The sequence below is a fragment of the Nicotiana sylvestris genome, chromosome 1, assembly GCF_000393655.2.
Source record: "Nicotiana sylvestris chromosome 1, ASM39365v2, whole genome shotgun sequence".
Lineage (NCBI taxonomy): Eukaryota > Viridiplantae > Streptophyta > Magnoliopsida > Solanales > Solanaceae > Nicotiana > Nicotiana sylvestris.
The window spans coordinates 97954872-98026960 of NC_091057.1; the positions used below are offsets into that span (position 1 = coordinate 97954872).

A 72089-nucleotide genomic window follows, 5' to 3' on the forward strand; every position below is an offset into this window, starting at 1 on the left:
TATTAAAGTAACAATAATCAGATATGAGAAATATTAATAAAAGATTTGAGATAACTGTAACTTTAATATATTGGCAACATTGAAGGAGCATATGTGTAATTAGATATTTTTGGATTGGACTAGGCACATGTCTTCTCTTTCTTTTTTTTTTTTTTTTTTTGCACGTCTTATCCTGGCACTACATTCTAGTTACAATGAACAAAAGAAAACGATTAGATATTAATCATCACCAAAAGAAAAGGTCAAAAGTTCAATGCCGACCTGTCTTTCCTGTCAATGTTCTACAATTATTGGCATCAGGAGTCGTTGGTTGGATGAGTAAAATAATTTTGGGATAAAAATTTAATACCGTCTTATTTTTTGTTTGATTATTAATTTTGAGATAAGTTATTTTATGGTTAAAAAGAGTACCAAGATAATTTATAATATTTATCAGAGAATAAAATAATAATCCTAGAATAAATTATATATTACAAGATAAAGAAGTAAAATTGATAATTCTAGAATTAATAAGATATACCACACAGTGAATAAAAAATAATACGATAATAACTAATTTCAATATAAGTAATACCAACCATTGAATTGACAATAACTCTGAATTGATCATCGAATTGCTGGATTAGCTCAAATTAACATACAAGCAGAATATTGCGGACTTGAGCTTTTAAAAAGTAGTAATTCGTGAAAAAAACATGAATAGAACTTGACAATTAATTAGAAGACAAATCCAAGAAAGAAAGAAAAAAAGTTATCAAATATGATAATGCTTCTCAATTATGACTACATTTACATTATTTTCATCACTTTTCACTACTTTCTTAGTACAAAAGACAAAGCATAATGTAGGCATATAAATTTTAATTAAATTAAATCCATAAAATAATTTGAACTATATTTTAAATTCAAAATATATTGATCCAAATAAATATTATGGGCTAATATATAAATGAATTAATTATATAGGTCCAACATATATGGATTAAATAAATAAGTCTTAATCCATTGGGCTAGCCCATTTAATTGGGCTAAAGTGATGAGCCCACTTCATTAAGCCCAAAATGTCATCTTCCTAGAAGCCCAGTTTGGTGTCACGTGTCAAATGACGTGGCGCACCAAGTCAAATGGAAGAGCCAATATGATCATGCCACGTGTCAAAATAACAAGGCATACCAAGTCACGCTAAAAGGCCAATGAAATCGTTCCACGTGTGCAAGTGACATGTTCTGGTCAATCAAATGCGGTCATGTCACACTTCAATTTGATTGGTCGGAAAGAGTTTATCCTTATCATAACTCTTCCCTTCCACAACTATAAATAGGGGTTTTCATAACTCAGAAAAGATACTAGAAGTTATAACAAGAAGCAAGAGAGAGCTCGTGGATCAAACGCCGCAAATTTCTCTACAAGTTCAAGCTCAAGAATGAAGAACGAATCAAGGTCAAGTTTAAGCAATCAAGATCAAGAACAAGATCATCGTTCGTGGAAACAAATATAGATTCAAGATCAAGCTCAAAGGCCCTTGAATTTATTTATTGTTGGAAAGAAGAATCAGAGGATCCATAGAGATTGTAACACTCAAATATTCGAAATAAAATACTACGATTGTTGCGATATTTTCGGTCTTGATTTTATTTTCTTGACGCAAATTTATTGTCTACAAATTCTGGCATGCCCAGTGGGAAAATCCCTACCTCTCATCTCAACTTTTCAATCACCAAAGTCTAAGAACATTGAAATGGCTTCAAAGAAAATCAACTCCGGTTCAACTTCCACCAAGGCCGCTAACTCTAGGTTCTATGTTGATGTGGAAAGCATCCTCGATGTTACCTTTGGAAGCTTCAGACTAGTTACGAGGAGCAAAGAAAGCTCTTTAGGACAACAAGCACCCCAAGTGTCGTCCGCATCAACCCCTATTTCCGGATCTTCATCCTCAAAAGGAGCAAGATCTTCCACAAACGCATCTGAAGGAGGAAACGATGTTGCTTAAAAGATCAAGAAAACTCTTACTCTGCTTGACCTCTCCGGATCCAAGTACTCTGCTGTGAAGGAAGATGATGATGCTTCAAGTGATGGATCCTCCCCACTTACACCACATAGCGTGAGCCAATCAAGGATCAATCTATGTGAAAATCCATGCTACTCTCCGTCGTCCACGATAATCATGCAAGCCATGGTGACAAACACTTCATCTGTGGAGAAGCAGTTGGCAAACTTGATGGAAGCAATCGCTGGCTTGACCAAATGCATGCAGAATCAAGAGGCTAGAATTGACAAGCTAGCATACAGGGTAGGAATCTTGATGGAAGAAGAATCCACCCATGCACCCGGCAAGCTCCCAGAAGTTCTAGAGAGTGACTCTCCCCCAAGACAAGTAGCATCCACTAAGGCTATCCCTGTCTCATCTGAAGAGATGATTCAAATCGATCAACTGAAGGAGTTCATTGAAGGAACGATTAAGAACAAATATGAGGTTGCTGCCAAATCCTCCCTTACGTATGCAAAGTCGTACACTGCAAGGGTCGATATGTTGAAGATGCCTGCTGGCTATCAACCTCCAAAGTTTCAACAGTTTGATGGTAAAGGTAAACCAAAGCAACATGTGGCGCACTTCGTGGAGACGTGCAACAATGTTGGGACTTATGTAGATTACCTCATCAAGCAGTTTGTCCGCTTGCTAAAAGGAAATGCTTTTGACCGGTACATAGACCTCGAGGCTGGATCTATCGATAGCTGGGATCAACTAGAGCAAGAGTTCCTTAATCGCTTTTATAGTACGAGATATATTGTGAGTATGATAAAACTTACAAATACTCGTCAACGAAAGGGGGAACCAGTTATCGACTTTATCAATCGTTGGAGGAATGCAAGCCTCAACTGCAAAGACAGGCTTAGTGAAACTTCAAGCATAAAGATGTGCATCCAAGGCATGCATTGGGGATTGCGCTACATCTTGCAAGGTATCAAGCCTGACACATTTGAAGAACTTGCAAATCATGCCCATGACATGGAATTGAGCATGGCCTCCGTTGGAAATGAAATGCTGCCCATCTATGAACCTCTCAAAGGGAATGACAAGCAAGAAGTCAGGAAGTGGGGCAAGTTCGTACCCAAGTCTGAAAGCAAAGAACTATGAATGTCAACACCTCACCTGTGAAGTTCACGACGAAGGTGAATAAGAAGTAGATTATGAAATCCACCTCTTTTTAAAATAATTCAAGTGGAAAGTTGACTCTAAAAGGAATGCAAGAGAAGGAGTACCCATTTCTGGATTCTGATGTGCCAGCCATTTTTGAAGAACTCCTCGAGTTAAATCTTATTGAGCTTCTGGAGATGAAGCAACCAAAACGAATGACCCAAATTACTACAGATATCACCGACTTGTAAGCCACCCTCTGGAGAAGTTCTTTGTCTTCAAGGACAAAGTCATGGACTTGGCTCGCAAAAAGAATATCGTGCTTGAAGATGAGAAAGCAAGCGCAAACAAAGTCTCTATCACCTTTGGCTCATTCCGTCCGAATGAATTATGTGGTTTTAAAGAAAGTAAAGATGAAGAATTACTGGAGAGCGACAAAGTTGAACTCAATCAACCTGATGATGATGAAGGTTGGACAGTGGTGACTCATCGTAGGCACCACAAAAGGATCCCACAAAAAGAATCAGTAGAACAACCAACAAGGAAAATGATGGTGAAAAGGCCAAGGAGATGGAATCCAGTTAAATATTTGAAGAAAGCAAAAATGGAGGTGCACCACCCTCAAAAGTCACGGCATACAATGACCTTGGAGGATTTCTTGCCATCTTTGTTCCGCATGAAGATTTCCCGTGATGGTATTGAGGCCTCTTGTTGCAATGCTGATAAAGGGGAAGAAAAGAGTGATGACCTACCGTTGGCACCATCTTCGGAAAATCTCATCGAGTCCACTCCTCAAGAAGTTAATGCTTGTGAGAAAAAGGTCACGTTCACAAATGAAGATCTTCTGCTAGGTGACACTCTTCCTAACAGCCCATTGTACCTGGTTGGCTATATGTGTGATGAAAGGGTAAATAGAATTTTGGTTGATGGAGGATCCTCAGTGAACATTTTGCCAATTCGCACTGTGAAAGAACTTGGTATTCCCAGGAACAAACTCTCAGAAAGTCATGTGATGATCCAAGGATTCAACCAAGGGGGCAAAGAGCCATAGGCGCAATCAGGTTGGAAATCACCATTGAAGATATGCAATCAAGTGCATGGCTGCATGTAATCAATGCGAAGACTTCATACAATGTCTTGCTTGGAAGGCCTTGGATACATGAGAATAAAGTGGTTTCATCTACCTACCATCAATGTTTAAAATACTATGAGGGTGAAGTCGAGAAGAAGATAGTTGCTGATGATGAGCCATTCACCGAGGCAGAGTCACACTTCGCTGATGCAAAGTTCTACTTGAAGAACTGTATTGTGAATGAGCTAAAAGCTGATGATGGCATCAAAAGCAAGAATGACGAGCCCACAACTAAAAGACCAGAGGTGACTACTGGTGAAGCCAAAGCTGTTACTGAAGAGGTACACACCAACGTGAATAAATCTTATAAAGGGGGTATTGCATCGTATGGCAAAAAAGTTAGTCTTGTGCTCCAATATGTCCCTAAAAGGAAGAAAGACGAGGGCGAATCATCTAATCTCCAAACCAAGACGCTAAAGGAGTTAACTCTTCCAGTAAAACAAATTGAGGTAGTAAAGTTGTCCTCAAAGCCGCTTGCAGGGTTTGTAGCCCAAAATCGTTTGCAGAATGTGGAACTCCCTACAAAGTGAACATATGAAGGTTTTGATCCAAACGCTTACAAGCTATTTGCAAAAGCTGGATACAATCCCAATGAGCCGTTAAAGTTAAGGAAGCTCCCATCAGAAGCTACAATGAGGCAACCACGTGAAGGTCTGGGATACATTCAACCGTCACCAGTGCGCATCTCAATAAGAAGAGCGAGTAGCAATTATATCACTGTAGAAGACGAATTTTCCGCTTCTAATAGGCCTTCTGTCTTTGACTGACTTGGAAAATCAACTATGAGAACTTCCGTATTTGAGAGATTGGGTCCATTAAAGAAAGGGAATAAGTTCCAGAGAAATTATCGAAATACAAGAACACCTGCTTCACCCAAAATTCAGAAGATCTCTAAAGATTTCCAAAGTTTGGTTCCTTCTAGAATGAAGAGACAAAGAAAAGTCATGGTTTCGTGTGATGAAGCACTGAAGGTGAAGCCATACACTGTGTTCTACACTAAATAACATGATGAAGACGAAGAAAGTGTGGGTTCTTCGTATCATGTTACTGCACAAGGCTAGCATGGTGTTTTATCTCTAATGGAGGATGACGAGAAATTGGACGATGTTTTACCATGTTATCAAATATCCTTCAATGATGGGGACCCTCAAGAAGATGAAGATTCAAAAGATGCTCCCCCAGAACTTGAAGAAGGGGTGAAGGCAACGACTGATGTCTTAAAAGAAGTTAACCTTGGCACTGATGAAGAACCAAGACCCACCTACCTAAGTGTTTTACTAGACGTTGATGAAGAAAGCACTTATATTGAGTTACTCAAGGAGTTTAGGGATGTGTTCGCTTGGAGTTACAAATAAATTCCTGGCTTGGACCCTAAAGTAGCAGTCCATCACCTTGCCATCAAGAATGGTGCTCGTCCTGTTAAACAAGCCAAAGGTGCTTTATGCCGGACTTGGTTCCCTTGACTGAAACCGAAGTTAACAAACTCATCGAAGCTGGCTTTATTCGTGAAGTTAAATACCCAATATGGGTTTCAAGTATTATCCCTATAAGGAAGAAAAATGGCCAGATTCTAGTGTGCGTTGACTTCATGGATCTCAACAATGCATGTCCAAAAGATGAATTCCCACTTCCTATTTCGGAGCTGATGATCGCTACTATTACTGGGTACGAGTATGTCATTTATGGACGGTTCATCAGGCTATAACCAAATCCGCATGGCACCAAAAGATGAAGAGCTTACTGCATTCCGTACCAACAAAGGTATTTATTGCTACAAGGTAATGCCTTTTGGCTTGAAGAATGCTGGTGTTACTTACCAAAGAGCTATGCAGAATATCTTTGATGACCTTCTCTACAAGAATGTCGAATTCTATATGGACGACTTGGTGGTAAAATCAAGAAAGAAGGGTGACCACTTGAAAAACTTGAGAATGGTGTTTGAGTTGCTCTGGAGGTACCAACTTAGGATGAGTCCATTGAAATGCGCCTTTGGAGTTACTTTCGAAAAGTTCCTTGGTTTCATTGTCTGACATCGAGGGATCAAAATTGATCAAGCCAAAGTGCACGCCATTTTAAAAATGCTCGATCCCTGCAATATTCAAGAATTGAAAAGTCTATAAGGAAAGCTAGCATACCTTAGAAGATCCATCTCAAACCTAGCTGGGAGGTGCCAACCATTCAGTCACCTTATGAAGAAAGGTATCCCTTTCAAATGGGACCAAGCGTGTAGCAATGCCTTTGGGAGCATTAAATCCTACTTGATGAAGCCTCCGATTTTGGCAGCCCTTATACTTGGAAAGTTGTTGATACTATACATTTCAGCACAAGAAAGTTCTGTTGGATCGCTATTAGCCCAAGAAAAGAGTGTAGGGAAAGAAAACTCCCTTTACTACTTGAACAGGATGATGACACCAAATGAGCTGAATTATTCGCCAACTGAGAAGTTATGTTTGTACTTTAAATTGGTGGTGGGTGAGTGTACTTTAAATGTCGTTAGCGCGTACGTGCCGCAAGTAGGCTTGGATGAGGAGATTAAAAGGCGTTTTTGGGAGGGGTTGGATGACATCGTTCGTAGTATTCCGCCTTCGGAGAGGTGATTCATAGGAGGAGATTTCAATGGTCATATTGGGCCGTCTGCAGTTAGTTATACTGAGGTGCATGGCGGCTTTGGTGTTGGGGAGCGAAACGGAGGGGGCACTTCGTTGTTGGACTTTTCCAAGGCATTCGATCTAGTGATTGCGAACTCAAGTTTTCCGAAGCGGGATGAACATTTGGTTACTTACAAAAGTTTGATGGCGAAGACTCAGATTGACTATATCCTCCTCAGGAGATGCGACAGAAGGTTGGGCGAGGATTGCAAAGTTATCCCAGGTGAGACCCTAGCAACGCGACATAGACTTTTGGTGATGGACATTGGTATTAGGATAAGGAGGAAGAAGAGGTCAGTACGAGGCTGTCCGAGGATTAGGTGGGGTGTTTTGACTAAGGATAAAGCTCAGGAGTTGGAAGGTAGATTATCGACAATGGGAGCTTGGAGAAGTAGTGGGGACACAAACACTATGTGGTCGACGACGGCTGATTGTATAAGGAAGGTGGTGAGAGAGGTGTTAGGGATATCTTTAGGACGAATCGGTCGCCACAAAGGAGATTGGTGGTGGAATGCAGTTGTCCAAGATAAAGTGGAAGCGAAGAAGGCAGCGTACCTGCGGTTCGTAGGGAGTTCTGGAGAGGAGGAGAAGAGAGCAAACAATGAGATATATAAGGTAGCTAGGAAGGAGGCGAAGATGGCAGTAATGGAGGCTAAGACAGCAGCTTTTGCTTGTCTGTATGAGAAACTAGGGAACAAAGGAGGAGAGAAGAAGTTATTCCAACTCGCTAAGGTGAGAGAGAGGAAGGCTCGAGATCTGGACCAAGTGAGGTGCATAAAAGATGATGACGACAAAGTTTTGATGGGGGATGACTAGATTAAGAGGAGATGGCGGACCTACTTTCATAAACTTCTAAATGAAGAAGGGGATCAAGATATTATGCTAGGTTAATTGAGGAATGCCAACAGCCCCCATGAATTAAGTTATTGTAGGGATATTGAGGTCGCCGAGGTCATGCAGGCAATGCGTAAGATGAGGAGGGGCAGAGCTACCGGGCTAGACGAAATTCCGGTTGAACTTTGGAAGTGTGTGGGTAGAGCAGGCTTGGAATGGCTTACTAGGTTGTTTAATGTTATATTCAAGACTAATAATATGCCTGAAGAGTGGAGATGGAGTACAATGGTTCCGCTGTATAAGAACAAAGGCGATGTGCAGAGTTGTAACAACTATAGGGGTATCAAATTACTAAGTCATACCATGAAAGTTTGGGAGAGAGTGGTAGAAATGAGAGTGCGAAGGATGGTGTCTATTTCAGATAACCAGTTCGGGTTCATGTCGGGGCGATCTACCACAAAATCTATCCACCTTATTAGGAGGAGGATGGAACAATACAGGGATAAGAAGAAGGATCTCCACATGGTGTTTATCGATCTAGAGAAAGCGTACGACAGGGTTCCTAGGGAGGTCCTATGGAGATGACTAGAGGTTAAAGGGGTCCCGGTTGACTACATTAGGGCGATTAAAGACATGTATGATGGATCTAAGACTCGGGTTAGGACAGTAGGAGGCGACTCCGACCATTTTCCGGTTGTTACGGGGTTGCACCAAGGGTCTGCGTTCAGCCCTTTCCTATTTGCCCTGGTGATGGATGCCATAACGCATCATATTCAAGGGGAGGTGCCATGGTGCATGCTATTTGCGGATGACATAGTCCTAATTGACGAGACATGACGCGGAGTCAACGAGAGGCTAGAGGTTTGGAGACATGCCCTTGAGTCTAAAGGTTTCGGGCTGAGCAGGACAAAGACGGAATACCTCGAGTGCAAATTTGGGGCCGAGCCGATGGAAGCAGGAGTGGAAGTGAGGCTCAACTCGCAAGTCATCCCTAAGAGGGGTAGTTTCAAGTACCTTGGGTCAGTTATTCAGGGGACCGGGGAGATCGATGAGGATGTCACACATCGTATAGGGGTGGGGTGGATGAAGTGGAGGTTAGCAACGGGAGTCTTGTGTGACAAGAAACTGCCACCGTTACTAAAAGGTAAGTTTTATAGAGCAGTGGTTAGGCCTGCTATGTTGTATGGGACCGAGTGTTGGCCGGTTAAAAATTCACACATCCAGAAGATGAAAGTAGCAGAGATGATGATGCTGAGGTAGATGTGCGAGCATACAAGGATGGACAAGATTAGGAATGAAGATATTCGAGAGAAGGTAGGTGTGGCCCTCATGGAGGAAAAGATGCGGGAAGCAAGACTCAGATGGTTCGGGCACATTCAGAGGAGGAGCATTGATGCACCAGTGAGGAGGTGTGAGCGACTGGCGGTGGTGGGCACGAGGAGAGGTAGAGGGAGGACTAAGAAGTATTGGGGGGAGGTGATCAGGCAGGACATGGCACGACTTAGGATTTCCGAGGACATGACCCTTGACAGGGAATTGTGGAGGTCGAGAGGTTAGAGGGTAGTTTGTGAATATTAATACAGCGCACTAGAGTGAGACTAACCATTTAGGAGTTAGTCTTAGGATGCTACTGATCAGCTACTGATGCAGCGTTATATCTGTTGAATATTAGTATACCTTACATCCTTTTCTCCATCATTTTCGTATTTTCTATATTTCTTATATTGTTGTTATTTTTATTTTATGTTATGTATTATATGTTTTATTATGAGCCTATTGATAGTACTAATATATTGTCTCTTGTTGCTCTCTTGAGCCGAGGGTCTCCTGGAAACAGCCTCTCTGCCCCTCGGGGTAGGGGTAAGGTCTGCGTACGTATTACCCTCCCCAGACCCCACTTGTGGGATTATACTGGGATGTTGTTGTTGTTGTTGTTGAGAAGTTATGTTTGGTGCTAGTCTTCTCAATCCAAAAGTTGAAGCACTACTTTCAAGCTCATGCCGTTCGTTTGGTTTCTAGAGCAAATCCCATCAAGTTCGTGATGTCAAAACCTGTCCTTAGTGATCGACTAGCAAGATGGTACCTCCAGTTTCAACAATTTGAAATCGTGTACATCCCACAAAAGGCTATAAAAGGACAAGCGTTAGCAGACTTCTTGGCAGATCACTCTATACCTAATGATTGGGAGCTAACTGACAAACTACCTGATGAGGATGACATGGTCATTGAAGTTCAGCCTCCATGGAAGATGTACTTTGATGGTGTTGCACATCGCGGAGGAGCTGGCACTGGTGTAGTATTTGTCACTTGTTAAGGTGAAGTTTTGCCCTACTCTTTTATGTTGACGCAACTCTGCTCTAACAACGTTGCTGAGTATCAAGAACTAATACTTAGGCTCGAAATGGCTGTTGAATGAAGCGGTTGCAATTGAAAGTCTTTGGTGACTCCCAATTAGTAGTCAATCAGCTTTTGGTAGTTACAAGGTCAAGAATCCTGAACTACACCCATATCATGATTACGCTAAAAAGTTAATAGGGGGCTCGGTGATGTGACTATTCAGCATGCGCCAAGGAAAGAAAATAAGAAGGCGGATGTTTTAGCTACCCTAGCTTCATCTTTAACACTGCATGTTCAAGCACAAGTTACTATCTGCCAAAAATGGGTAGTACCGCTGCCAAATGAGGCTGAAGGTGAAGAAAATGAACTCAAGCATCTTGTTGTTGTTTCTAAAGTCGAGAAAGAAGAATGGAGACAACCCATTATCAACTACTTGTGTTATGGGATACTTCCAAAAAATCTGCGGAGAAGAACTGAAATCTGTCGTCGTGCACCTCGCTTCCTTTACTACAAAGATATCCTATACAGAAGATCATTTGAGGGAGTACTCTTGCGATGCTTAGGGGAAGATGAAGTACTCCAAGCTTTGCAAGAAGCGCATTCTGGGGTATGTGGGTCACACCAGTCTAGACTAAAGCTCCACTTCCATATAAAAAAGATGGGATACTATTGGCCAATGATGGTAAAGGATTGCTTGGACTATGCTAGAAGATGCAAGGCTTGTCAATTCTATATGAATTTTATTCATCAATCTCTTAAAATGTTGCACCCGACTGTTGCATCCTGGCCATTTAACGCTTGGGGATTGGATGTTATTGGACCACTGCCAAAGTCCTCTGGTGGGAACCTATACATCTTGGCTGCAACTGACTACTTCTCAAAATGGGTTGAAGTTGTTGCTCTTAAGGAAGTAAAGAAGGAAAATGTTGCAAGTTTCATCCGAGTAAACATTATTTATTGCTTTGGCATTCCTCGTTACATAATAATGGATAATGGAAAGCCATTCGATAATAGGTTGATGAACAAGATTTGTGATCTCTTTGGCTTCAGCAACGTAACTCTTCGATGTACAATGCTGCCGTCAATGGTCTAGCTGAGGCATTCAACAAAACTCTATGCAACTTGTTAAAGAAAGTCCTCTCCAAATCCAAACGAGATTGGAATAACCGTATGGAAGAAGCTCTATGGGCATATAGGACAACTCATCGCACGCCAACACAGGCAACTCCTTATTTACTCATTTATGGAGTCGAAGCCGTCTTGCCACTTGAGCGTCAAATACCTACGTTACGACTGGCTATTCAAGAAGGGATCACTGATGAAGAAAATGCTTGACTTCGATTAGCAGAGTTGGAGTCTCTTGATGAGAAGAGGTTGGAAGCTTAACAGAGTCTTGAATGTTATCAAGCTCGATTGTCTCGCGCCTTCAATAAAAGAGTTCGCCTGAGATCCTTTCAAGTAGGAGATCAAGTCCTTGATGTATGAAGACCCATAATTACTTCTCATAAACCTATTGGGAAGTTCACTTCAAAATGGGATGGGCCATATGTCATACAAGAAGCTTACTCAAGTGGGGCTTACAAGCTGGTTGATGCAGATGGAAAGAGAATCGGCCCTATAAATGGCAAGTTTTTAAAGAAGTATTATCCTTGAAGTTGCAACGCTCCTTGCCGCATGAGCCTAAACTACATGTTGCTACACTCCTGGCCTACATAAGTCTAAATTATGTACGGCCCCTGCAAAAAAAAAAGAGTCTGCTAGGTTGAAAACTTCGAAAGAGGCTGCCTAGGAAATATTTAGGACATAAAAAAATAAAAATAAAAAAATTCACCCAATATGAACTACGGTATGACTTGATCCTCTTCACCTAGGTACGTAGGCAGCTTAGAGTTTCATTCTAAGTTCAGTCGCATGATTTCAAAAGATACATAGTGCCCCAATTGTTGTCCGAGTGAAGTATGAAAGGACTGTAAAACCAAGATGAAACACCATCCTCCTGTTGAACTTTGGATCCCATTTGATTTAATGGGGGCAAGTTGCTATGGTAAAATGGTGTCTTCACTGAAATGATGATAATATTTGCATCAAAGTCTGGGGATTCCCTATGTTTTCATGTTCGTATAACCTTCAAGTTTGTTGGTCTTCATATCTGCTCAATGTCCTAAAAGCGGAAGAGTAACAATCGCAATCTTGAAAGAGAGCATAGACAAGTAATAAAAAATTTGCCTCAGACGTAAAAAGAAAAAAAAAGATGTCGGTGTCGGACTTTTTCTAAAGGTTTTTGTTGCAAACTTTTAAAGGTGTTCGTCTCGAACTTTTAAAGGCATTCAAATTTTTAAAGGTTTTCATTGTGAACTTTTAAAGGTGTTCGTCTCGAACTTTTAAAGGCATTCGAATTTTAAAGGTTTTTGTTGCGAACATTTAAAGGTGTTCGTCTCGAACTTTTAAAGGCATTCGGATTTTTACGGTTTTCATTCCGAACTTTTAAGAGGCGTATGTTTCAAACTTTTAAAGGTGTTCGTCTTGAACTTTTAAAGGTGCTCATAGCAAACTTTAAAAGGTCCCCACTGCTGACTTTTAAGGATTTCTACCACGAACTTTTAAAGGTCTTCATCGCGTGCTTTTAAAGGTCTTCGCTGCGAACTTTTAAAAGTCTTCACCGCGAATTTTTAAAGGTCTTCACTTTGAACTTTTAAAGATCTTGACCACGAGCTTTTAAGGATTTTTGCACGAACTTTTATAGGACTATACCGCAAATGTTAAAGGTATTCGTTGCGAACTTTTAAGGGTCTTTGCCACGAACTTTTAAAGGTCTTCATCGCGTGCTTTTAAAGGTCTTCATGGCGAACTTTTAAAAGTCTGCACTGTGATCTTTTAAAGGTCTTCACTGTGAACTTTTAAAGATCTTGACCACGAGCTTTTAAGGATCTTTGTACGGACTTTTATGGGTCTTTGCCTCAAATTTTAAAAGGTATTCATCGCGAACTTTTAAGGGTCTTCGCCACGAACTTTTAAAGGTCTTCACCGCGAACTTTTAAAGGTGTTCATTATGAACTTTTAAAGATCATGACCACGAGCTTTTAATCTTTGCACGGACTTTTATGGGTCTTCCCCGCAAATTTTAAAGGTATTCATCACAAACTTTTAAAGGTCTTTCTCTCGAACTCTTAAAGTACTTCGTAGTTTGATGAAGTTACCTCTAAAAAGAAATTTAGAAAAAAAAGAGACAAAAAAGAGACAACAGAGTAAAACAAAAAAAAATTACAAGAAAGGAAGAAGAAATTACCTTCGCGTTAATGTTTCTAAGTCCACAAAAATAGACTCAAGTGGCTTACAAATACAGCGAATTGATGCTCACAAGTTGGAGAGCACGCATCCTTTATATAGATTTCTCAAGACAGTAGTTGGGAATAAAGTCTCGATGTGGGATATAGTTACTGCTCCTAGTTAGAAGTGGTTACTGTAAGACGGTGATAGGTTTTCTAAACCTATTTGGAGATGTGCATGTTATGATAATGCAAACATGATAAAGGGATAGCGATCGATTCGTAATTTCAAAAGCCTACTCGAGTTAGAAAAGTAGGAAAGCAGGTTCCATTAGGATTCAATGTCTACGGAAATACCACTAGTTTGATGCATACATAAAAGCTCGCGTATTTATCCTTTTGGAGTTACAAAGACATACAAAATCTTTACCTACTAGCATTACAATTACTGGTCATGCAAGATTTGATTTTGTAAAATTTTGAAGGATAAGAGATTAATAGCCCCTGTGGACAAGCTGCAAAAATCAGCTTATTTTAAGAAGTGATTTTCTTAAAAGTACTTTTGGTGAGAAGCAGTTTGTGTTTGGCTAATTAGTTTGAAAAACACTTCTGAGCAGCAATTAGTGTTTGGCCAAGCTTTAGAAAACTGCTTCTAAGTGTATTTTTCTCAAAAGTGCTTCTCAAAAAAGTGCTTTTGGAGAGAAACTACTTTTCTCTGTTTCTCCAAAACTGCTTCTGCTTCTCCTCAAAAGCACTTTTTTTCCTTCCAAAAGCTTTGGCCAAACACCTCAATTTTTGGCCAAAAAAACACTTTTAGCCCAAAAAAAAAAGCTTGGCCAAAAAGACTATAAATCAAATAATGGTAAATAACATATTTGGGCCAAGAAATGCATGTGTTGCTTACGTGTTATCTCCAAAGAGATGCTTAGTGAAAAGTTTCCAATTTCTAAGATGGTGCAGCACCATGATCGATGATATGGGGATTTGCAACAATGAAAAATGCTCTTTTAGATTATTCAAGTAACAAACATACCAAATGATTAAAGGAATTCCCAAGTGCTTGGCATAATTTAGATGTTATTGTATGAGGGAAAACAAATGATGTCATATTAATACTTCAAACCTTGCCTGAGTTTTAACAAAGTTATCCCAACAAGCCTTGAAGTAGGGGGTATTTGTAGGCATATAAATTTTACTTAAATTAAATCCATAAAATAATTTGGACTATATTTTTGTATTGGTCAAAATCTGACTGTCACGGCCGTAACGACCAACATCCTACCTAAGCGATAGAGTAACAAAGGACGACATGGTCCGATCTACATCCGATGTCCTCGATACCCGTCAAATCAAAATAAGTAACGTCTAAAGGACGACCAAGGCATACTTGGAGTGAGAGAACGTCGGATCAAGAAAGCTGTAAAGGTGTCTCCTATATAAAGTGGAGAAAACCCTTCAATAGGGGGCTCCCCCCCCCTATTCTTTCTCTCTCAGAAGCTCTCTTCTTGAAATCTTGATAAGAACAAGTAATCTACAGAAGAACATGTAAAGTTATCTCCCCATCGATCGATAGGAGACAATATGATGAATATTAATAAAGATCATTTACATTTCTTTTGTCTTATACGCAATCCCTACTATTAGATCTTTAATCTGGAATGTATTATGTATGACTAAGATTTACCCCTTCATCTTTTTTGATTTATTTGTTCAAAAAGGTTTCGATATCTTTTGAGTCAACAATTTGGCGCCGTCTGTGGGGATTTCTTAGTGAAATTTCCTAGTCTCTCCTAGATCAAAGACAAGAAATACGATCACCCACCAAAAGGAGCGCGAAGGAAAAATTCAACCCACGCGAGACAAAGGCGCAGTACGGAAGGGAGGTGAGCCGAGCAAAATTACCAAACTCAGAAATCTTTCGCCCCATCAACCATCGATATGCCAAACGAGATGAACAACATTACCAACATATTCTCCTCCAAAGGAGCACTGGACGGGGGGCAAAGAAAGTATCATTCTAACTCACCTTCTGCTCTCTGCTCAAGTAGGGACACAAAGGCCGCACAGGCGAACGAATAAAGAAACACCTCAGTTAAAGGACAAAAAACTACTGCAAAACAACTGCAATACCGCCCGCCGGAGATACCTCCAAGCTGGAAGGCGAGAGTCAGACAAGAAAACAACAATATGTGTGCAGAACGAACCTAATCGACACAGCAATGTTTCATATTCTCTGACGTTGCACCCTCACTGGGACTCTCCCGGAAGATATATGGCTCTCCAAAACTAGGACTGATGACGAGTTGGTATTTTGATAAGATTGAAATAACACCCTAAGGCCAAGGGCCTTCGCCAACAAGAAAATTTTGACCTCGATCGAACGATGACGGGTTACTATTTCAATGAGTTCGAAATAACACCCTTTAAGACCAAGGACCTTCGCCAAAAAGAGAAGAGTTCGACCTCGATCGAACGACGACGAGTTGTTATTTCGATAAGTTCGAAATAACACCCTTTAAGGTCAAGGATTTTGCCAACAAGAAGAGTTCGATCCCGATTGCACTACGACGAGTTACTATTTCGATGAGTTCGAAATAACACCCTTTAAGGCCAAGGGCCTTCGCCAAAAAGAGAAGAGTTCGACCTCGATCGAACGACGACGAGTTGTTATTTCACTAAGTTCGAAATAACACCCTTTAAGGCCAAGGGCCTTGGCCAAAAAGAGAAGAGTTCGACCTCGATCGAACGACGACGAGTTGTTATTTTGATAAGTTCGAAATAACACCCTAAGGCCAAGGGCCTTGGCCAAAAAGATGAGAGTTCGACCTCGATCGAACGACGACGAGTTATTATTTTGATAAGTTCGAAATAACACCCTAAGGCCAAGGGCCTTCGCCAATAAGAAGAGTGCGACATCGATTGAACGATGACGGGTTACCATTTCAATGAGTTCAAAATAACACCCTTTAAGACCAAGGGCCTTCGCCAAAAAGAGAAGAGTTCGACCTCGATCGAACGGCGACGAATTGTTATTTTGATAAGTTCGAAATAACACACTTTAAGGCCAAGGGCCATCGCCAAAAAGAGAAGAGTTCGACCTCGATCGAATGGCGACGAGTTGTTGTTTCGATAAGTTCAAAATAACACCCTAAGGCCAAGGGACTTCGCCTAAAAGAGAAGAGTTCGACCTCGATCGAACGATGACGAGTTGTTATTTCGATAAGTTCGAAATAACACCCTTTAAGGCCAAGGGCCTTCGCCAAAAAGATAAGAGTTCGACCTCGATCGAACGACGACGAGTTATTATTTTGATAAGTTCGAAATAACACCCTAAGGCCAAGGGCCTTCGCAAAAAAGAGGAGAGTTCGACCTCGATCGAACGATGATGAGTTGTTATTTTGATAAGTTCGAAATAACACCCTAAGGCCAAGGGCCTTCGCTAATAAGAATAGTTCGACCTCGATTAAATGACGATGGGTTACTATTTCGATAAGTTTGAAATAACACCCTTTAAGGCCAAGGGCCTTCGTCAAAAAGAGAAGAGTTCGACCTCGATCGAACGACGATGGGTTAATATTTCGATAAATTCGAAATAACACCCTTTAAGGGTAAGGGCCTTCGCCAAAAAGAGAAGAGTTCGACCTCGATCTAACGACGACGGGTTACTATTTCGATGAGTTCAAAATAACATCCTTTAAGGCCAAGGGCCTTCGCCAAAAAGAGAAGAGTTCGACCTCGATCGAACGACGACGAGTTGTTATTTCACTAAGTTCGAAATAACACCCTTTAAGGCCAAGGGCCTTGGCCAAAAAGAGAAGAGTTCGACCTCGATCGAACGACGACGAGTTGTTATTTTGATAAGTTCGAAATAACACCCTAAGGCCAAGGGCCTTGGCCAAAAAGATGAGAGTTCGACCTCGATCGAACGACGACGAGTTATTATTTTGATAAGTTCGAAATAACACCCTAAGGCCAAGGGCCTTCGCCAATAAGAAGAGTGCGACATCGATTGAACGATGACGGGTTACCATTTCAATGAGTTCAAAATAACACCCTTTAAGGCTAAGGGCCTTCGCCAAAAAGAGAAGAGTTCGACCTCGATCGAACGGCGACGAATTGTTATTTTGATAAGTTCGAAATAACACACTTTAAGGCCAAGGGCCATCGCCAAAAAGAGAAGAGTTCGACCTCGATCGAATGGCGACGAGTTGTTGTTTCGATAAGTTCAAAATAACACCCTAAGGCCAAGGGACTTCGCCAAAAAGAGAAGAGTTCGACCTCGATCGAACGATGACGAGTTGTTATTTCGATAAGTTCGAAATAACACCCTTTAAGGCCAAGGGCCTTCGCCAAAAAGATAAGAGTTCGACCTCGATCGAACGACGACGAGTTATTATTTTGATAAGTTCGAAATAACACCCTAAGGCCAAGGGCCTTCGCAAAAAAGAGGAGAGTTCGACCTCGATCGAACGATGATGAGTTGTTATTTCGATAAGTTCGAAATAACACCCTAAGGCCAAGGGCCTTCGCTAATAAGAATAGTTCGACCTCGATTAAATGACGATGGGTTACTATTTCGATAAGTTTGAAATAACACCCTTTAAGGCCAAGGGCCTTCGTCAAAAAGAGAAGAGTTCGACCTCGATCGAACGACGACGGGTTAATATTTCGATAAATTCGAAATAACACCCTTTGGCCTTCGCCAAAAAGAGAAGAGTTCGACCTCGATCTAACGACGACGGGTTACTATTTCGATGAGTTCGAAATAACATCCTTTAAGGCCAAGGGCCTTGGCCAAAAAGAGAAGAGTTCGACCTCGATCAAACGACGACGAGTTATTATTTTGATAAGTTCGAAATAACACCCTTTAAGGCCAAGGGCCTTCGCCAAAAAGAGAAGGGTTCGACCTCGATCGAACGACGAGGAGTTGTTATTTCGATAAGTTCGAAATAACACCCTAAGGCCAAAGGCCTTCGCCAAAAAGAGGAGAGTTCGACCTCGATCGAACGACGACGAGTTACTATTTCGATAAGTTCGAAATAGCACCCTTTAAGGCCAAGGGCCTTCGCCAAAAAGAGGAGAGTTCGACCTCGATCGAACGACGACGAGTTGTTATTTCAATAAGTTCGAAATAACACCCTAAGGCCAAGGGCCTTCGCCAACAAGAAGAGTTCGGCCTCGATAGAACGACGATGGGTTACTATTTCGATAAGTTCGAAATAACACTCTTTAAGGCCAAGGGCTTCGCCAAAAAGAGGATTGTTCGACCTCGATCGAACGACGACGGGTTATTATTTCGATAAGTTCGAAATAACACCCTAAGTCCAAATGCCTTCGCCAACAAGAAGAGTTCGGCCTCGATCGAACTATGACGGGTTACTATTTCGATAAGTTTGAAATAACACACTTTAAGGCCAAGGGCCTTCGCCAAAAAGAGAAGAGTTCGACCTCGATCGAACAATGACAGGTTACTATTTCGATAAGTTCGAAATAACACCCTTTAAGGCCAAGGTCCTTCGCCAAAAAGAAGAGTTCGGCCTCGATCGAACGACGATGGGTTACTATTTCGATAAGTTCGAAATAACACCCTTTAAGGCCAAAGACTTCGCCAAAAAGAGGAGAGTTCGACCTCGATCGAACGACGACGAGTTGTTATTTCGATAAGTTCGAAATAACACCCTAAGGCCAAGGGCCTTCGCCAACAAGAAGAGTTCGGCCTCGATCGAACTATGACGAGTTACTATTTCGATAAGTTTGAAAGAACACCCTTTAAGGCCAAGGGCCTTCGCCAAAAAGAGAAGAGTTCGACCTCGATCGAACAATGACGGATTACTATTTCGATAAGTTCGAAATAACACCCTTTAAGACCAAGGTCCTTCGCCAAAAAGAAGAGTTCGACCTCAATCGAATGACGACGAGTTACTATTTCGATAAGTTCGAAATAGCACCCTTTAAGGCCAAGGGCCTTCGCCAAAAAGAGGAGAGTTCGACCTCGATCGAACGACGACGAGTTATTATTTCGATAAGTTCGAAATAACACCCTAAGTCCAAGGGCCTTCGCCAACAAGAAGAGTTCGACCTCGATCGAACTATGACGGGTTACTATTTTGATAAGTTCGAAATAACACCCTTTAAGGCCAAGGGCCATCGCCAAAAAGAGAAGAGTTCGACCTCGATCGAACGATGACGGGTTACTATTTCGATAAATTCGAAATAACACCCTTTAAGGCCAAGGTCCTTCGCCAAAAAGAGAAGAGTTCGACCTCGACCGAACGACGATGGGTTACTATTTCGATAAGTTTGAAATAACACCCTTTAAAGCCAAGGGCCTTCGCCAAAAAGAGAAGAGTTTTACCTCGATCGAACGATGACGGGTTACTATTTAGATAAGTTCGAAATAACACCCTTTAAGGCCAAGGGTCTTCGCGAAAAAGAGAAGAGTTTGACCTCGACTGAACGATGACGGGTTACTATTTCAATAAGTTTGAAATAACACCCTTTAAAGCCAAGAGCCTTCACCAAAAGAGAAGAGTTTGACCTCTATCGAACGATGACGGGTTACTATTTCGATAAGTTCGAAATAACACCCTTTAAGGCCAAGGGCCTTCGCCAAAAAGAGAAGAGTTCGACCTCGATCGAATGACAACCGGTTACTATTTCGATAAGTTCGAAATAACACCTTTTATGGCCAAGGGCCATCGCCGAAGAGGAAACCTGAAATATTTCTAAGGCCAAACGCCATCTGGAGGTATAAAGGGAGGGACTCGCCATACATGCATCTATCTCGCACCAAAGCCATAAATAGTGAAAATTAAGGTGAAGTACAAGGCAAATAACCAAGAAAAGCTCTTCTTTATACAAAGTCATTGCACGGAATATCACTGCTTACATACGGCCCCAACCAACAATAAAAAAAATGAAAAGGGAAGGGGAAAGAAACAACGACAACAGACAACGAACAAATATAAAAAAACAACTGAAAGTAAGAACATGCAAAGACAACATTCTTCATTCGGCATCATCACCGGCATCACCATCACCATCTCCAAGAAGTCCTCCCTCATCATCATCTGCACCCCCATTGGCTTCAGGCGTCGCCGCATCATACCTGCAATTGACGCGAGCCTCTCGCGCTTTCACTCGCGCTTCTTCATATGCAACCTCAGTCACAGTACCCGCCTTCCACAAACTCTTATATATATCCCGCTGGGCTTCGACGTAAACCCAAAGCACGTGCATATGGCGGGGAACGGTGGTGGAGGAAGATTCATTCTGAGCCAACAGTCGCCCATTTTCTGCCTCTAGTGCTGCGATCCGGTCTTCTAGAACCGATGCCTCTTGATTAATCTCGCTGATGTGCTCCTCGAGCCTTGCCTCCATAAGGGTAGCTATCGCTTTTTCCGACTCCTGTTCGGACTGGAGGATGCAGATAGTGTTCTCCAAGGACGATGCCCTCGCCGAAGCCGCGAACCAAGCACTCTCGATGCTCTCCAACCTAGTGACCTTGCTCTCCAGCGCGTTCCATTTCCCTATCTATTCCACGCTCATCGCCTCGACCATGATCAAGTTCTGATCCATCTCTGACTGCATTGACCTCAATCTTTCCTGCAAACACATTCTGCGGCGACTCCCTTACCCAACTCGAGCTCCTTGTCCTTTATTCGATGTTGCTCCTCAAGCACACTCCTGCTGCGGATAGCTTGCATCAACTCCTGGTCCCTTTTCTCCAACTCCTCACCCAAAGCCCGATTTCCAGGGTTTGCCCTTAGTCGATCATGCATCTCGCGACACTTGTTGCGGTAGTGACGATATTTCTACAACATCTTCCAGAAAATCTTGGCCCGAATGTTGACCCTGCGAATGCTTTCCACTTCTACCACATACATCTGAAAAATATAAAGACGGGTCAGAATCGTATCATAAAGAAAGGCTAGGGAAAAGCGAAAGTAAGCATAACATACCCTTAATCCCATAGCGGTCACCTCATCCATCAAATCAATATCAGGAACGGACCGAAGAGCCGCATTCTCTACTGCGGAACATAACATGCTGAACTGCGGCACCAGATCCTCCGTGTCCCCCAAGAGATTGGTATCCGAAGGGATTTCATGAATACGAGTCGAGCCTCTCGCATGAACTACCGAGTGAGTAAGGCCCTCCTCAAACATCCTAACATCATCAGGGTCGAGGTTCGATTTGGATTCGTAATCGTCGACCACCATGCCTTTCCCCCTTTCAGCAGCCGAAGAGGAAGCACGACCAACTGCAGAGGATGAGGTACGTCTGAAATTATAACGGCGGCCCCAGAAGTCAGATCTCCCGCCGCGACAGGCACATGACCACCGACAATGGTGGGAATCTCTGATTGAGCTGAGGCAATGGATGGTTCCATCCCTACGGGGGAAGCCACGACAACCCCCTCTCCAGATCTCATCGTAGGAGAGTCATCTAGATGAATCACTGTTGGGGGTGCAGTTTCAAACTCCACTCGCCATCTCTTCGATGGCCCTTCCTCTTTCCCAATAGACGAAAATTCACCCGTCGAGCGACTAATGCGAGCCGGGACTTCGGCTTGAGAAGTGGCCCTCGCAGGAGTAACCAAGGTCGCAGACTCAACTGAAGCAGCCCTCGACGAAGGTCGGGCGATGGGTATCGTGACAGGGTGAATAGATGAGGCCGGCTGGCAAAAAGCTAACGGAGGAGCCCTTGGTCTACACACTCTCCCTAACATCGACAAACGGCACATAAGAGCCAAGTAAAAAGAGAGGAAGAATAGCAAACAGAAACGTCATCTCACCTGTTAGAGGCCTGCGTCCGAATCTTTCAAAAAAGGTCGACCATGTGCGAACCCCCATTGTATGGGGAAGGATGGCACTCACCCATTCATGAATACCTTCAACAGGCGGAGAGGGAAATCTTTCAGCTGCAAATACACGATAAAGTTTAGTACCATAACAGAAAACGGTCAAGCATCTCACCGACTAAAAACACAAAAACTTACGCGCAAAGTTCCACTTCTTAGGAAATCCCATTGGGTCCGCCACAATGTGCTCAGTCCGCACGTGAAAATAGTTCTCGTAGAAACGACGGTTAGTCCTGGCGTACATCTTCACCACCAGACTCCTCGCCCGAGGACACATGTGAATCATTGTACCGCGAATAAGTTGAGGGGCGAAGATGCTGAGCATATGGCCCAAAGTGACCTCACGACTGGCGAGTTCCGTGAACTTAAGCAGTATAAGGAATAACTTGTACAGATACAGCGAAAGTTGGGCAGGGCATACCTCGTAGAAATGGAAGAAATCCACCGCCAACAAAGGAAGAGGAAGTGTATACCCAATAAGAAAGGGATAGGCGTAGAACACGCAGTATCCAGGACGATCGAAATAAACTATGTTGTTCCTCACTGCCGGCCGCATATCGACGTAATTGGGGATTCCCCACCTTTCTTTCAACTCTGCAATGTCCCTTTCTCTCATAATGGAGTGGACAGGTTCCGGTTCCACCCCGGCGCGAGTACTGAAGTCATTCAATTCTCTCCCAAGGCGAGGAATGATCTCAACCACCAACGGGACCTCCTTATCGCATCTACCTCTCTGGTGGCCTAAGCAGCACTTTCCAGTGCCAAAATTGTGGCAGAAAGATCGGCGCGAGAGGAATCACTAGCCATTTTAATCAGAAGATATGCCAAAGAGACAGCGAAAGGAAAGGGCGAGAATTTTTAGTTAATAAAAGGGCAAACAGAAATTGGAGTGTCAAAAAGAAAATATATCTGCAGAATTCTTTCGAGTAAAAGGCAAAGAAGTGTGTCAATCGAATGATAAGTTCTTTCTATTTATAAGAGACATAGATCTCCTTAGCACGAAACCCAAGAGTCGCCAATCGAATCTGATAGAGCACAAAATGTTTCGGTTCCCCAGGAATGTGTGTCAAAATGGCGGTAACCACTAACTAACGCTTCAATGCCAAATGACGTTTCAGTTCCGAAATAGCCGCAACGGTCCATAGGTATCAAAAGAACGTCGCCACCTCTCCTAAAGTTCACGTAATATGGCAGAAGAATGAGAAGTCAGATTTTGCTCGAATTCATAATAATCATGATCCGTCTGCCAGGCCCGACAGGGAATGACCCTAACAGACAGAGGGACTAACTGTGTTGGTCAAAATCTGACCATCATGGCCGTAACGACCAATGTCCCGCCCAAGCGATAGGGTAACAAAGGACGACATGGTCCGCTCTACATCTGATGTCCTCGATATCCGTTAAATCAAAAGAAGTAACGTCTAAAGGACGACCAAGGCATACTTGGAGCGGGAGAACATCGGATCAAGAAAGCTGTAAAGGTGTCCTATATAAAGTGGAGAAAACCCTTCAATAGGGGCTTCCCACACCCCCACCCACCCCCACCCCTATTTTTTCTCTCTCAGAAGCTCTCTTCTTGAAATCTTGATAAGAACAAGTAATCTACAGAAGAACATGTAAAGCTATCTCCCTATCAATCAATGGGAGACAATATGCTGAATATCAATAAAGATAATTTACATTTCTTTTGTCTTATACGCAATCCCTACTATTAGATCTTTGATCTGGAATGTATGACTAAGATTTACCCCTTCATCTTTTTTGATTGATTTGTTCAAAAAGATTTCGATATCTTTTGAGTCAAATAATTTTAAATTCAAGATATATTGGTCCAAATAAATATTATGGGCTAATATATAAATAAATTAATTATATAGGTCCAACATATATGGATTAAATAAATAAGTCTTAATCCATTGGGCTAACCCATTTAATTGGGCTAAAGTGATGAGCCCACTTCATTAGGCCCAAAATGTCATCTTCCTAGAAGCCCAGTTTGATGTCATGTGTCAAATGACGTGGCGCGCCAAGTCAAACGGAAGAGCCAATATGATCATGCCACATGTCAAAATGACAAGGCATGTCAAGTCACGCTAAAAGGCCAATGAAATTGCGCCACGTGTGCAAGTGACATGTTCTGGCCAATGAAATCTAACCATGTCACACTTCAATTTGATTGGTCGGAAAGAGTTTGTTCTTATCATAACTCTTCCCTTCCACAACTATAAATATGGGTCTTCATAACTCAGAAAAGACACCAAAAGTTATAACAAGAAGCTAGAGAGAGCTCGTGGATCAAATGCCGCAAATTTCTCTACAAGTTTCAAGCAATCAAGTTCAAGCTCAAGAACGAAGAGCAAATCAAGGTCAAGTTCAAGCAATCAAGCTCAAGAACAAGATCATCGTTCGTGGAAATAAATATAGATTCAAGATCAAGCTCAAAGGCCCTTGAATTTATTTACTGTTGGAAAGAAGAATCAGAGGATCCATAGAGATTGTAACACTCAAATATTCGAAATAAAATACTGCGATTGTTACGATATTTTCGATATTGATTTTATTTTCTTGACGCAAATTTATTGTCTACACATATAATTCATACCCCATTACATGATTTATTACAATTATAGTTAAGCTAATATAAGCCATTAGAGCTCCTCTTTCTTCTTTGGCCTCAATGGCGACAACATTAGGACCCTTAACTTTAGAACCCGAATAAAAGTTCAAGGATGGACAAAAACTCCGCTGTCAAATAAAACCGTCATGAGTTGTTCGGCATGAGCATTAATCTTGGCCAGAAAATCTTCACAGCGGGAAAATAGTAAAGAGAAGATGGTGTTTTCACGTTGTTGCTTAGGAGTACCATCTGTAATTTGCCTTCTGCAAAGTGGGCACGTCCAATTAGACTGTAGCCAAGCGTCGACGCATTCCAAGTGAAAAACATGGTCGCATTTCGGCAGTTTCCGGCACATGTCGCCGCCGCTCACGTCGTTGAGGCACACGGCACAGCAACTACCTCCGTCGTCGTCGTAGTTATCCTCTACAGAGAATGGTGGCGGTAGGTGATTATCAGGGCGGAACCACCGGAATTTGATAGTGCAAATCAAGAAAAGGGTGGTGGCGGCGGCTGTGACTGTCGCTAATGGCTCAAAATGAAAATCCATGCCCTTATTTTGTAATCGTGCTCTGTGTGTGTGTGTTTCCGGAGCACGTTATAGCCGACACTACAATACACTCTATAATGGGAGTACGTTGATATTTCATACACATAAAGGTTCCAAGTACGGCTTTCAACTTGCAGATGAAATTAAATGGATTGATATGGTTGCCCATAAAATACTACTTTCGAAAATTAAATTTCTTAATTTTGACTGTATATTCGGACATAAATTTTTTTAAATTGTTTGAAATAAAATTTACATATTTAAAAATTACGTAAAAGTACTATAAGTCACAATAATTAACAATTTAAAATATATATAAAAAAACACATATAAAAAAAATATGATCAAATAAAAATTTTATTTTACTCTCAAAATCCAAACTCTCCGTTTAAATCAGGATGGAGTACTTATTAAGATTTGTTTTCATTGGGGAAATAGATGGATATGACATATAAAAGATGTATCCCTATTTGTTTTTTCCCCCACTTATATCCCATTTACAAAACATGGTTACATTCTCGTCCATTCTTTTCCTTCATTCCAATCCAAATGTCCCTCAGAATATCGGTCCCCTGTGCACCCCCTCCTCCCCCCCCCCGGGTACTGGTGTCCATTTTTTATGGTGAGGGGTGATTTGATAGGATGAATTATTAGTTTTGGTATTGTTAATTCTTTGTTTGGTACTGGTACTTTTTAACCTGTAGATAAATAGAGGTGTTAGTTATCCATCATTTCCAGTATTAGTCTTGTACAAATAGAGGTTGTAGGTTACGGGAAAGTTTTGAATATTTCTACCGCACAATAGAGTGAGACTAGCCAGTTAGGAGTTAGACTAAGAATGTCATTGGTCGTCTATTGATGCAGGGCTTTACCTGCTAGTTTTTACTATACCAGCCATCTATTTCGTATTTCGTATTCTGTATTTTATATCTCTTATATTGCTGTTATTTTATTATGCATTTTTATGGCACTAAATATCGTCTCCTGTTGCTTTTTTTGAGCTGAGGGTCTCCTGGAAACAGCCTCTCTACCCTTCGGGGTAGGGGTAAGGTCTGCGTATATATTACCCTCCTCAGACCCCACTTGTGGGATTATACTGGGTCGTTGTTGTTGTTGTTGTTGTTGTAGTCTTGTACATATATAGCAAATCATAGCTGATAATAGGCTATAATTACGTATTTTAATCGCTTATTACACTCTAATTTACTGCACTTTAATTGAGTTTGAGCTTTAATCGTTAGTGTTTTACACTAATGGTGTGTTTTATGCCTTGAAAGAGTGATCCGAGTTATGTAGATGTTATAGAATAAATTCAAGTGATTTAGAGTTTTGAAGTCTGAGTAAAAGTTAAGGAATCAAGATAGGATCGTGTTCGGGGATCAACGGATGATAGAGCAACGAAACGACGAATCGAGTAGGCATATTGCGCACTGTCTAGTAAAATGCATATAATTTTTCGCTCAGAATTCCATTTGGGTCCACGATATATGGTTAGAAATCTAACTCAAAGGGCTACAACTTTCATATTTTATGTTTTCCTAATTCCAAATAGAACAAGATGAAAAGTGCGCGTCAAGTGCGCGGACGCGCACTGGCCGTGCAAATAGGGCAGAACACTGGTCAATATGTGCGGCCCATCCGCGATTGATCCGCGGCCGCATACGTCTGTCCGGAAAAGTGTCCTTTTTTGCGTAGGAGAAGGTATAATTGTTTGGGCCCAACCCTACTTGGTATATATACATGGAAAAACGGTATTTTGAGGGCTTTTGACATAATTTAGACCTAAGGAGGCTAAGAAGGCAGTGGATTCGACCTAAGGAGGCAAGAACACACTAGGAGCAATTTAATTTATGCACATAACTTTCTTTAGTTGTTAATTTGCTAATTTAATTTGTTAGTTAATTAGATACAAGAATCTTAATATTTATAACATAGGAATTGTTTGAGCTTGTCTTCTTAGCAATATTGAACAAATTTAGCTAAACCTTAGTTCTCTGTAGGATTCGACTCCGGACTTGTAAACCGGATTATATTTGCAATGACCGCTTAATCCTTTTTATAAGGCACAGTTGGGCGTGATCAAATTTTGGCGCCGTTGCCGGGGAACTAACGGTTTAGCTGTAGGTGTACATATTGGTAGGTTTCAAGTTTGAACTTTTATTTTTATTTTTTGTATTTGATTTTTTTTATTTTTTTATTTTACTTGTTGATTTTAAAAACATGGCATCATGGAATTATGAGAGTTTTGATGTTGGTAATTCTACTTTTAATCCTCCTTATACATATTGTGATAAAAACCACACTTGACAAAATTATCAAAATATTCCCGAGAGCGAGTTATGTGCACCAACTCAATCTTATGTGTGGAATGTGTGTGATATGTGTGGTGGTCAAGATGGTCACTTTCATGGTTGTGCTTATATTTCTTATCTTCCCCCAACACCTTACTATGATGGTTTTACTTTTTCTAGTGAAGTTAATAGGAACAAAGAACCCAGGGAAGCTGACCTAAAGAAGATCGAAGATATGTTAAAGTTCCTTATAGAACAACATAGTAAAATACAGCTGCAGATAGAAAGGCAAGAGGAAACTATTAACAAGGTGAAAGTTCAAGTGAGTCAACTGGTTGAAGATTTTAATGCTCAACAAGCCAATATTGTGAATAGTATCTAAGAAGGGCTTGAATTAGATACAGAAATTGAGGTGCTAGAGGAGAAGGCCAGAGTAGAACACCAACAATCAATCGAACTAGATTTTGAGGATGTCTAGGCCGTAAAAGAGATACTAGAGTCAACCAAGGATATTGAGGATACATATTTAGTTGACTCTAGTGTCATTGATACTGAGGATGTTGACAATCCCAATGTTCATGTAGTAGAGCGCATTGGTCTACACTCCAAGCATTTTTCTATATTGTGTTTGGATGATGATATAGAAATAGAGTCATCCCAGCCACTTTAGGAGTCAAGGAGTAAGGAATAAGATGACTACATTCTGGTATTCTTCTTGCCAGAAAGTCGGGAATACACATCTCATCCAAAGGCCAAGAAGTGCAGAATACTATATTATTTTATTGGGCCAGTCAGATTTGTTCTACCACCCTAGGAGCATGATCATAGAGCAGAATCAAAACTTGGGGTCCAATTTATAAGTTCGAAGTGGAGGCAAAAAGTGATTCGCGTCGTGCCGCAACGTTAAATCAAGCGCTTGTTGGGTGGTAACCCAGTTGTACTTCTTTGTTTTATTTTTTTATTGTATTATTTTGTTGTGCCAATTTTTGAGTTTCTAGGAGCATGGAAAACAAAACTATTGGAAGGATGCAACAACAAACCAGATGGCTAGTACTAAGTGTGAGGTACCCGCACGAAGGACCATGCCTGGGAGAAGTCTGAGTACCCCATGAGCTGCTAGTGCATCGGTCTTTGGTCTACCAGGGAGTTTCTTTTACCCTCTTATTCGTTATAATGTGCATTGGGGACAATGCACAATTTTAAGTGTGGGGTGAGGAGATTGTCTGTGTGACTCTTTATACTGTTTTAGTTGTGTTAGTTAATTGAATATTTTTTATATATATATATTTTTAGAAAAACGAAAAAAATAAAAAGACTGGACTTTTCCCGACGATATATATTCTAGATAATTTTCTTGAGGGATTTAATTCTAAAGAAAAAAAAGGACAAAAAGATTTTCTTTGTAGGTAGTGTAGTAATTTCCCCTTGGTTTTCTTTGTGCCGCGGTTCTTTTTCAAGGGTTTTGTTTGAACCGAGTGTAGTTAGTTTTTTTGGGAGTAGGAGCCATTGTGTTGTGTTTTGAATTGAAGCAATATCTCTTAACTTTGTTATGCCTTGATAATAGTGAGTACTTTAGTTGTGACGCTTAGGCTCAGTTTTTAACTCTTGTATAAGTACCTTAAATTATATAAGCTTAACTTTGCCTAACTGCTTTAATTAGAGTGTCTTGATGAGTCAAATCCTGAGTGAGTTATGTGCCATGTGTGTGTGAGGTTTGTGTGTTATTTTGTGCATTGCATTTGATGCCTAGAACTTGTCCTGTGTGTTTGCAAAGCGAAATAGTAGTTTTGTTCAGTCTTGAAAGTAATATAGGCGTTTCTTTGTTGAGCCATATATATATTTTACCCGCCTAGTTGTTATATAACGTAGTTAACCCCTTTGAGCATGTAATCATATTTATGTAGCAACCACATTACAAGCCTTACCAATTTGTTTGAATTAACCATCTATTCGAACATTTTAACCTCTCATGAGCACTTGAATTATTATGAACCTTGTAAAAGTTAAAGTGTGGGGTGGTTGGTTTGGCTTTTGAGTGGAACTAATGAGATAAGGAGAAAGATGTACTGTTTTGAAAAAGTAATAGCCACTTGAATTGAAAAAGAAAAAGGAAAGAAAAAAAAATAATTTTATTGTTGCGAAAAATATTCCTTGATAAGTGGTGGTTCTTGATGTAATGGTGCTTAAAGAAGTATGGGGTAATATACATTGATGTGAAGTTGGAGTTTTGATTTGACATAAGTGGGTTTTAAATACTAAAATGTATGTATTAAAGTGCTTAGGAAGGTGTAGTCATTCTTATATCTAAATGTATCATACCCGTCCCTCAGCCTACATTACAACCAAATAAAGTCTTATTTAATCCTAGACTGAATGAGTTCGATTAATACAGTAGTACACTACGGGCAAGCCTATGATGCATTTTTTGTGGCATATGAATGTTAATTCTGAGAGTGAGTGAATTCATTCTATCTTGACTTCCTAAGTGTTCTTAAATTTTATTGTGTAAAACTACTCTATTTTGTTGTGTGAGGGCACTTGCTTCATGAAGGAAAGGTAATATCAGTGACCTCTATGTTAGAGTAAGTGGGTGAGTTGTGAATAATGTGTGGTACTTGTGAGTCAAATCTCGAGGTGAAGATGTTACGCTTTTGTGCTTAGTCTATTTTAAATATTCTTGGTGTGATGAGTTAGGAGAATTGTTTAAAAACGTCGTGTCTATATAAAGCGCAGTTTGATTACTCGAAGACGAGCAATGGTTTAAGTGTGCGGTGTTGATCATAGGCTATAATTACATATTTTAATCGCTTATTACACTCTAATTTACTTCACTTTAATTGAGTTTGAGCTTTAATCACTAGTGTTTTGCACTAATGGTGTGTTTTATGCCTTGAATGAGTGATTTCGAGCTATGTAGATGTTATGGAATAAAATCAAGTGATTTGGAGCTTTGAAGTCTGAGTAAAAGCTTAAAGAATCAATCTGTGATCGTGTTCGGGGATCAACAGATGATAGAGCAACGAAACGACGAATCGAGTAGGCATATTATGTACTGTCTAGTAAAATGCACATAACTTTTTGCTAAGAAATTCATTTGGGATCCACAATATATAGTTGGAAAGCTAACTTAAGGTGCTACAACTTTTATGTTTTATATTTTCCCAAATTCCAAACAGAACAGGGTGTAAAGTGCGCGTCAATTGCGCGACCGCGCACTGGCCGCGCGAATGGGGCAAAACACTAGTCAATATGTGTGGCCCATCCGTGGTTGATACGCGGCCGCGCACGTCTGTCCGGGAAAAATGTCCTTTTTCGCGTAAGAGAAGGTATAATTGTTTGGGCCCAACCCTACTTGGTATATATGCATGAAAAACGGTATTTTGAGGACTTCTAACATAATTTAGACCTAAGGAGGCTAAGAAGGCCGGGGATTCGACCTAAGGAGGCAAGAACATACTAGGAGTAAGGCGGAGAATTCTTCTATGAGCTTTTCACTTCTTTATTCCTATTTTCATTATTGGTTATGAATTCTAGTATTGTAATTATGCATACTATTATGAATAGCTAATTTGTTATCTAAGGTTTTGATGGAACCTATTGGTGGATTCTTGTTACGTTAATAAGGATTTGCTATAGTATTTTCTCTACTTGTTCAACTATATTACTAGTGTGGTTAGTTGAAGAGTTCTCAATCAATTGTGCCTATTTAGTGTGTATTACTCGGGAGAGAGTGCATATTTAGGTAGTTGTTGAACAACATCACTCCTAACGTATATGAGGGATCAATACGGAGGGCTTAAAGATGGGATTGGGGATAACAAAACCTTGGGTGTGATCCAGTGAGCCATACTTAATGCCAGCTAGCATAATTTGGGAGAATATGTCTAGTAAATTATGGTAATTACTCGGAAGAGAGTTACGACAGTCAGAGCGCTCATGATCGGTAGAGAATACTTAGGCGAATTTATAGAAAATGTAGTGGGAAGGATTCGGACAATAGGGAAAATCATTACTCTAGACCTCCTTAATCTTGTATCTAACCCTTAGTATCTTTAGTTGTCAATTTTGCTAATTTAATTTGTTAGTTAATTTGATACAAGAATCTTAATATTTATAACATAGGAATTGTTCGAGCTTGTCTTCTTAGCAATATTGAACAACTGTAGCTAAGCCTTAGTTCTCTGTGGGATTCGACTCCGGACTTGTAAACCGGATTATATTTGCAACAACCGCTTAATCCTTTTTATAAGGCATAGTTGGGCGTAATCAATAGTATTAGCAATACTATGAGTTTTAATACATGGATAAGCATTTATAAAAACAAAACAGCACTACCAAAACTTTTAATAAACCAAACAAACAGTCGATAAGAAATAATCTCAACATTACTAATCACAGCATAACTACTATACCTTATTTAGTACTATTCTTATATACCCTACCAAACAACTTCTGAGGGCTACGGTTCGTTTGGTTCAAAGACAAGTTATGTTGAGATTAGTTATATTGAGATTAGTTATACTAGGATTAATTATGCTGAAATTAGTTATCCTGATATTATTTTTAATTGACTGTTTAGTATATTAATTCTGAGATTGTCAATTTTACTGTTTTATCCTGGAATAACTTATCTTGAGATTACTATTCACCCTTTGGCAAGTACAAGTTATTCTGATACAATTTTTAGTTTTGACATAAATTATTCCAAAATTAATAACCAAACAAGGAATATTTTTTATCCTGAAATTATATTGATTTATCCATCATACCAAACCAACCCAAATATTTTATCCGTTAGTCTCCTTTCGGTGTTAGGTAGCAGATTTGGTTTTGGATTTTTTTTTCTTTTTCACTTCTTTTCTCTCTTGGAAACTAAAATGCAAAATGACGACTCGATTCGATTTTCAATTCTACAAAATCAAAAATTAAAGAATCGATTCTAACTTTTTCACCAATTAAGACAGTAACGTTACGTGCTGCCGGGGCGGAGCCAGCATATCGCATATGGATTCGGTCGAATTTAATAGCTTTGGTTTAAAACTCTGTATTAAAAAAATTGTTGAATATATAAAAGTTATTAGTTTAGAATCCAGTAATTTAAAAGATCGAACCCATAAATTTTAAATCTTGACTCCGTCTCAACGTGCTGCGTCGGTTATCTTCATGTCTAGTTGTTTCAATTCTTTTCGTTTATTTCTATTTTATGCGTTAGTATTCAAAGTTTGTCTATTGTTGTTTTAATCTTTTGTGTTTTTTGTTTTTAATCCTAAAGCTGGACACAACTGTGATCGGCACGTATTGAGTTGTTAGAATCTGTTACAATATTCTCGTTGTTTTAGTTTATATGAAACTATTTTTTTTATCCTATTTCAAAAAGAATAAAATCTTTTTAATGTATTTAGAAATAATTTAATCTAAACTTACCATTATAGTCTTAATGAGAGGCTTTTAAAGCCATACAAATACTATATTTGAACAAAAAGTGTTGAGTTCTTGGTTAAACTAATTAATAATGATACGAAGGATGGATTTTAGTTAAATATAATAAATTCTAGATCAAATTTTGTAGGATATTGGCAAGATTAACGGCGTTTAGGAGCATTAAATAGCAGTTTTGTATTCAGTAATTATCAATAGATATTATAACATAAACATGCAATAAATGTAGATAATGACAATAAATGTAATAAGAAAGAATGTACCACCCAATTATTATATGATTTGGATGGTCCTTTCTCCTGTCAGCGATGTGGAAGGATGAGAAGTGAAGATGGACAAAGAATCTTTGGATCTTGTGAACAAAGATTAAATAATGTGTGCTTGAATAAGATAATCAGTGAACAAGACAACTTTGGTATATTCCTTCTAGTCAACCTTTTATCATGTACTCTTATAAAAAAGTGAAGATCCCCTTTTGTTCTCTATCTTTTCCTATTTATAAGGGATATTTCCAAGAAACCCTAAAAAGTATAAAATAAGGAATATCCAAAGGAATATTCCTTGTGTCCACTTCTGAACCTATCGTGCCGTTATTTCTTTACCTCAGTTGCTCGTCCTCGACAACAGTCTTCTCGAAGACGGCTTCCCGCTATTACGCTGTGGTCGACCCCATCCTCAATCCCGTTTATCTATCGTTACCAAGTCGTCAAATTTAGACCAATACATACTATAACATATTTAAGACCATAAGTTTCAAAAATTTACATTCACACAAATGTTACTTTAGAACCACATGCTTCGAAAGTCTTTATTTTTTTCTTCAACTTTGTGCGCAATCACATAAATTGAAACAATATAAAATATCGTGTAATCCGCTTTTTCCCAAGTTATTTTGAATGAACACTTGGTTATTTTTTTCTCTATATATTTTCTATTTTCATTTTAATTCTTGTTTTCCATTTTTCTGGCAATTCCAGCCTGAGAATCGCTACACTATCTAATGCAGACGGTAAGGATAATTTCCTTCCATATACTCTTATCAAGCATGGGACTACTGACCATTTCTATAAAGTTACTCCATTCGGTCCATTTTAAATAATTCTTTGGCTTTTTTACAAATTAAGGAATTCATATTTTAATATTAATTAATAATAAAATTAATTATATTAACCTTAATTTATTTATTAAAAATATAACAAACTATTCCTAGACTCTTTTTTCAAGAGCGACTTTGAATAGAAAAAGTTAATTTCTTATGAAAAATCATATATTGTGGACCACAAAAAAAATAAAAAAATTACTTAAGTGGACCGGAGGGAGTATTAATATGGCTTCCCTTACTTTATTCTTCATGCTAGATTACAAGGAGAGTTGTTTAATTTGTTTGTATAAATATGGATATTTGGAGCCTGTCACATTTTTATTCTAAATACTAATTAGGAAAGAAACAAAAATTGGTACTTTATTAGACCTTCTTCGCCTTTTAATCTTCCCATTTTTTAAGATTGGCATGGCCATTGGTTCTCTTCTCAACTATCAAATACATACTTTAACTAATCTCATTACTAATTACACGCTTTCTTCTTGACTGAAGTACGACCTCATGAATTGAATTCCTTGCGCCTACATCCAAAGTGTGCGCGTGAAACTCTTAAAATCAAGTTTTTTTTTTTTAAATTAATTTTACTTTATGTGGTCCACACTTACCTTTTTCTCCCTGCTTACCTTCTTTTGGCAGTTCTCCTTCAAAGTTTTCACCTTCGATGGAGGACAAGAACAACTTCCATGGCAGCCCAAATAGCAAGCCAATATAGGAATGGTACCTCAAATTTTGTGCTTATGTCTTCTTTCAACATCAAACTGCCACTACTAACTCCACCACTGCTATTGCCGCCATCATAAGAACTCTGTCCACCTCCTTCACCACTACTTTATCTTCGATCAGTCTCCACCAGCTCCACCAACCATCAATACTCCATATCCTCTCCTTCTTCTGGTACTTCTCCTCCGTCCATCGCCACGGCTCTCGACGACTTTCCTACCAACTCTCCTAGTTCTGCTTCCTTGAATAGCTGCATTTGCTGTTGTAGCTGTATTTGCTGCTGCTTTGATGCTTTAAATCTCTGACATTCACGTGCTTGGCCACTGTTGATTTAATTTTATTATACCTAATTTGTTGTTGAATATTACTACTGGATTGTTTATTTATTTGTGGAGATACTATGATGCATTTATCTTAGCTCGCCTCTAATGTGTATGTAGTTGCTCTGTTAATGAGCATTCATATATCCACCAAACAAATTTGACAATCATGTATAGGCATTGACGAGATCAGAGAGCTTTTGCTCGTGTAGTATTTGGGTGTAGGAGATGTCAGTCAATTCAAATTCTTGGTCAGTTTGGTGAGACTCCATTTTTGCCGGACTAGAACTCGCCGGAAGTTTGGACTAATTTATTGAGATAGCTAGGTGGGGCGCGAGTGTGGGCAAGGGGTCAGATGGTTATTTTTGTTTTAATTATTACAGATTACACGTGCCGTCCTTTTATTGATTCATTTTAATGCGTCATTGCCAAGTGCAATTCACGCCTATATATGGTTTACTGAATTTAAGTATTTGTTTGATACGCTTAATAGTTGAAGTGTTTAATTGATAGAGGAATCAATTAAGGTGTTTGTCGGATAACATAAATGGGCCGTTTACGTATTTCATCTGTTTATCACAAATACAATAACGGCAAACCAAACATTAGGAAAAAATATTTTAAGTCTACTACTATTCAAACAAAGAAGGAAAGCTGATTTGAAACTTCTTCCACTTCACATCCTTTCCCTTTCGTTCTGCCAATCAAACATTAGGGAGGAAAAAAAGACGTAAAAACAAAAGAGCCCAAAACTTCACAATCTTTCTTTTCACGAATTAAAGAAAATAAATTTCTCCAATAAATACAGTTAAAGTACGATGCTAAATTTGATACATAGATTAAACAACAAAAAAAAACTCTTGTTAACCTCTGAAAACTAGGCATGGAAAATACAGCAGAAAATTTAGTAAATGATCGATCCCTTGAAAAGTAAAAACCCAAAAAAGAAAAAATAAATTTAAGGACGGGGCAAAATTACGCTCTCGATCAAAACCATCATAAGTTCTTCAGTAAAAGGACTAAAAATCTTAAGCAGAAAGTCTTTACAACGGAAAATTAGATAAGAGAAAATGGTGTTTTCTCCTTGCTGCTTAGGAAGCTGATCAGTAACTTGCCTTCTGCAAAGTGGGCACGTCCAACTGCACTGTAGCCAAGCGTCCACACACTCAACGTGAAACATATGGCCGCATTTCGGCAGTTTCCGGCAACTCTCGCCGCCGATCACGTCGTTGAGGCACACCGCACAGCATCTGCCTCCGTCGTAACCGCCATCCTCGACGGCGAACGGCGGCGGCAAGTGATTGTCAGGGCGGAACCACTGTAATTTGATAGTGCAAATCAAGAAAACGGTGGTGGCGGCAACTGTAACAGTGGTTAATAGATCAAAATCAAAATACATGGCCTTTTGCTTAGGAATCTCTCAAGTGCTCTATGTCTGTGTTTCAGAACAAAGTATAGGTATATAACAAAGGATATGTTTGTCGAATTGACTGAAGTACTGAATGTGTATCTGTCTTATAAAGCAATTGTCCAATGAGTGGCTCCACCAATTTTAATGGATAGACATTTCTCATCTTCTTCCTTATTCAATTTGGCAGAATATCATCTAAATTATCAACCTCAATTTTTAAATATTTTTTTTCTTTCTTAATTCTATGTTATTGCACTTATATAAAAAAAAATTAAACTCATTTATAACGTAATAAAAGCAAATAATGGTAATTGAAAATTTTGATATTAATTACTACTACTAATAACTTTTAAATTGAAAAATGTTTTAAAAATATAAGTTATTTTAAATAATAGTGGAAGTTATATTACTATTGTAGGAAGAAAAATAAAGTTATAGCTTCTTCATATGTAGAAGTCGAAATGTGATGACCCGATAGGTCATCTACAGTTTTAAACCTTAATTATGTATTTCGAAACCTCAAATATCTAATGTTAGCCTTTTTCGATTTGCGTGTGTAGTTCGTATCTTTTTTCGGAAGGTTTTTTATGTTAAAAATTGATAAAATGTGAAATTATGTCTTAGAAATCCCTTTGAGTTGACCAACATTTTGAGTAAACGGACCCGGATCCGTATTTTGACGGTCCCGATGGGTCCATATCATGATTTATGACCTGGCGTATGCCCAAAATCGAATTCGGAGGTCCCTAGCTCGAGTTATCGCTTTTTGTCGAAAATTTAAAGTTTAAAGGTTTAATGAATTTAAAGATTTGACCAAGGTTTGACTTTATTGCTACCGGGTCTGGATTTTGGTTCCAGAGCTTGGTATATGTTCATTATTAAATTTATGACTTGTCTGCTAAATTTAGTGAGAAACGTATTTAGTTTGACGTGATTCAGACCTTCGGTTGTTAAAATAGAAATTCTAAAGTTTCATTTGGTTTGGTGTCCGATTCGTAGTTCTAGGAGTTATTTAAGAATTTTTCTCGCGCAACCGAGCTCGTATTATGTTTTTGGACTTGTGTGCATATTTGGTTTGGAGCCTCGAGGGCTCGGGTGAGTTTCGAATAGCCTACAAACCTTTTGTTGTTTGAAAAATCTAGTTTTTTGAGCTTCAACAGTCATCTGGTATGTTGTGCTTCAGGATCGCGAAGCCATTCTCGCGATCGCAAAGGGGATCTAGGACTAGGGAGGAATTGGTTCTATGGGAATGCGGGGTCATGGTCGCAAAGGCGGAGCATTGGGTAGTATGCTCTTCGCAAATGCATAGCATTATTTAGGCTGGGCTGAGAATTTGAGGTTAGTCTATGCGAATGCGATTCGAGCCCAGTCTCGTGAACGCGAAGGTTAGGCAGGCTAAACCTTCGCGAACACGTGTAGCCTCTCGCGACCACGTAAGCCAGTGAGGCTTTGCTCTTTGCGAACGCGTTAGGTTTCACGCGAATGCGATGAACACTTGGTGCCACTGATTAAAAACAAACCAAAAACGGGATTTCTTCCATTTTTCATAAACTCTCCATTAGAGCCGGTCTAGAGGCAATTTTGTAGAGAAAACTCAACACCAATTCATAGGTTTGCACACTTCAACTCATTTTCTTCCATTTATAATATTACCCATTAATTTCTAGTCCTAATCTTTATTCTTCCATGGCAAAGAACTAGGGATTTATGAAGAATTGGGTTTTTTTGCAAATTAGGGATTTAGACCTCAATTTGAGGTTGGATTCCAAAACTAATTACATAATCGGACTCGGGGGTGAATGGGTAAATGAGTTTTGGTCTGAACCTCGGGTTTTGACAAAGCAGACCCGATGTCGATTTTTGACTTTTTGGAAAAAAGTGTGGAAATCCTAAATTCATGCATTGTAATTGATTCCTTTAGCAATATTTGACGTTATTATATCAATTATGGTTAGATACGGGTGGTTTGGTGGCAGATTCTAGGGGAAAGACCCCAGTAGAACTATGAGTTGACTGCGAAGTGAGGTAAGTGTTGAGTTTAACCTTGATTTGAAGGAACTAGGAACACTCGAACTATGTGTTATGTGAATTTCATGTGTTGCGGCGTATATGCGAGGTGACAAGTGCTTATACGGCGTTGAATTACTTGTTTTCCCTGATTTTTCGCTTTTCCTTAATTATTTCCTTCCATGCCTTAACTATTATGTGCTTTAAATGCCTCACATGCTTTAATTGCTACCTATTAATCATTGATTCTCCTGTTAAAAATGTTAGACCTTTCCATGCTTTCATAACTCGCTGTTATTGCCTTAATTGACATACTTGCACCTTTTAATTGTTATTTACCGGACTTGTCTTGCCATATAATATTGCGTATGTAAATTCTCAATTTGATACGAGGATTCCTTTCTGATTCAGCTTCATATTCGTTAACCGTAGAGGTTCTTGTGATTTGAGTTGTTGATTTGATTGTACTCATTGAATATTTGATATTGATATTGTGTTGCACGCCGCAATATGTGAAATAAGGGTGGATTGATATGATGGAATAAGGGTGAATTTGTACCGATATGGTGGAATTGGATTGCACGCCGAAATAGGTAAATAAGGGTAGATTGATACGGTGAAATAAGGGTGAATTATGATACTGATTTTGTTATATGGTAGGGTCGGGTTGTGCGCCGCAACATATATTTATTTATGATTGTTGATATTATTACGGTGAAATAAGAGAGGATTGTGTTGTATGGTAGGACCGGCTTGCGTGCTGCAACAACCTATGTGTTTCTATTTCCTTGTGCTATGTTGGTTTTAGATATTTTTCATATGAAACTCTATGGATTGGTAATTCAGATCGTTATTGGTTTTCTTCGAGGATTTAGCTATTATCTTCGGTTAACTGCCTTATTTTGTTCTATATTTTCCTTTCCAATCTTTATTTTATACAGCATCCAAGTTATAGTGTAAGTGACCCGCCTTAGCTTCGTCACTACTTTGTCGAGGTTAGGCTCGGCACTCACAGAGTACATGGGGTCGTTTATTAGTATTCTCGGGTTGGCTAGCTTGCGGAGACTTGAGGTACATCTGCTCAGCGTCCAACACTCTTAGAGTCCCCTTTCCTTTTTATTAGCTATGTATTTTCCCTCAGATAACTTTATATTTTATTCAGACCCTTATTTGTACTATTCTAGTAGCCCATAACTTGTGACACCGGGTCCAGAATTGTATTAAATATTACGATTGTTATGGCTTCAACATTTTCACTTTATATCATTACAGTTATTTCAGTTCTTTCTATCATTTAATTTGACCTATTGAAAATTGATAAATTATTTTAACGTTGGCTTACCTAGCAAGTGAAATGTTAGGCGCCATCACGGTCACGACGGTGGAAATTTTGGGTCGTGACACGGAATAGAATCAACATTCGAACTTAAAACCTTTGATTAAAGTGAAAGATGAAACGATCTCATCCGTCGTATTCTTTGGTAGTAACTTTAAAGTTCATACTATTGAATCAATAATACCTTTAAAATTATGTCAAATTTAGTCCTCCATCCATTTTACTTTGTTTGCTACTATTTCTTTTATTATTCTGTTCCAAAAAATTGGCATATTCCTTTTTTTTAAAAGTAAGTATTTATCGTCATATGGATACTATGGATGGTTAAAGACCTCAAGTTTAAGAAACTTTATAACCATACAAATATTATTGCATATTTAAGACCACATGGTTTAAAAGTTTTCCTCCCTTTATTAAACTTTATTACAAGTTAAACTATGACAAAAAATTAAAATAGGGGAAGTATCATTTTGTTGGATTCAGTTGAACCCGTTGATTATATGCTCCATCAACCACTGTGAAAAGCCTTTGGTTTCATATTGGATTCTCAAATTCTTTAACATGGTATCAAAGCGAAAATTTAGTGATTTCTCTCTTCGTGTTTCGATCACTCTAGGCTTCTATCTCTCTAACTCAACCCATGGAGTTGCTGTAGTATTTTTTCTCTCACACACACACAAAAATAATTCAGTTTCGAGCTACTAATGTCTCTCTAGATCCACTTAGTAGCCTTTTGAGTCTAATATGTAATCTCTCTTACTCGAAGACCACTCTTGTTGAGCTCTAGTATCAAGAACCATGTTACAAGTTCGAGGAAAGCGAAAGAGAATGCTACATTTTTCCCTTGTTGATTGCACAATATTTTTTAAGGGTTTTAAATGGTCCTAGACTACTCCATCCATAATTGTAAGTTTTGAATTAGTTGCTCAAAATCTTTAATTTCACAAGTATAAGAGGTAATATAACATTCATAAAATAGGTAATTTATCATGAAAATTTCCAAGCAAAGGGAATAGAGGGGGTCCCTTTCCATCCTTTGAGTAGGCAGTTGGAGATCATTTTCAGCATACAAGTACTCCTGTAACCAAAATACTTGAGTACATTGATGAATTGCTCCATACTTTTTTTGTACGGAAAACGTCTTGATGGTAGGTTAGAAACCCATATTTTAGTCATAGTTTGCACTCTAATCACTGCATTTTACTTGTGGTTGAACATAATTAATGGTGATTTACACTTATTACGTGTTTTATACCTTGTAGAAAATGATTCTGAGCTATTAAGATAATTTGGAACCATTTTGAACAAGTTGGAGCTTTGAAACCTGAGTAAAAACTCAAGAAATTAAGACGAGACCACGTTCGGGGTCAAGGACCAAGTCTTAATGTCAAAAAGTGAGAAAACAAATATTACTCTGAGAAAAATACACTAGTGCCCCGCGCCCGCTACGCATGGCCTCTGAACTTTCCCACTAATGTGGTGCATGGTGCGCCACCCGGTGCGTCGTGGCAGTGTATTTTCTCGCCCAATTTTTTTCACTTCGACTTGGAAAGGATAGTTTCATTCAGGCACGTTCCTACATGGTATAAATACATCAAAAATATAAATTATAGAAGACTTTTTGACCTACGGAAGATTGGAAGAGCATTGGAGACTCAAAGCACAAAGATTCATCTTTCTTTCCTCAACTCAACACCTGAGTTTGGATTGTATTCATGTTAATTATTATTCTACTTTATTTGTGATGAATTTCTCCATGATTATAGAGTAGTTTCCCTTAGAGTTTGACAGATATGGTATTTTGATTGATATTTGTGAATTTTAACTCTAGTTCTTAGCATGAATTCATTTATGGAATTTTGAATTGTTGCAACTTTATTCACTGGTTTATTTAATCGAAAGAGAAATATTTTGGTGATTATCTTTGAATTATATTATTTGGTTTAATTCAGTGATTCTTTTAAGTAATCGACATAGCTTGTTGAATTGTTGATTAAATCAAGTTAGGAGAATATTCGAGAGACGTTTTCCTTAAAACTAATTCATTAATGCATATTTGCATATGTTCACAGTGCTTATATTCGTTCACCTCGTAGAGTTAAGATTTAATCGAGAGAGGATTCTTAACCACATGTATGAACTCATCATTGAGTGAATTCATGAGAATCATTAGAACTTTAGAGTGAATTTAACTAGATTTAGATCCCAAATAGCTATCTTGCACATATCCTGTCAAGACCCTTATTTCTTCCATTGATATGTCTGTGTTGCTCAACTCTTGTCTTTCTGTGATCAATTGTTAATTATTTTGGTTTTATAGTTAATTTTAGTTATTACATATCCCAATCAAAGTGTTAATCATCCTGAATAGCGTTAAGCTAGGAATTACTTGAACATTATTTAAATCCAATCCATGTGGAGTCGATAATAATAAATATACTATCTTTTGCTAGCAAGCATTAATTTCGTGTTAAAACGTGTGAAATTGTATGTGTTAAACTGCTCAGGGTATCATTATATCTAAATATATCCTACCTGTCCTGCAGCCTACATTACAACCAATTAAAGTCATACTTGATCTTTGACTGAATTAGCTCAAATTAGTAAAGTATTACGCTACGGGCAAGCCTATGGTACGTCTTCTGTGGCGCGTGAATTTTATTTCTAAGAGTGAGTTATTTCTTTATATCTTGAGTTCCTACTTGTTCCTGAATTTTATGGTGTGTGGAATTACTCTCTATTGTTTATGTAAGGGCATATGATTCGCGAAGGAAAGGTAATGTCTTTGACCTCTGTGTTCGAATTAAGTGAGCAAGTTGTAAAAAATGTGTGGTTCTTTTAAGTCGAGTCTTGAGGCTAGGATGTTATGAAAAGGTGCTTAGTCTGCTTTAAATATTCTTGGCATGATGGGTTAAGAAAGTTGTTTGATGAAAAGGTCATCTCTATGTGAAGTGTAGTTTGATTGTTCGGTGACGAGCTATGGTTCAAGTGTGGGGTGTTGATGGTAGGCTAGAAACTCATGTTTCAGTCATAGTTTGCACTCTAGTCACTGTATTTTACTTGTGGTTGAAATTAATTAATGGTGATTTGCGCTTATACGTGTTTTATGCCTTACATGAAATGATTCCAAACTATTAAGATAATTTTGAGCCATTTAAAACAAGTTGGAGCTTTGAAGTCTGAGTAAAAGCCCAAGAATTTAAGTCGGGATCACGTTCAGGGTCGTGGACTAAGTCTGGATGTCAAAAAGTGAGAAAGAAAAAGTTACTCTGAGAAAAATACACTACTGCGTCGCGCCATGCGTAGCGGGGCGCAGGGCGCTAGGGCAAAATTCCTGCAAAGTAAAAAAATAGGCCTCTAAACTTTCCAACTAATGTGGCGCATAGTGCGTTGCCCCGTGCGTCGCGATAGTGTATTTTCTCCCCCAACTTTTTTCACTTCATCTTGGAAAGGATAGTTTTGTTTGGAGCCGTTCCTACATAGTATAAATACATCAAAAAGATGAATTTTAGAGGACTTTTTGACCTACGGAAGATTGGAAGAGCATTGGAGACTCAAAGCACAAGGATTCATCATTCTTTCCTCAACTCAACACCCGAGTTTGGATTGAATTCGGGTTTTCTTATTATTCAACTTATTTGTGATTAATTTTTCCATGATTATGGAGTAGTTTCCCTCAGGCTTTGTGTTACACCCCAAACTTAGGGAGCGCGACCGACGCTCAACCGAGTGAACCAGGCTGAGCAAGCCTGTTAGACACTTCCTATCCGACTCACTTATGATCGAGAGAAGGCATGTTTTCATTAATTAGACAATAGGAAGATCATATATACATTACTAAGTTATTTTATTAGTTACATCATTGTTAAGTTTCAAAATACACACATTCTTATGATTGAGTGGAACAAGAGTCTAAAACACAACATAATCCGTTGACCTTTCTAACACCCATATACAACCCACATAGTGTCTATAGAGCCTCTAAAGATACAAAAGAGAGTTATGATAATACCGGCAATAAGGCCTCGGCTATACCTCAAAAAGTGGTAAAAATATGAACAAAAAATACAGTAAATGACCGCTGAATGAAATGGGGCCCACCGAGTCTGCTGGGAAGAGGATGCACAACTAACTGCGATAAACACTGTCTGCTATGGAACCATCTGCATCCATTTAAAGATGCAGCACTCCGGAAAAAAAGACGTTAGTACTGTCGAACAGTACTAGTATGTAAAGCTAACACCATTTCAATAGAACGAACAATAATACAAAGGGAAAAATAGTCATGAGTTCAATAAGAGCTTCAAACAATACTAAAACATCAAGTAAGGATCACATAAGTTCTCAAGTCAATTTCTATCTTATCAGGTTGGATGATCTTTAGTGCCGATATGCCACAATCCACAATACCATCGTGTTCTTACACAGAGTCCGATCTCGACCTGATCGGCTAGGTCATCTCATTTGAGACATCAACCATATCCACAATTTCAATTATTATTCCCAGCACAGTTACCACCATGTGTGCGGCATGACATCCAATCACGGCCTGATCGGCTAGGCCATCTCACTTGAGACATCAACTTTTCAATCAATCATCTCACTTCATATTTCTTTCCCATATTTTCAATACGTTAGCACGAGTGACCTTATTTATAAAGTCATTTATTTGGCACTTGGCCGTATTTTACAATTTCAATTTTCCTTTTTACACATTCAAATAACATTATCATCACCAACAATAAATCCTATCATGTAAGACATTTGTACACATAAGGGAAAATTTGGAAAAATCCTAAGCACATAGAGGCATTTTATACAATTTGACGTAACAATCTTTATTCAGTTTTGACATGAAATCTTAAACTTTCTTAACACATATTCCACATTTTTAAACACATCCTCAAATGGAAAGATTACAATAATAAGTATTTAGAACAAATATTGAACATATATCATTCAAGACAACACATTAGGGGTAGTCAATTCTAGTATGATCAAGTTGGAAAGTTACACCAACTACACGAACACAAGGGGATTCGATTCTAAGAAGAAACAATTTTTGGCCATACATACCTCAATTGAGCTTTTTAAAACTCTAAGATGTTCCAGAATATTAGCAACTTCAATCTATTTTAGCAATATAACAAAATTGAACTAGAAATTAGGAAAACGATCATGATTCTAGCTCACATGAGCATTTTATCAAATACTATATATGTGTTAAGGTTTCAAGACCCTTTTTATGAAAGACTTCACCATTTCACAACCCATTCATCACCATTTTTAGCTCACCGTCTCCCTACACTCTCTTATCACACATGCATGCAAGAAAAAAATCCTCATACCCATGAACCATCTTACTAATTATCCACTTTTAGTTAATTTTCGATATTTAAAGGCTAGGGTATAGATTCTTACCTTTTGAATGAAGACTTAGTGAGTTTTACTTGATAATCTTCAAGGGTTGAGCAATAATTGTTGGATAATAAGTTGAAGGTTACTCTCTCTCTCTCTAAGAACCCTCTCCTTCACTCTAGAAATACCAGGAATGAGCTTAAAATGGTTTATGGTTTGTGTTTTAACGGAATAGGGTCAGGTTTAAAAATTACAAAATATGAGCCCTGACACATATCTGCGATCGCATATGCGACCACGTAATGCTTCTCGGTCAGCAAAATGGGCCGCATAATTAGCCCTCCGGAGCTGACATCTTCTGCTTCAGTTTGCGACCAGTCTACGGTTCGCAGACCTGTTCTGCGGTCGCATAATGCGTCGCAGAATTACCATCTAAAAAATCTCAAAGTTGGATATGCGATCGGTGCGGCCCGCGAAATGGTTCTTCGATCGCATAATGGACTGCAAAAATTACATCAAAATGGCTAAAAAGACTGCCTCATCACTCTGCGGGCCGCATAATAAACTACAAAAACACACACTTCTGCAAAATAGTTTTCTTTAACTCTTTAGCGTACTTTTCAACCCAAAAAGTTCGAGCCGCGAAGAATTTATACAATTTTTAACACATAAGCCTATCTCGGCACCACGAAGTTCCGGGTTTCTAGTTAAAATTTTACGGGGCTTTACAGTTTGACGGATATGGTGTTTTGATTGATATTTGTAGATTTTAACTCTAGTTCTTTGCTTGAATTTGTTTATGGAATTTTAAATTGTTGCAACTTTATTCACCGATTTATTTAATCAAAAGAGGAATATTTTGGTGATTATCTTTGCATTATCTTTTTTGGTTTAATTCAATGATTCTTTTAAGTAATCGATAGAGCTTGTTGAATTGTTGATTAAATTAAGTTAGGAGAATATTCGAGAGACGTTTTCCTAAGACTAATCCATTAACGCATGTTTGCATATGTTCATAGTGCTTATATTAGTTCATCTCGAAGAGTTAAGATTTAATCGAGAGAGGATTCTTAACTACACATTTTAACTAATCATCGAGTGAATTTGTGAGAATCATTAGAAATTTAGAGTGAATTCAACTAGAGTTAGATCCCAATAGTTATCTTGCACCTATCATGTCAAGACCCTTATTTCTCCCATTGATATTTCAGTGTTGCTCAACCCTTGTCTTTCTATGATCAATTGTTAATTATTTTAGTTTCATAGTTAATTTTAGTTATTAATTATCCCAATCAAAGTGTTAATCATCCTGAATAGCGTTAAGCTAGGAATTACTTGAACATTGTTTAAATCCAATTCGCATGGAGACGATAATCATAAATATACTATCTTTGGCTAGTTAGCATTAATTTTGTGTTGAAACGTGTGAATTTGTATGTATTAAAGTACTCAGGGAGGTATAGTCACTATATCCAAATATATCCTACATATCACGCCGCCTACATTACAACCAATTAAAGTTATACTAGATCTTTGACTGAATTAGCTCAAATTAGTAAAGTATTACACTACGGGCAAGCCTATAGTACGTTTTCTGTGGCGCATGGATTTTATTTCTGAGAGTGAGTTAATTCTTTCTATCTTAAGTTCCTACTTGTTTTTGAATTTTATGGTGTGTGAAATTACTTTCTATTGTTTGTATGAGGGCACATAATTCGCGAAGAAAAGGTAATGTCTTTGACCTCTAAGTTGGAGTAAGTGAGCAAGTTGTGAAAAATGCAAGGTGCTTTTGAGTCGAGTCTTGAGGCTAGGATGTTATGATAGGGTGCTTAGTCTTCTTTAAATGTTCTTGGCATGATGGGTTAAGGAAATTGTTTGATGAAAAGGTCGTCTCTATGTGAAGTATAGTTTAATTGTTCGGGGACGAGCAACAGTTTAAGTGTGGGGTGTTGATGGTAGGTTCGAAACCCATATTTTAGTCATAGTTTGCACTCTAATCACTGCATTTTACTTGTGGTTGAACTTAACTAATGGTGATTTGCACTTATACGTGTTTTATGCCTTGCAGGCAATGATTCCGAGCTATTAAGATAATTGTGAACCATTTTGAACAAGTTGGAGCTTTGAAGTTTGAGTAAAAGCCCAAAAAATTAAGCCAGAATCATGTTAGAGTTCGAGCACCAAGTCTGGATGTCAAAAAGTGAGAAAGAAAAAATTACTCTGAGAGAAATGCACTACTGCGTTGTGCCATGGGTAGCGGGGCGCTAGTGCAAAATTCCTACAGAGTGAAAAAATAGGCCTCTGAATTTTTCCACTAATGTGGCGCATGGTGCGCCGCCCGGTGCGCCGTGATAGTGTATTTTCTCGCTTAACTTTTTCCACCTCGGCTTGGAAAGGGTAGTTTCGTTCGGTTGCGTTCCTACATGGTATAAATACATCAAAAACACGAATTTTAGAGGACTTTTTGACCTACGGAAGATTGGAAGAGCATTGGATACTTAAAGCACAAGGATTCATCATTCTTTCCTCAACTCAACACCCGAGTTTGAATTGAATTCATGTTTTCTTATTATTCAACTTTATTTGTGATGAATTTCTCCATGATTATGGAGTAGTTTCCCTCAGGGTTTGACGGATATGGTGTTTTGATTGATATTTGTGGATTTTAACTCTAGTTCTTTGCTTGAATTCGTTTATAGAGTTTTGAATTGTTGTAACTTTATTCACCGATTTATTTAATCGAAAGAAGAATATTTTAGTAATTATCTTTGCATAATCTTGTTTGGTTTAATTCAACGATTCTTTTAGGTAATCGACAGAGCTTGTTGAATTGTTGATTAAATTAAGTTAGGGGAATATTCGAGAGAGGTTTTGCTTAAGACTAATCCATTAACGCATGTTTTCATATGTTCACAGTGCCTATATTAGTTCACCTCGTAGAGTTAAGATTTAATCGAGAGAGGATTCTTAACTACACATTTGAACTAATCATCAAGTGAATTCGTGAGAATCATTAGAACTTTAGAGTGAATTTAACTAGAGTTAGAGCTATCTTGCGCCTATGCTGTCAAGACCCTTATTTCTCCCATTGATATTTCGGTGTTGCTCAACTCTTGTCTTTCTGTGATCAATTATTAATTGTTTTAGTTTCCTAGTTAATTTTAGTTATTAATCATCCTGAATAGCGTTAAGCTAGGAATTACTTGAACATTATTTAAACTCAATCCCTATAGAGACGATAGTCATAACTATACTACCAATGAGAATGTTGAAAGAAAAGATTATGCAAAGCTCATATGTGTCCTTGATATTATGCCTAAATTTGGTATATAAGGAAAGTTAGTTATGTTGAGATGCTTAAGTGATGATTTACGTTCACTACCCAAGGTAAGAGCTTGCATCAAGATTGTCCATTATATGAACCTTTACGGACTCTGCCACGTGATTAGGGTTGGCTCGATCACCAGCAAATTGAGTCACCTGAGAGAGAGGTACAGCTGCAGCAATTATATAGGGCTTTAAAGACTTATTCTGATCCATGTATATACTTCAAAAGATTTCTGAGAATAACTTTATTATATTGTTGTTGTATGTGGATGACATGTTAATTGTAGGAAAAGACAAGGGGCTGATAGCAAAGTTGAAGGGAGATCTGTCCAAGTCATTTGATATGAAGGACTTGGGCCCAGCACAACAAATTCTAGGGATGAAGATAGTTCGAGAGAGAACAAGTAGAAAGTTATGGCTATCTCAGGAGAAGTACATTGAACGTGTACTAAATGCTTCAACATGAAAAATGCTAAGCCAGTCAGCACACCTCTTGTTAGTCATCTAAAGTTGAGCAAAAAGTTGTGTCCTACAACAGTGGAAGAGAAAGGGAACATGGCTAAAGTTCCTTATTCTTCAGCAGTCGGAAGCTTGATGTATGCAATGGTATGTACTAGACCTGATATTGCTCACGCAGTTGGTGTTGTCAGCAGGTTTCTTGAAAATCCTGGAAAGGAACATTGGGAAGCAGTCAAGTGGATACTCAGGTACCTGAGAGGTACCACGGGAGATTGTTTGTGCTTTGGAGGATCTGATCCAATCTTGAAGGGCTATACAGATGCTGATATGGCAGGTGACATTGACAACAGAAAATCTACTACTGGATATTTGTTTACATTTTCAGGGGGAGCTATATCATGGCAGTCTAAGTTGCAGAAGTGTGTTGCACTTTCAACAACTGAAGCAGAGTACATTGCCGCTACAGAAACTGGCAAGGAGATGGTATGACTCAAACGGTTCCTTCAAGAGCTTGGATTGCATCAGAAGGAGTATGTCGTCTATTGTGACAGTCAAAGTGCAATAAACCTTAGCAAGAACTCTATGTACCATGCAAGGACCAAACACATTGATGTGAGATATCATTGGATTCGAGATCTCTAAAAGTCTTGAAGATTTCTACAAGTGAGAATCCCGCAGATATGCTGACCAAGGTGGTACCAAGGAACAAGTTCGAGCTATGCAAAGAACTTGTCGGCATGCACTCAAACTAGAAGACAGTGCTACCTCCTCTAGATGAATGAGACTGGAGGGGGAGATTGATGATGTCCATCTCATTGAAGAAGTATTAGGCATGTGCCTAATAAGAGTTTTCTTTGGTTTGGTAGCCAACCTTGTTGACTTGGTTTGGTTGGTAGCCAACCTTGTTGAATTAGTTTGGTTTGGTAGCCAACCTTGTTGAATTTCTTTGGTTTGGTAGCCAACTTTGTTGAATTGTGAAAAGTGTGTGTAAATTGTCAAATATTGTAGGCTTTAGAGAGTGAAGCTTTGGCTATAAAAGGAGAGCTTCAACTCTCATTTCTTCACACCAACAAAGAGAGAAAGAAAGAGTGAGGTTTCACAGACAGGGTATAAGAAAATAGTCTGTGAGGAAAATAGAGAGTGAGCGATATTGTAGTGAGGTGGGAATATCAAAAGAGGGTTATTTCTTTTGAGTGTTGTAGTGGTCTTTGGAGTATTTTACTCGGACCTACAAAGTGTAAAATTCCTTACTATAGTGATATCAGTTGCTCCTCTCGGGGCCGTGGTTTTTTCCCTTATTAAAAGAGTTTTCCACGTAAAAATCTTAGCGTCGTTGTTACTCTTTTATTCTTGTTAATTACTGTATCTCGGTGCTACATTATTATTCCGCTTTTATTACCGTGAATATTATTTCTGTGGGGTTTATTCCCAACAACAATCATATAGGGCTTTAACATCAATGAATTAATCTCGGTATATGATAATCGTTTGGTTCCAATACCAGTTTTCCAATTAATTCTGTGAATAAGTGGTTTAGATAAACAGTATTCCAATCTCTGTATGAACGAAAGCCCGTCACGCTCATTAAGAAGCTTTCGTGCACGGTCAAACTGCTTCTGCAGCTACTTACTCAGCAGAAGCAAGAAGATATTCGACAATTGCCATATTTCTAGTGTCTTCGTCTTCCTCCTCATAAAGGCTAGCAAATGGATGGATGGCTAAACATGTCCTGATCACCACTTATGGTAAACGATTGGGTGAATTTTTCAGCATCCAAATGAAGGATTGCATCAGTTATTAGATTGGTCCTCGACTTGTGTATTGTGCAAACTGCAAAGCACCGACGTCCATCAGGAAAGGGCAAAGGACCAAGGTCCAATAGAGTAGCAGCACTTTTGGGCCTATGCTGGTTTATCGCAGAAATGACACCATGTAGCCACTCTAAAGGGATATTATTTAGGAATTAGCCAGTGTGTCTTGAATTTTAATTTTTCAGCTCAAATTTTTGGGGAAAAAAACATCCTAAATTGTCTTGAATTTTGGATTTTAAGTTCAAAATTTCAGGATAATTTTAAATAGCATCCTGAGAATGGCCATTTGTGCACTTGCCTCTGATTTATTTGGGCCTTGTAGGCCACTGGTAAGAGGCCCATAAAAGCTCCAACATGTTATACTTGGAATTTTGGATTTTAAGTTTAAAAAGCATAATGATACCAGGATCTTAACATAATAGTATATCTTAATAAATGAAATTACCTATATTTCCAGTTAAGTAGAGAAATAATCATGCTATGCTTTCTGCTTTTTTTGTTTGTTCTTCAGACAGGAATAGGCCTATCCTGCAACAAAGTATAATACCAAACAGCATACTTACTACCCTTTTCCTTACTGAAGAATTAGAAGTGTCATTCTTGTTCAGACCAACAAACATCCAATGGCTACTTCTTCTTCGGTAGCACCTCTCTGTTTCTCCCTTTCCTCCGAATTGCTTCCATCTGTGCGTAGAGAGAAACCCAATTCCCTTTCATGGTCTTCTTCTTTTCCCCAACTCAAACTTTCTGTTTCTTCCATTCCCTGCCCTTCTAATCTCTCTCTCCGCCAGGTATCTTTCTTCTTTTTTCATCTTATCTCACAATTTTATGATTCTTGGTTTATTCAATTTTCGTCTAGTATTTATTTTGTTAGAGGATTTGTAATTTCTAATTAATTCTATCAATTTCTTGCTCTAATTTGAATCAATATGTATACACATTTCATTATTTTCTTTTGAAGAGCGAAATCAAACTCCTTGAACTCCATATTATTAAATAGGTTGAATATTATTGACCTTATCCTGATGTCCCCCCCTCTTTTGGTCTTTTGGGGCTTAGCTGAGGAGTAGGCATATAATTATTCGGTTTAAAGATTCAGATGAGGTGACACTGTTCCTTTTGAAAGATTGGATTTTTATGAAATTTAGGATCTTTGACACATTTCTGCATTGTCAATTTGAGAAGTATTGAAGCAAAAGGAGAGAGAGCAAAGCTCATAGATATAGATATTTAATGTTTGTTCCAAGAAAATGAGACATTGAACCCCTTATGGTTTCTGATTGGATGGAACCTCCTTTGTGGAAGGGGGAAAAGGCGGTGGAATGAGGGTTGTCGAAACAGTTGCTAAATATCTTCCTTCTTTTCAGCATCAGCTATTTGCACTCTTAACAGTCTGAATATCCTCACATGATCGTAGTAGAGAGTGTTCTATGAAATTCCTCGCCCGTGTAAATATTAGTAGACCAGTACTGGAATATATATATATATATATATATATATCTGCATAATCTATTAAGACCTTTTTAAATTGTAGCTTAGTGCTTAACGCTGCTTTAATGTATCTTGACATAAGGTTAGCTCGGCCTACTGGTATTGCATTTGCATTTGATTTAGCTGTTAACGTAAAAGGTTCTCATATTTTCGTCTCCAGAATTGGCTAACTTAATATTGTTGAAATTGCTTCAGGATAGAGAGAATACATGGAAACCTTTTTATACACCTTTACCTTGTAATTCAGCGTTATACTTCTGTCATCTTGACCTACAATTAAACTCCGGAAAGCAGTATTCACAAGCAGAGATCTCCTTTATGAGTATTTTGATCAATGTTTTAAATACCTTCATTGTACTTATATTATACTTGGCTTGGATACATGTGCTTGGTGTGTTCTTTTATTACTTAATTGTTAAACAGATGTTCTGATTTTTGGGAAGTAACTTATAAGATTTGAGTATACTATAGTGATCGGTCATGTGAGGGAAAGTTGAATATTCTTTATCAGGCTATTTAAAAAAATCTGTAATTGACTTCGGAAATGTATCCATTGGTGTTTCATCATTGCTTACCTAATAGCCTAGAAACGGCCACTTGATAATTTTCTGCAAGTAGTTGAGTACATATATTTTTGAATCATTCATGGTTGGCGGACTTTCGTTTTCTTTAAATAAAGATATGATAAGGCAAGAATGTTTGAAGTTGTGAAGCTTCTAATACGTGGAAATTTTTTTTCAGCAGTTTGGTCGGATAATATGCTTGTACTAACAAGATATGAGTTCAGATAAAAATGTGACATACAATGTCCAATTTCTGAAAGTATAGTGCATTCTTGCATGTCTTCTCTGTACATGATTATATTTTAGCTTAGCATGGATAACAGATAGAAACAATAGGGCTTAGAAACGGCAGCATGAGTAGATGTTTCATTCGTCATTTGAGTATTGTTTTTTGTTTTTGTTTTGTAGAAGTTTGTTATTGAGGCTGCATGGACAAGAAGATCGCGGAGTGAAGCTGCAAAAAGGCCCAACAGGAAATCATGGAAACAAAGGACGGATATGTATTTGAGACCTTTTTTGCTAAACATTTTCTTTTCAAAACGATTTATCCATGCAAAAGTAATGCATCGAGGAACCAGCAAGGTGATCTCTGTTGCTACCACAAATGCGAAAGACTTAAGGAACTCATTGCCTTCCCTTACTGACAACAACGCTGCCAGGGTGATAGGCAAGTTGATTGCAGAGCGATCAAAAGAAGCTGATGTCTATGCCATTGCATATGAGCCCGGGAGGAATGAGCGAATAGAAGGTAGACTTGGGATTATTCTTGACACTATCCAAGAAAATGGCATCATATTTGTTTAAAATTCACCTTCTGTATTTGTTACTAGAAACTAGCTACATTAGAATATTTAGTATCAGTTATTACCAACTGTTAGAACCCATGTGTCTTCTGTATTCTTCAGAGCTCGTCTTTGTAGCATATTATTATAGAGTTATTTGCCAAAAGATTGTTCTACTGTTGCGGTACTGAAAATGCCAGGACCAGAGGTCTCGCAGATTTGACCTTTGTAGGGACTAATACCATATCAAATTGAGCAGAATGGTGCACGTCCAGTTAGCCAATTAATGCTACTGAGTTTTAAGAAAAAACTATAAAAAAAAACAGTAGTTTTTGTTTTCCCAAAACTAAAATTTTATATTCTAAGAACAATTCTTCCAAGAAAAAAACTCACACCAGACGCAACAACTTGTTCTCCTGTATAAAAGAAAAACATTTCTTATTATTTCTGGCGGGGGAATGGGATGATGTAAAAGCATATTGTGTTAGGTCTATCACTACTTACCACACGTTTTAAGTCCCAATTCTTAATCGTTCGCGAAAGGCCCAAATATGTGTGCGCGTGCGCGTGAGAGAGAGAAAAACTCATAATCTTATTTATAAAAATTCAGTCTCGACAATGATAATACAAAGGCAATATGCCAATAATACAGCATTTGTTCCCTTCATAAGAACAAAAAATAGGAAGAAAGAAAAAGGAATTTTTGCCATAAACTTCTATAAAAGTAGAATCTATAAAGATACATCGCCTTGCTGAAGACGCATAGCAAGCACCAAAATGCAAACAATACTGGTATACCTGGAGAAAATGGAACGTTGTAATAAGAGAAGGTTAGTCAACAATAAAATCAATTCAGATGAGAAACAAATCATACATTGCAACCCAAGCAAAGCTCTAGATATCTATCTAAGGAAAATTCGGTGATAAACAAGTAACACAAGGAAGTCCAAGTTTGGAGATCTCAATTACCAGTAACACTTAATCATGATGCCGCTCTACCAATATTTTCCTAGGCAGCAACCTGTAACATACAAAGAGAATCTGTATGAAATTCCACAGAAAATGCAGAACAAAAATTCAATTTATTTTGACAAATAAACGGAAAATACACTCATATCATTAGCTTAAGAGCAACAGCCAACAACAGAGTGAATCACCTACATAATTATATATGGAGAGATTTCTCCTAGATAAGGCAAAGTTTAGGAGCAAACTTAACCACACCAATTATTATAAATCAAATAATGCTCCAAATAATCAAACCACATGCAGAAAATGTTAGAACATTTGTATGACAAGAATCATATATATAATTAACAGTGATCCCCAGCATCAGTTAAACATGTTCATATGATTAATACTGCCTAGGTGTTAGTTTAAACTGATCTCAACGTAAAAAGATCTAGCTCCGTATAAGCCCTAACATTTGCATCACAGGACATTTACTTCCCAAATTACGTAACATACACTGGATATCCTTTTCCATGCAAGTTGAAGGTCTTAACATCCTTGTAACTTTCAGTATACCATCATATTAGTACTTTACCTTCTCAACAGCTGGGGCAAAAACAGCTTTAACTGCTTCAAATACTTCTCCAACAGGCTTTGCAGCATCAATCTGAAGAAAAAAAGATGTCAACTTCAGTTTAATATGCAGGGTCTCTCTCTCTCTCTCTCTCTCTCTCTCTCTCTCTCTCTCTCTCTCTCTCTCTCTCTCTCTCCCTCCCTCCCTCTCTCTCGTGTGTGTGTGGGAAGGCAGTAACGAGACTGAAATAAAACAGTACCTTTCGAACCTTCCCCTTGGAGTTGTAATATTCAATAACAGGTAAACTAGATTCCAGGAAAACCTTGAATCGCTTCCTTATTGTATCAATATTATCATCTTCTCTTCCCTATAGAAAGAAATCAAAGTTCATGAGAAGAATACCAAACAAAAAAAAGAAGCTAGAAAAAAAAATTAACAAAGAAGAAACAAGAATAACATAAAAGTTCAAAGAATTGCAAACACGAGGAGAAGTCTTCTACCAAGAAATTATATGTCTAACCTGGTTCCGACCCAAAAGACGTCTCTCCATCTCTTCTTCAGGACAATCAAAGAAGAGCACAAACTCAGGCTCAATTCCAGTCTGGAAAACATTAGAAGTGTGATAGTCAAAGTTTAACAACTCTCAACTGAATAGGAGAATTATGAATTATCAAGATGTAGTTAAAAGAGCGTGTACTGAGGAACTCACAACTGACTCAAAAGCTGCACGGTTCTCCTCATTGCGAGGGAAACCATCAATAAGAAATTTGTCGTTCCCATTTTCCTGAATTGCTCGTTGGAGAAGCTTAATTGTTACCTCTGATGGTACAATTTTCCCTTCTTTAATCATGTTTGAAATCATCGTCCTGTACATATGTGAAATGAACAGTTTACAATGCTGATACAATGAGCAATTCTCGGAATATGATGAAATACAAACAAAGCTAGTACAGTTTAAACTCTATGCACCACATTTAAATCATGGTGCTGAAGAGTAATCCTTTGTGTGCAATAAACATTGCTTGAACCAGCTATTGAACTAAAAACAAAAGGATAATGCAACTTAACAAACGGCAATTGATCTACTATACAAAATGCTGGTTGAAACTACCAAGGGTAAAAAGTACGGAGAAAGATAAAGCAACACAATCAAAACACAGATATCCTACCCGTTCTCTGAACCAGATTTTATTTCTGCTCGGAGAAGATCACCAGCACTTAGATGGGTGTACCCAAAGTTTTCAACAATATTAGCACACTGGGTGCCCTTACCACTGCCTGGGCCACCTGTCCATGTTAATAGTGAAAACAAATCTTAGCTCAAGAAAAAAATCCCATATGAAGGGTACAGATTGCTTCAACAAATATGCTATGTCCAATGAGGATGTGTATTGGATCCACAAATCCATACAGGTTGCACCGTAATTTCCTAATAAAATTTAATTCAAAATTCACAGACAAATTCTTTCTTGATCGAGAAGATAAAGAAGTGGAGCACCTAGCAAAGAGTATACTAGATATACCTTCCTTACAGGTTTGCTTCCGTAACCCTCACGTGTCAAATAATTATAAAACCCTCCTGTTAACTATAATGTAAATAATCACAAAAATGAAGCCCATCACGTTCGAATATCAATTCTATCTTCACAATATAAACTAGAGTAGTAACTATTCCAACCAGTCAATCTGATATGGCTTTTACAACCATCCTTCAATATAGCTTCCTGTTTCATTTTGATCAAAACTGGATGTAAAAGCCCAAAGGATCCTAATGGTCGTACAGTCAATCGTGAATTTATCTAATAAATGGATTATGATGGTTTGAACAAAGGAGCTATACACTTGTGTCTCTTACAGCCTAAAAGCTAAACCCTAAAGGTTGCATATTAATTGGTATAAGAGGTAACACTAAGTGAACATGTTGATCGGATAACTGCTACAATGGCAAATATATGATTGTCCAATGAGTTCCACCTCTAATCCTCACATCAACTACATATAGGCAAAATACTTTTGCCATACTATGAGGTGCTGTATCGAGGATGCCACAAAATCATGTGATGTTGATGTTGAAAAACTCACCTAGAACAAAAATAACAGAGACCTTCTTGTTGGTTGGCAGGCTTCCTGCTCCCTGCAATTCATCATTGGAAAAAAGAATATCAATCTAAGGAGAATGTGACATCTGCATGATACCGTGCAGGAGCAGAATTCATTGATAGTTATACTATTTACAAAGAGTGGTAACTTGAGTAGGGGAAATTCTTTTATATTCCAAAGTAATGTTTTTAAGATAATATAATTAATTCCTCTCGACAAAAATCCATAGAAGTATATGAGAAGTCTTCACAAATTTTAAAACTTCAGATAAGGAATGGGAGTTGGACCCTTATTGCCGCTCTTTCTTGGTGTCGGTGTTGGTGCATGCATGCTGCAAATCTAGAAAATCGGTATCTAAATTCACAGTGCAATTGCTGTAGCCCCATCTATTGTAAGACACCAGAAATGTACACCAAAATTCTACTATTTAAAGCCTCTAAATCTCATATTTTTTATGCTAGCTTTTACCATATATTTTTTTTAACTCCAGGTAGACAATAGAGAAGATAGATAGCTTAATTGTCAAGCATCCCTCCAATAATGTCTGCTAGTAAAGAAAGCATTTCACTTTATTCAGATTCCAGATGCTTAGATAATATCAGAATCAGAACTCATCCACAAAGTGAGCTAAAACCAATAATCAAGGTAGTAAGAATATTCTTTGTGAAGAAACTTACCTGGTTAGAAGAATCGACAACAGTCCCCATGGATGTCTGGTTACTGGTCTTACCAAATTGTCTGCAGAAAGAACAGGAATGTTATATGTACATTCTTCTATGTTTGAAGTAAGTGAATAGGACCTCACAAAACAAAGGGAAAGGTAGCAAAGAAAGATGATACTGACCCTAAAAAGAAATTGTGTGTGTGTGTGTGGGGGGGGGGGGGTATGTGTTGAAGTAAAGGACTGCACATACAAATCGAGGAACTAAAAATGCAAGATTTAGCCTGCTTTCATTTCTTTTATCACAATAAGAGTTGGAGATCGGATGCTGGAATATTTGGCCAACATCAATTAATATATTCCAGTGTCAGATCACAAAAGAAAATTCAACGTGCTCACGTTAATACGCTTCAGACACTACAACAGCTAATTAAAACAAGATCGACTTGACAGAAAGAAGAAGAGAAGCTTTTGCAATCAGCTACAATGTCTCCACAAAATGTAGCACTGTAAAGCTTGAAGCTTTAGGCATACTTTGGTACATGCACTAGCTTTAGCATGAATTTATTCTTGCTCGCACAGATTCCCAAATACCAGCCTAAATGATTTACAAGCCTTGACAAAATGGCAGCATTTCTAGCACTATCCTAGAAGAAGAGTCACCAAAATTTGTCCAATACACTCCACCATTGAAATTCAAGGAGATCAATTCAATTAAAACTAAACCATTACTGACATAACAACCAAATCCTACTCGGATCAAAGCAAAATAAAAAATAAAAAAGAGCAAAATTTTCGAAGCAAAAATCAAAACTTTCAACATTGAGCTAAATAAAACAATCAGTGCAAGATCAAGCACACGCAAACGAAATGAAATTAAACAGATCAATTTAAGTAAAACCAAAAATCATAATTAGAGGGGAAAAAACAACCAAATTCATACTCAGATCAAAGCAAAAATAGCGCCAAAATATAAAAGCTAATCTCAAGTTCCGAAACGAAGAACATTAAGCTAGATAAAACAACCGATGCTCAAATCAAGTGTACACAAACGAAAATCCAGGCGGATCATAGCCAAAAAGAACACGTAAATAACTTAAATAAAGTATAGAGAAAAAAAACAGCGAAAACTGAGCAATGCAAGGTTGAAATTCACCAGATGAATTAGTAATTAGATCAATCAAAGCATAGATCGGGAAAAGACGGATAGGAGAAAGCGAGATCTGAAGCTTACCGAAGAAGCTTGAAAATTAGAGATTAGTGAAGGCAGAAATATGGAGGGAATGTGATGCGAAGAGGTCGGTAGCGTGTTTCTGATTTATTTATAGCCCAAAACAAATAAGGAGTAGCTGAAGAATTGGGGGAACCAATTTTGAACGGTAACTCTCTGCCCTTTTTCTTTCTTACTCCACATGTTGCGTCCATTTGCTTCCTCTCTCTCTCTCTATTTTTTTTAATTTTTATGTTATTTTTAAAGTAAATTGACTAATCTATAATTTTGCTGTAGACATTTTTTGAATTTTATAAAACAATAGTAGAAAATAAGTTATTGAGTGATTTAAAATGAGAGTCCCGTTTTATATATCATGATTAGTGGCGGATGCAACTCTTAGGTAATGACTTTATCCGAACCCACTATTTTATATATATATATTAAAAATTAACAAATATTAGATTCAAACCCATTGATGACAATTTAGGAATGTTGATATTCGGGAGAAGGTATACGTGGCTTCCATTGATGACAATATGCGGAAAGCAAGGCTCAGATGGTTCGGGCATGTTCAGAGGAAAAGCCCGGATGCTCCAGTAAGGAGGTGCGAACGTCTAGTTGTGGAGGGTATGAGGAGAGGTAGAGGGCGGTCTAAGAAGTATTGGGGGAGGAGATTAGGCAGGATATGGCGAGACTTCAGATTTCCGAGGACATGGCACTTGATAGGAACATGTGGAGGTCGAGTATTAGGGTTGTAGGTTAGGAGGTAGTGGAGTTTTGTCTTATAGCATATCTTTGTGAAACTAGTTTGGTAGGGATACTATTTTGCTTTTGCCTTGCTTTTGCTTTTGCCTTGCTTTGGATCATTTTTCTTGATTTTTGTTTCTATTTGTCATATTTGTTTCATATTATTTCGGTGGTGTTACTAATATTGTTTTTTTGTCTTCTTGAGCCGAGGGTCTTTCGGAAACAGTCTCTCTACTCCTTCGGAATAGGGTAAGGTCTGCATACACATTACTCTCCCCAGGCCCCACTAGTGGGATTTCACTGGATCGTTGTTGTTATTGATTAGATTCAAACCCAAAATTTTAAAATTATAATGAGTTAAAAAAGAACTTTTCAAATTTAAATTATGAATCTGCCTTGGATTATGAATTGAGTACAATATTTACTAATCTTAAAACCATATGCATAAACTAAAAAGGAGAATGTATTTTTAAATAGGAATGTTTGTTTATTAGTATTGGAAGTGGTTTGTTGGTTGGGGAAATAAGGTTGTACGAGAATCGGAGCCTAAAATAAGAAAACAAATCTGCGAGCTACCGTTCATTCTTCAAATAGACAATCTCAAATGTCTTATATTTATTTTTAATTAAAATTCTGTTTATGCTCATGACTCCTTGATAGGTACTTTACACTTGTTTCTTTCCCTTTATTTTCTTCTGTTTGGTATAAACTAAAGATATGCTAATATCCTTAATTTAATGGGATGTGGAGAAACGCCATGTTTGGCTTTTTGCTAAGTTCCTTAGCTCGGTTTTTCAAAATAAAAATTATTAATTCCACATTATAAATTTTCGAAAGAAGCTTAACATAACAAAATAAAATGCAAGCACAAACTTGAATTTACGGAGAACCATTTTCCTTTAAAACTATTTTTCGATTATATTGAAGGATCAGAGAAAAAAGAAAGAAGAAGAAAAAAAATACCGCAAGAATTAGAGGCATATCTAACATAACTTCCATCGATATTACTAAATTATAAGGGATCATTTGGTAGACAGGAAAAGAGAATAATTTTGGGATTAAATACAGAATTATTTTATCCCGCATTTAATTAAATTTTTGCATCCGGAATGTCTAATATATTAAAAATACACATTTATCGTACTGTAGCACCTCTAATACATTAAAAATATCTTTTCTAATATCTCCGTCGATGTTACTATACAATATGGGTCCGTTAGGCCATAAAAAATTCTTTTTTTCAAAATTTTTTACTTTTTTCGAAATTAGTGTTTGACCATGAAATTTTCGATTTTACTTGAAAATAAATTTCGGAATTTTTGGAAAATTTGAAAAACTTCAAAAAATTTATTTTTTCAAAATTTTCATTTCAGTCACTCACAAAAATTCATAAACAACAAAATAATTATATTCATGTCCAAACACAACTTTAATTTTCAAATATCATTTTCGCTTGAATTTTACCATTCTTATGTCCGAACCAAACGCCAACTAAATGTCGGTTAGTCGGTGGTTATGTTCAAACTTTACTTCGCCTAAAATGAGCAGCTCTTAGAAGGAAATGTCAATGGCGAAAATTAAATAAGAAGGTTCTTAGTATTGTGTACTTCACCCCTAAGACTTCTTTTCACCAGAATTACCAATTTGGGATTAGACCATCACATCTGTCTCTCCTCTTTATTACCACCATTTATTGTTAATACCAAATTCTTGCTTCCGCATGCTTAGCTGAATAAACCCCCATGTTCTGGATCTTGAATGCAGATAGGAAAAAACGGTTAAACAACCACTATGTGAGACCATACATTTCTAATTTATTAGGCGTCTTTTGAACTTAAAAAATGGTTCAATTTTAGTTAAAGAGATTAGACCACCAATTAGCTAAAATATCTGGTGCTACTGCATCCTCCCCATAGTTTAACAAATTTCACACAAAAAAAAATTAAAAAAAATATTACTAAAGGTCAGTTTTCTAATTTATTTGAAACTTGAGGCATAATTGTTGTTCTAGTAATTTTCTATTATGTTCCCCAATTTCAATGTAAAGCATTTAGCTATTTTCTTAATCCGATTTTAGGTCATTTTTAAAAGTGTGTATATATTTTCCTTTTTTTTTCTAGGATTTAATTTGTTACAAGGTCTTAAATTCAACATTTAATTACTTTTGAAAATTTATTTTTAAACATTAAGGAAATAATTTAAAGATTATGTGATAAAATCTTACTTGGTAAGTAAAGAAAGTGTCAAAAAAAGGTACTCGTCAAGACACAATATTAGAAGTTAATGATTACTTTTTAGCTAGTCAAGCTTGGAAATAAATATGCTCCCAAGTCCAATGGAGGAGGCTTAAAGAATCATCAAGGTTGATACTCTTTTTTCATGTGATAAAAGCTTATTCTCTTTTTATTTTTCGAATTAATTCTTTTCCATTTAATTTTAGCAAAAAGGGTCTTTGTCAAGGATTCCTAAAAATAGTCCGTGGAAGTATAATATATGCATAATTTATATATTATATATGTATAATTATGTATAATCAATGTATAAATTATGCATTTGACTGAAAAAAGTAAACAATAAATATTGCCAGCTATTTGTGTAAAAATCCCTTTATATATACTATAAGTACCTGCATAATTTGCGGATGTTATAAAGTAAAGAAAACAAAAATTGAAAGTTAAACATATTTCATAATAAAATTTATGCGTTCATCACAATAAAACATAATTAGCTTAACATAATTGTGACCGAAGAGCTTTATTTAAAAGTACAATAGTTCTAATATGGATGCATTAGTTTATATATCGTAGCAAAGTTTGATAATAACCTGCTTTCTACTTATAAGATTCCTCCATGATCCTTTATTCTACTCGTTAATAATATTGGAAGAAAGAAGACATTGAGAACATTTATTGATTTTCTGTGGATCAAACATCTAACACGCATTATAGTTTTCGTCATGCTTGAAAAATATGACGCATGGCAACTCCACTAATATAGGCCGTTGCGTATACGGGCCCCATTTTGCCATTATTTTGAGATCAGAGAACTGCATCGAGGGTCAGCCTCATAATGGATCAGGCCTGAGTATGAAGACAAGATACCGAGTTCGAAGATCGAGGTACCCATCGAGATCGAGGTCCCCGACGATCGAGACCAGATATGATCAGCTTCGAGCGGAACGCAATAACGGAAAGACGAAATATCCGTAACCAGTCGGAGATCACGGCGGAAATCCCAAAACAGATTAAATCAAAGGCGGTTATTTTTATCAATCATGGGATTTACTTCCGTAATTAGAATTTTAGGATTCCTCTAGAATATAAAGAGGGGTTCTCATCATTTGTAAACACCTTACATTCATATAGATCAAGGGAATATAATATTTCTCTATTATTCATCAACTTATTATTCTTTAACTGTTCTTACTTTACTACTCTCGGGGGTTCATCAGCTCGAAGACATTGTCCAAGCATCGGTTTATTTTATATCCTTGTCAATTCCTATCACTTATCTCTAAATTAATCAATTGATATTAAGTGAAATCACGTATCCTTAAAATCACATTACAAGTTTAATTGTTACTCGATTTTTAGGGTAAACAGTTTGGTGCCCACAGCGGGGCTAAGGATAATAGTGATTGCTTAATATTTAAACCTTCATAACACACTACTTTTACGCTTGTTCTTGTGAGCATTTTTTATTTCAGGAATAGGCATGTCAAACTCTCAAGCAGTACCCACTCACACTGATATCGACCATGGTCTTCATGGCGAAAATGAGCACGTAGTCGCCCCAGGAAACGGAGTACCTCCAATCAATCTCGACGCACCACATGCCGTGGATCCGGTTGATATCAATTCTAATGTTGCCATTCGTGGAGATTTAGGCGCCGACCCTGAAAATAGCGTCCGCAGAGACGCTCGAGCAACCGATCGGAACACACAAAATGGTGAAGAAGGCGAAATTAGCCTTCGATGATATTTGACATGCTGCAAACTTAACATGATGCGATAGCACAACTCCAAAACCATAATCGAGCCCCAAGCAAAATCAAACTCGATGCATCACAGGAAGTTGCTCAAAGGGTCGAACCTGTGCAGGAACAATTGAACAATAATGGATCGGGAACTGATCCTGCCGTCATGAAAATGCTCGAGGAGCTCACTAAATGGATAGAATCATGTGAAAAGAAAATCGAGGCTAATGAAAAAAAGGTAGAAACGTACAACTCACAAGTTGACCAAATACCGGAGGTCAACTCCAAGTACGCAGCCTATATCAATTCCACCTTACAAAATGGCACCGGCAAAATTGAAGGAATTGGAGGAACAATTGAAGGATTTGTTAGAGAAGAGATTCATCCGACCGAGTGTGTCGCCGTGGGGCACATCGGTTTTGTTTGTAAGAAAGAAGGATGGGTCACTACGGATGTATATTGACTACCGACAACTCAACAAAGTCACAATAAAAAATAAGTACCATCTACCAAGGATAGATGATTTGTTTGATCAATTACAAGGTGCTAAGTACTTCTCTAAAATTGACTTACGGTCCGGGTATCATCAACTGAAGATAAGGGAGCAGGATATTCTAAAAACAGCTTTCAGGACCTGGTATGGGCACTTTGAATTTCTGGTGATGTCTTTCGGGCTAACAAATGCCCCCACAACTTTCATGGATCTTATGAATCAAGTCTTCAAGCCTTTTTTTAACTCCTTTGTGATAGTGTTCATTGACGACATTCTTGTGTATTCTCGAAGTCGGGAGGACCATGTCGACCATCTCAGGGCAGTTTTGCAAACTCTTCATCAGCACCAATTGTATGCGAAGTTCTCGAAATGTGAATCTTGGCTTGAATCTGTCATGTTATTAGGTTATGTCATCTTCAGAGAAGGAATTATGATTGATCCTCAAAAGATTGCGGTAGTGAAAAATTGATCTAGACCTACAACTCCAATAGAGATTCGCAGTTTCTTGGGTTTGGCTGGGTATTACACGAAGTTTGTGGAGGGGTTCTCTACTTTTGCCTCTCCGTTGACTAGATTGACGCAGAAAGCGGTTAAGTTCCAATGGTCTGATGCTTGTGAAAGGAGGTTCCAGGAATTGAAATCGAGATTGACTACTGCTCCAGTATTGACCCTGCCAGAGGGTACAGAGCGGTTTGTGGTATATTGTGATACTTCAAGGATCAGGATTGGGTGTGTGTTAATGCAATATGGCAAGGTTATAGCTTACGCTTCGAGGCAACTCAAGAATCATGAAAAGAACTATCCAACACATGACTTAGAGCTTGCAGCGGTGGTTTTCGCATTGAAGATTTGGCGTCATTACTTGTATAGGGTCCATGTGGATATATTTACGGACCACAAGAGCATTCAATGTATTTTCAAATAAAAGGAGTTTAATCTGAGGCAGAGAAGATGGCTTGAGTTACTCAAAGACACGACATCGATATTCTATATCAACCGGGAAAGGCCAATGTTGTGGCGGATGCTCTTAACCGGAAATCTATGGGAAGTTTGGCTCACTTGGAGGCGTATCAAAGGCCGTTGGCCAGGGAGGTTCACCAGTTGACTAGTTTGGGAGTTCCTCTTGTGAACTCTAATGAAAAAGGAGTAATTGTACAGAATAGGGCTGAATCATCGCTTGTGGCGAAGGTCAAAGAAAAGCAATACAATGATCCATTGTTGGTACAGTTGAAGGAGGGGATTCATAAACATAAGACCACAGTTTTTTCTTTTGGCATGGATGATGGTACACTACGGTATCAAGGGCGCTATATGTTCTAGATATTGACGGTCTTCGGGAAAGAATCATGGCAGAAGCTTACACTTTGAGGTATTCCGTGCACCCAGGTTCCACAAAAATTTATCATGATATCAAAGAAGTCTATTGGTGGAATGACATGAAGAGGAGTGTGGCGGACTTTGTGGCAAGGTGTCCGAATTATCAACAAGTGAAGGCCGAGCATCAACATCCTGGTGGGTTGGCACAAAGCATAGAAATTCCAATGTGAAATGGGAAATGATCAATATGGTTTGTCGTAGGGTTACCGCGCACTCGGCATAAGTTTGACTTGATTTGGGTGATCGTGGATCGACTCACGAAATTCGCACACTTCTTGCCAGTTAAATCTACCGACAAAGCGGATCAGTATGCTCAGTTGTATATCAAGGAAATAGTCAGGTTGTATGGCACTCCAGTCTCAATAATTTCAGATCGAGGGGCTCAGTTCACGGCCAACTTTTAGAAGAAATCTCAGCAAGGTTTGGGGACGTAGATAAACCTTAGCACAACCTTCCATCCATAAACCGACGGGCAAGCAGAGCGGACTATTCAGACGCTTGAGGACATGTTGCGTGCTTGTGTTCTTTATTTCAAAGGTAGTTGGGCTAATCATTTGCAACTCATCGAGTTTGCTTATAACAACAGCTTCCATGCTAGTATTCATATGGCACCATTTGAGGCATTATATGTTAGGAGATGTTGATCCCCCATTGGGTGGTTCGAGGTTGGGGAAGCTGAATTGATAGTGACAGACCTTGTGCATTAGGCTCTGGAGAAGGTTAAGACCATTAAGGAATGGTTGAAGACTCCTCAGAGTTGCCAAAAGTCTTATTCGGATATTCGTCGCAGAGATTGGAATTCAAAGAAGATGATTGGGTATTCTTGAAGGTTTCCCCCATGAAGGGTATTATGTGATTTAGAAAGAAAGGGAAATTGATTCCGAGGTATGTCGGACCATATAGAATCATTCAAAGGATCGGTCAGGTGGCATACAAGCTCGAGCTACCAGTCGAGATGTCATTGGTACACCCGATATTCCATGTGTCTATGTTGAAGAAAGTAGTCGGGGATCCGTCCACTATTGTGCCGGTTGAAACCATTGAGGTTAATAAAGAACTGTCATATGAAGAAATTCCAGTTGCCATTCTTGATAGACAGGTCCAAAAGTTGAGAAACAAAGAAATTGCCTCCGTGAAAGTGTTATGGCGAAACCAGCAGGTTGAAGAAGCCACATGGGAAGCCGAAGAAGAAATGAAAATAAGTACCCTAATTTGTTTGTATAGCTATGTAATAGCTTCTATGAATTTGGTTCCTACAAACTTTGTATCACTTGATTAGTTTATGTAAAGCTGTTTCGCTTTGATTATATATGGCCTATGAGGCCATGGTTGGTGTTGTTATGAGTTATATTATGTCAATAGGTTTTGTATATGTTGTTAAGATATGTTTTTGGGGCTCTCTAATAGGTGGATAGGCCCAGTTACAAGGGAAGCTCTGGCAATTTTATTTTTTTTTGAAAATTGGGGAGTTAGCCAAATTTGGGGATGTTGGTATGTGGTGTGAAAACTGAAGTTGCATAATGTGATATTAAGTTAACCTTGATCCTCATTCGAGGACGAATGATCTTGGGAGGGGGGGTGCGGGGAGGATGTAAGGCCCCGTAAAATTTTTCCTATAACCCGGGATATCGTGGTGCCAAGTTAGGATTAGCAGTTCAAACTTTTTGGATTGAACTGTACATTAAAAAGTTAAAAAAATATTCGTAGAAGAACGTGTTTTTGCGGCCCATTATGAGGCCGCATAATAACTCTGCGGACCGCATATTGGCCGTAGAGTGAAGCAGAAAACTTGGCCAATTTTGAGGCGCGTTATGCGATCGCATAATTGCTTTGCGGGCCGCATAACCATTATGCGACCGCAGATCCGTATCGGGGCTCCAGATTTCTAATTTTTAAAACTGACCCCATGTTGTTACAACTTATACAATGGCTTATTTTAAGCCTATTTCCTGGTACTTCTAGAGTGAGAAAGAGGGTATAAGAGAGAGGAAGTGTCCTTAATCAAAATTGCTCCACAAGTTCTTGTTTAAACCTTGAAGAATTGTCAGGTGAAGTTCCCCAAGTCTTCTCCTTAAAGGTAAGAATCTATACCCAGTTCATAATTTCTAAATTTCTTCTAAAATTGGTAACTAGCAAGGCAAGTTCATGGGATTGGGGTTTATTTGTTTTGCATGCATGGGTGGTGAAGGAATCTAGGGTGTATGTGAGGCAAAAATGGTAAAGGATGGGGTATGGATTGATTGAATCTTTCACAAAAAGCCTTAAAAACATAATGCACACCTAGTGCTTGACAGTGCGCACAAATAGGCTAAAGTATCGATCATCCTTCTAACTCTTGAATCAACTTGTGACATTCCTAAAATAGATTGAAGGTGCTAAGGGTACCGGAATTTATTGTAGGACATAAGGAAAGCTCTATTGAGGTATGTATGGCTAAACCCCCCTCTTCTTAGAAATGAACCCCCATGGTGTCCATACAATTGATGTAAGTCCCAGTCTTGATTGTTGTAGAAAATGATATTCCAAACGTACTTGTGTTATAAGAATTTATGCGCAAAAATGTATTTGAATGCTCCATTATGCTATCTTGTCACTTGAGGATGTGTTAAAGATATGGAGTATGTATTAAATTGCCAAAGTATGTGAAAGCCTCTATATGTCCATGATTCATAAATTCTTCTCTATGTGTGTACTTAATATCTTGAATTGAAAGGCTTGTTTGACGAAATTGATAATAATGTGAAATATGGGAAAAGAACTCGAATTATGAAATGTGGCCAAGTACCAAGTGTGATATAACAATTATGGCTACTAGTGCTGAAGAAATTGAAATATGAGAGAGAAATATGGAATGAGATGATTGATGGAAAAATGGAAATATCTTGAGTGAAACGGCCTAGCCGATCGGGCCATGATCGGACGCCATACCACACACATGGTGGTATTGTGCTGGAAATTGAAACGGAAATTGAGATTGTGGAAAAATGTCTCCAAGGAGATGACCTAGCCAATCGGGTCATGATCGAACTCCTAATAAGAGTACGATGGTATTGTGAATAATGAGGTAGCAATAATAATAATGGTCCAAGTTAAAGTTATGGAAATTTCACTTGAAAACTTATGTGATCCCTTATTTGACGTTGTGATGTTGTCTACAGTTTTTCATTGATTTTATGATTACTTCCTCTTGTGCTATTGATCTTTCTAAGGAGACGGTGTTTAAGTTATGCATACTAGTACTATTCGACAGTACTAACGTCCCTTTTGTCGGGGGCGCTACATCTTTAAATGGATGTAGGTAGTTCCATAGCAGACAGTGCCAACCGTAGATAGTGGTGCATCCTCTTCTCAGCAGTCTTGGTGAGCCCCCTTTCTTCCAGGGGTCATGTAGTACTTCTTTTGCTATAAGTTACCACGTTTTGAGGTATAGCCGAGGCTATATTGCCGGCATTATCATAACTGTCTTTTTATCTTTAGAGACTCCGTAGACGTTTGTATGGGTTGTGTATGGGTGTTGGATAGGTCACTAGACTATGTTGTATTTTAAACTCTTGTCCTACTAAATTGTAAACTATATGTAATTTTGGGAACTTAACTATGGTGTAATGAATATGATGTAAAATGAACTAGCAATGCTTATATATACGATCTCTCCCCTGTTTAACTAATGGTAACGCGTCCCCTTTGGATCATGAACGAATCGGGTAGGAAAGGTCTAATAGGCTTGCTCGATCGGGTTCACTCGTTGAGTGCCAGTTGCGCTCCTCGAGGATGGGGCGTGACAGTTTCGATAACATCGACCCTCGAAAACCTTAAGAGGTACCAAATTGAACAAACTTATTCTAAGGCATAATAAAGTTTTTTGACAACACTGAATCCTAATGGGTACATATTTATCTCATGCTAAGGCATAATAAATTTTTTATATGATTAAAATTTTAAGCCGAAAAATGGGGAAAAAGCCATTATTTTAAGTCTATATCGGCCCAATTCAAGAGCCTAAGGGCCATTACATTGTCAAGTTCGAGGACCCGCCCTCGCTTAACCAAATTTATCACAAGACCTAAAGTGTATCAGAATTATCATAAGGCAAAATCAAAACAAAATTTTCACAAAATAAAAATCAGAGACAAATCAGGAAGAAAAAGGATCTTTCATATATGCAAAAAGTATCTACAAAGACCGCTCAGGGTCTTACACGAAAATCCAAAAATAAAGAAAAAATTCTAAGTGTCAAATCTTCCCCGGGAGCCTCATCTTCATCTCCTTCGCTCTCGGATCCACTTGCGCTCTCGGAGTCATTATAATCAAAGAGCAAAGCTTCGGCTTCGGCCTCTAACACTTTCTCATTCTCGATATCGGTCGTGAGGTAAATTCCATGAGCATGAATCTCTTCGAGAGTCTCTCTCTAAGACTGGCACTTAGCATGCTCAGCAACGCAGGATAATCGAACCTGAGTAGCATCGTAAATTTCCTTTGCTCGAGCATTAGCAGCTTCATCATCGGCTCGGTAGACGGCCACGAACGCCTCCGTGTCGGCCTTTACTTTTTTTGCCTCAGATGTGGCCTTTACAAGCTCAGCAACCAATCGAGCCTCGAGCTCCTTAATTTTCTTGGCTCGGGCCAAGCTCTCCTCCTTCATGCTTTGGAGTTGACGCTCAACCGAAGACAGCTGGGCTCGAGCCGTATCTTTCTCCGAGGCGAGGCGGTCTATGTTCTGCTTCTACCCCAAAGTCTCTACCTCTTTCATCTCAGCCTCCTCGCGAAGCTGCTCAATCTTTTCGGCCTTCTGCTGAACCAGCAGGATCTAAGTGTTAGTCGCCAATATCAAATTGATATGTCAAGCTCCCAAAAATTTACATTACCTGCTCGATGAGACCAGTCTGCTCTTTATGATCTGTTGCCAATTCAGCTATGAGGTCCCTTATCTCCTCTTATTTTTGCACATAGAAGAGTTTGAGGGCATCTCTCTCCTCCGTGAGCCTTTTGAGATTAGCCTCACACCGGTTCATCTCAGCTCGACATTTGGAAAACGCTTCCTGATGAAGAGTCACGGCCTATGGAGAAAGGAAGGAAATCAGATAAAAGGAAATAAAAGCAAACGTAAACCTAATAACGGGGGCTAAAATCTACCTAGTTCAGGAGTCACTGAGCTTCATCGAAAATGATCGATGCATCCAGGTCGAAAACATCATCGACCCCTGTGAAGAAGCCACGAAATAAATCATCCCCTTCGTGGGTCATTCCCACATCGGGGGTCTCCATATCCTGGGCCTCCCAAATTTTCCCCATAGAAAACGAAAGGAGGGGTCGGTGAATCATCAATGTTGATTACCCCAAGCACGAAATTTGGGGCGATCTCTCTTTCTCGAAGGGCCTCAAAACCGGACTCTCCAGGCACACCCGCCGATTTTTCATCACGGTGGAAAGGCACACTTGCTGATTGTTCGTCACGGAGGGAGACATCTTCAGCCTCTGATGACTCGGGGACTTTGCTCGGACCATCTTTCAAGATTTCCTTGGTCCGAAGATGAGCCTCCTCGACCATCATCGACTCAGCTGTTTTTGAAGCTTCGACGTTTCCCCTCTTTCGAGTCACCAACTCACAGTCAGCATCTTCTTCCTCCTCTTCTTCATCTCATAGTTTTTGGACTATGTTTTAAGAAAGGGCGGTGGTATCTTCCTTCGACTTGCGAGCCTTGTTCTTCTTAGGCTTTTTGGGGTATCGGAAGGCGAGACCCTTTTCCTCTTCTTATCCTTGGTCAGTTTTGGGGCCTCCTCTTTCCCAATAGGGGGCGACCTCATGATAGCTTTGTCTCTGAGACCTATTTGGGAGGAAATCAAGTAAAAGTTAAAAAAGAAACATTTCACAGAAAGGCACCAAACACGGATAGAGAATCTTACCATGGTTTTTGGCCTCCCATCGGCCCTCGGCCAAATCGCGCCATGAGCGCTTAGCGTACGAAGAGGTCGAAGCCAGTTTCCGAGCCCAGCTTTCAAGGTTTGGGATTGTACCGGGCACCCAAGAGACCGCTGTATCATAAGAAAAGAATGTTGATGAGAAAATGTAAAGGAAGAAAAATAATCAACATAACCTATTGGTGGATTTGTACTTACGCTTCATGTTCCATTCTTCGGGGAATGGCATATTCTCGGTCGGGATTATGTCAGAAGTCTTCACTCGGACAAACCGGCCCATC

At 38.5% G+C, this 72089-nt stretch overlaps 2 protein-coding genes across 3 annotated transcripts; one reads left to right on the forward strand and one right to left on the reverse strand.

Annotated features, from left to right (window-relative positions):
• Positions 1-51415: 51415 nt before the first annotated feature.
• Positions 51416-53963, forward strand: LOC104212604 (uncharacterized). 2 transcript variants are annotated; one of them, XM_009761914.2, is made up of 2 exons: positions 51416-51752; positions 53424-53963. In XM_009761914.2, the coding sequence occupies exons 1-2, from the start codon at positions 51585-51587 to the stop codon at positions 53817-53819; spliced, it is 564 nt and encodes a 187-aa protein (XP_009760216.1). In that variant the 5' UTR covers positions 51416-51584; the 3' UTR covers positions 53820-53963. The 2 variants fall into 2 exon arrangements, with proteins under 2 accessions (XP_009760216.1, XP_009760217.1); XM_009761915.2 differs by having other exon boundaries at positions 51442-51752; positions 53427-53963.
• A 407-nt stretch (positions 53964-54370) lies between these two features.
• On the reverse strand, positions 54371-59506 carry LOC104212602 (UMP-CMP kinase 3). The gene is made up of 10 exons (XM_009761913.2): positions 59318-59506; positions 58100-58160; positions 57405-57456; positions 56492-56609; positions 56032-56188; positions 55843-55923; positions 55582-55689; positions 55344-55415; positions 54767-54818; positions 54371-54595 (listed from the first exon to the last, which is right to left on the reverse strand). Exons 2-9 carry the CDS (start codon positions 58127-58129, stop codon positions 54807-54809), a joined length of 630 nt encoding a protein of 209 aa, XP_009760215.1. The 5' UTR covers positions 58130-58160; positions 59318-59506; the 3' UTR covers positions 54371-54595; positions 54767-54806.
• Between the last annotated feature and the right edge of the window lie 12583 nt (positions 59507-72089).

Bases quoted from the DNA above. Each gene is read 5' to 3' on its own strand.
- LOC104212604 (XM_009761914.2), top strand. From the start codon at position 51,585: ATGGCTACTTCTTCTTCGGTAGCACCTCTCTGTTTCTCCCTTTCCTCC. The intron at 51,753-53,423 runs GTATCTTTCTTC...TTTGTTTTGTAG, and splicing joins CTAATCTCTCTCTCCGCCAG to AAGTTTGTTATTGAGGCTGC.
- LOC104212602 (XM_009761913.2), bottom strand. From the start codon at position 58,129: ATGGGGACTGTTGTCGATTCTTCTAACCAG. The intron at 56,189-56,491 runs GTAGGATATCTG...ACATATGTACAG, and splicing joins AAATCTGGTTCAGAGAACGG to GACGATGATTTCAAACATGA. The intron at 55,690-55,842 runs GTTAGACATATA...TTCTTTCTATAG, and splicing joins GTCTTTTGGGTCGGAACCAG to GGAAGAGAAGATGATAATAT.